This window comes from Chiloscyllium plagiosum, unplaced genomic scaffold (genome assembly GCF_037043375.1).
Source record: "Chiloscyllium plagiosum isolate Xiang-an unplaced genomic scaffold, Cpla_swu_hap1 HiC_scaffold_37, whole genome shotgun sequence".
NCBI lineage: Eukaryota > Metazoa > Chordata > Chondrichthyes > Orectolobiformes > Hemiscylliidae > Chiloscyllium > Chiloscyllium plagiosum.
The window spans coordinates 35,307,514-35,379,602 of record NW_028270175.1 but is presented as its reverse complement, the minus strand read 5'-3'; positions in this window follow the sequence as shown (position 1 = coordinate 35,379,602).

Genomic DNA, 72,089 nt, shown 5'->3' with positions numbered 1-72,089 from the left:
ATGATCTTATTTGAGGTGGCTAATAAGATAGCTACATTGATGTTAGTCTTCCAAAATTCTCTAGATTCAAAAATTATTTCATACTGGAAAGTAGTAATTATATGCTCTAAATTCAAAAATTGTAGGGAGGAGGTAGAAACAGGAAATGATAAGCCTTCACGGTTGTCATGGGGAAGATGTTCAGATCAATCATTAAGGAGGCAGTGGCTAGTCACTTAGAAACTGTCAAGATAATCAAGAAGAGTTAACGTGATTTTGAGAAAGGGAAATCACATTTAGCTAATTATTAGACTTCTTTGAAGGATTAACATGTGCTGTGTATAAAAGGGAACTTGTAGATATACTGTACTTGGATTTTCATAAGGCATTTCACGAGGACCCATACCAAAACATATTGCAGAAAATAAAATTTCATGGTATACAGGGTAGCATGTTAACATAAAATTGGCTGTCTTTCAGAAAACAGTATATGCATAAATGGGTCTTTGGGTGGATGTCTGATGTACCAGACCAGACTCTTCAAAATATTTTAAGAACGTAGCCCAGACCTAACCCTTTCTTATTTTAAAGGCAAATCTAAAGTGCTGTGTTCCAGACGCAATTTGACTCATCAAGTTACCAAATGTTAAGAGAAAAACAACTTATTTAAACACTATAGATAAAATACAAAGAAAGAATAACTTAGAATAACTTAACTCTATTGAAAAACTCAATAGAATAATCAACACAGTGACTCTTGTTAATTAGCTGTTCCTATATGGTAACACCCCAAAAACACCCCGTGGCAAAATAGAAAATTCAGATAAATGGATTTGTCTTACAGGTAAGCTAGCAGCAGAGAAAGACCCCAGCTTCTAGCTGTAAGCGAGAGGGAGGGAAAGATAGTTTCTATTTCTTCAAGCCCTCAACAGCATCTGCTTAAAGCTGAACCTGAAAACTAAAACAAAACTAGAAAACCTGGTATGTGAGAGCTGTCCACACCCAGTCAGGCTGCTTCTATTGTTCCAGCTTTTAAAACAAAAATTCCACTTTCTCATAAGCTGTTTACTGTGGTAGCTTTGATAGACTACTCATCCCTCTGCCTTCCAACCTCTCTTTAAAACAAAAGGATGAAATAACCACTTAAAGCCACAGCATCATCGCAGATGTGACAAGATTGAAGTGGATTTACTGCACAAGGTTAGTAAGGATGTAAACCAGATGGCTTTCCTTTATTATGAGAGGAATTGGACAGAACAGATAAGATATTGTACTTCATTGCTAAGACCATATCTCAAATACTGTATGCAATTTTGTTTCCGTTACTTAAAAAAGATTTAAATGCAAATGAGGCGGTTCAAAGGAGGTTTACAAGAATGACATCTGGAAAGAGTGGGTTGTCTTATAAAAATGCATTGAACAGACTGGGCCTGTGTCCAGTGGAGTGTAGGAGAGTGAGGAGTTACTTGATAGGAGTGTACAAGGCTCTTGACAAGGAAATTGTGGAAAAGGTGTTAACTCTGGTGGGTCAGCCGAGAAGTAAGGGGATGTGTTTTTAAAACTAGGGGTCCCAAATTTAGAATAAAGATGATGAGGAACATTTTTTTCTTTCTCAAAGGGTTCTAAGGTATTGGAATCTTTGCCTCAGAAGGCAGTGGAGGTTAGGTCGTAGAATATATTTAAGGCAGAGGTAGATAGATTCTTGTTAGGAAAGAAATTCAGAGGTTATCAGGTGTAAATCAAAACACAAACATGTCAGCCGTGATCTTATTGAGTAACAGAGCAGGCTGGAGGGGCAGACAGGTCTGCTTCAGCTCCGCATTTTTATGTGAATATCATAGAGGCTGCAAGATAATGGTTTCAGGAAAATGGAACTTCGGCTATTGGAGGAGTCGGAGAAGCTGTGACGGTTCTCCTTGGATGGTTAACAGATTTGATAGAGGTATTCAAAATTATGAGAGGACTGGACAGCGGATGGATAGAAAAAAACTGGTACCATTGTTGGGAGGATTGAGAAATAGTGGGCACAGATTGAAGATACTTGCAGAAGAAGCAATCGTGACATGAGAGATGTCTTTTTTTCAACACAACAAGTGGCAAGGATCTAGAATGAGGTGATGTGAAAGTGACTACTGCAGATGCTGGGGATTAGAGTCAAGAGTGTGGTCCTGGAAAAACTGGAAGGTCCCGAAATGTCGATTTTCCTGCTCCTCGGATGCTGCCTGACCTGCTGTGCTTTTCCAGCACCACACTCTTGACTCTAGAATGAGATTATGTTGAAGGAAGTTTTGATATTCAAAAGGGAATTGGATCATGCTCAAAAAAGGAAATATTTATCAGGCCATGGGAAAAAGACAGGCACTGGGGCCACGTGAATTGCTTTTGAAGTGAAACAGCATGATTATGACAGTCGGAATGAATCTTTCTGAGCTGGAAGAACTTAATTTAATGAATCATCTTATACCTGTTGCCTCACATTAACAACCTCTTTCAAATAAGTCCAATTTCTCTTGATTTATTATATCAAAAACTCTCATTAATTTGAAAGTCTTGACTAAATCTTCTCTGCACTAAAGAGCACAATCCAAAAGAGTCTACTGTCTCCACACTGTCAACATTCTGGGGGTTACCATTGACCAGAAACTGAACTGCATCCACCATATAAATACTGTGGCTACAAGAACAGATCAAAAGCTTTGAATTCTGCAATAATAACTCACCTCCCTGACTCCCCAAAGCCTGTCCACGATCTGCATCTTATAAATCAGGCATGCAATGAAAAACGTCCCTCTTACTTGAATGTGTACAACTCCGACAACACTCAAAAGCCTTGACATCATCCAGGATATAAAAAACAATACGACACCATGTCCGACACATTCACTCCCTTCACCACTAATACGCAACACATCTCTTGAGAACAATTTCCAAGAAATATTCTTCCAAAAAATGTTGCCAGAATTGTGCAGAATCGAGATGGCAACAAATCTTGGTTTACCAGTGATGACCAACTCTCAAGAAAGTATTTTTGACAGAGGCAAGGCCTAAACAGTGCTTAATAAAGATTTACCAAGACATTCTTGTTTTTAAATCCAAAGATTCCATTGAATTTTGTAGCAGCTTTATCAAGTTGTCATAAAGCATTCAAAGAGGAATCTATATTTTTCTAATTTCATTTCATTAGTTTCCATTTTTATACTGAAATGACTGTAATGTTGACATTTTCAACATGATTCTTCATTTTTCTACTTTTTAGATTTTTTTGCCTAGATACTTTGTATCTAAGATGGTGCCATGCATGGCAATGACATTGTACACCTTTCACTGTACTCTTGTATGCCATATACATGACAATAAAATCTAAATCTAAAAAAAAGTGACCCTCAAGGTCAGTCTGCTACCTCCCCTCCTTTAAAGTTTATCATGTAGTTTATAAAACTATTTTTTTTTAATTTTCCTTCAAAAATGTATCACCAGTCTGGAGGAATTTGCTGCACAAGTATTAGCTGCCCCATTTCCTACAGAGACTACATTTTAAAAAATACTTTATTGTGACATTCTGAGATCATGTAAAGAGCTACAAAAATGCAGTCTCCCTTTTGTAATCAGTAATTAACAAGTTGACATAATTCAAATGTTCCCAGTAGTCAACTTCCACTGAAGCTAATGTATATCATATATGAGACTTGGATTTTCAAAGTATATTCAGAGAGTGATCAGGTTTCTACTAAATATTAAGAACACCAAAATTAATAGCTTTTAATGATAGAAGTATTCATACTGATGTATTTTGTAAACCATAAAAATAAGGCTTGCAGTGTGCACTCTTATTTTTAAGTACATTGATGTAGAAAAGCTTTTGATCAGCACTGTGGATAATGTCATCAAAAGATGCCCACTCTGTTTAAGCGCAACAACTTATGGACATCAACAAATCTATGCAACTGAAACACTCAGTATTAAGTTCTTGTATTTTTGGCACAAGCTCGTTTTTGATGGGCTCTGTCAGTGTTGAATAGAACAATAGTGTTCAATAATGCAGATAAACCTACTCTTCTTGGTTATCTAGTCTCTCTGTCCAGTCAGTGATCATTCATCATTTAAAAGGCATCAGAATGGGTATGTGGATAGGAAGGGTTCAGAGGGACATGGACCAAGTGTAGGCAAATGGGACTAGATTAGTTTAGGATATTTGTTTGGCATGGACAAGTTGAACGGAAGGGTTTGTTTCTGTGTTGTACATCTTTATGACTCTATATCCATTCCAAAAGCATAATAACTTTCTATGACTTTCTGCAAAATAGCTAATCTAACTCCAATCACACTGAGAGTGTCATCTTAAAGCAAGAAAACTCTAAATGTCATCTACTGCAGCTCTATAAAATAAAACCAATATTACATTATTAAGCAATTCAGAAAAAAAAAATACTGTTGGTCTTTAATTTAATGTAAAACAGTTGTTCATCTTCAGAATTTGTGTTTTGAATCATTGTCTTGATTCCATCCTTATATAATCTATTCCCTAATCCCCAGAACATTCTCACAGCTCTTTCCACCTTGTCTAGTTTAACTAAATCCTTTCTACAGTGAGAGTCCCAGTTTGTAAATAACAATGCTGCTGCAGACTGACAGCAGCAGCCCCCTTCTAAATCCTGCAGACTGACAGCAGCAGTTAACCTGCTTTGATTGAACTCCATCCTTTTGTCTGTACAATGCAACATCCTATTTCCTTTCTGACAGTAAGCAGACACCAGCCTGTCGGTACAAGGGATTTATTTGTTGTAGCTTTGTGTCCTTCTTTTCTTATCGTTTGTTCTTTGCCAGTAGCTTTCTCTTAATCCAAAAGTTTGAGATGTATGCCTGATTTGAACAACTTAAATCTCAGATGTCAAAACATTGGTCAAAATAATTTTTAACCCTTCATTTCAAATGCTAGGGGAATAGAGCAAACAGTTTCCACCTGCATTAATAGGATATCCTGACTTGTCATAGGATTAATAGGCTAGTGATGCCTTTTCTTTTGGGAAATTATATTTCCATCAATCTCAGTTAGTTCAAGCATGAGTATTGCCCAGAAACCAATTAGGCAGTAGGTTTGTGGAGATGCACAGCTAATGAAGTGAACAGAAGGTAAACCCAAAGATTTAATATCAGTCACACTGTTATTGAGACACATTGATATTGATATTGATGTATTGATATGATGCTTCCAGCTTCATGCAGGTTTTCAGTTTTCTGGACTCTATCGCAGGTAACCCCATAAAGTCAATGCTCAATCCTAAACAGAATGATATTTTCAATTGTTGGGAAACAGCAGTGAAGAACCAAATGGGTCATCCAAGGAAAAAAAAATCTTAGACTCATAGAGTCATACAGCATGAAAACAGACCCTTCGGCCCGACTAGTCATGCTGAACATTATCCCAAACTAAACTTGTCCCACCTGCCTGTTCCTGGCTCGTATCTCTCCAAACCTTTCCTATTCATGTATTTATCCAAATGTCTTTTAAATGTTGTAATTGTACCTACATCAACCACTTCCTCAAGAACTTCATTCGACACTGAACCACCCTCTGTGTAAAACATTTGCCCCTCATGTCTTTTTCAAAATCTCTCTCCCCTTAACACTGTGCCCTCTAGTTTTGAAATCCCCCATCCCAGGGTAAAGACAACTACCATTAACTTATCTATACCTCTCACAATTTTATAAACTTCTTGAAGGTCACCTCTCAACCTCTTACGCTCCAGTGAAAAAGTTTAGCAACATTTTGGTAAATCGCTTCTGAACCCGCTTCAATTTACTAATATCCTTTCTATAACAGGGCAACCAGAGCTGGACACAGTATTCTAGAAGAGATCTCACCAATGTCCTGTACAACCTTAGAATCACTTTCCAATTCCTATACTCAAATAACTGAGCAATGAAGGCAAGCATGCTAAATGCTGTTTTAACCAACCCATCTATATGTGATGCAAACTTCAAAGAATTATGTACCTGAACTGCTAGGTTCCTCTGTTCTACAATGCTACCCAATGCCCTACCATTAATTGTATAAATCGTACCCTTGTTTGTTGTACCAAAATGCAATACTTTGCACAAGGCAAACTCTTTTGCGAAGTCATGGTCAGATGAATTTAAGCTTAAGCTTCCTACATGGGTTTCCTCCGGGTGCTCCGGTTTCCTTCCACGGTTTAAAAATGTGAAGGTTGGGTGGATTGGCCATGGTAAGTTGTCCACAGTGTCCAGGGATGTGCAGGCTAGGTGGGTTAGCCATGGGAAACGCAGGGATAGGGTAGGGGAGTGGTCTGGATGGGATGCTCTTCAGAGGGTCGGTGTGGACTTGATGGGCCGTTTCTACAATTCTATGGATAGTTGTAGGAAGAAGGGATGATAACGAATACAATAATTTTGAGTTCTTGGCAAGGGAGTGGAGACATCGTAATTAATTGTGATTTCTACAGCGCAAGGTTCAGGACGGAGGCATTCATAAGAATAAATTATAGTACCAGTTCAGACATTGTTAAATGTAAGGACAGGTTTCAAAAGCAAAACTAAATGGAGCAGCTATTAATGCTGCTCTTTGTTGAAAGCTTTCCCAACATCCAATAAAACTGCACTGTAATAATGGATTGTAATTTCATCAATGTCCAAACAACAGATGATAGTCAGACAATTATTCTGCTTTTATTTAGAAGTTACAATGAGGTTCTTTTCAGTCCATAATTAATGTTTCTATCAAACATTTCACATCAATGATTTGTCAATTAACATTTATTCACTGTTCAATCATGTCAAAACATCTCAAAATACCTTATTTTTCAGTTACTGTAGAAATCCCATGATTATTGCTAATGTAGTTAAATACAGCAGCTATTCTATCCCTGCATAGTTTCAAGAGTGATCAGCTAATCTGTTTCTGCTTGTAAAGTTTGATTGAGTGATTTCTTTTAGGAAACAATACCAAGTGTTACAGTGCCAAAGTAGGATGATAAAGTTAAAACAAAGACATGGCTAAATTGAATGGCAGAGACAATCAAGGGCTGAATAACTGTCTACTGTTCCTGAAGGCTATAATGATACAGACTATTTAAATCATGTTGGTACATAGAATCCCTAAAGTGCAGATCGAGGCCATTCAGCCTTTCGAAAGTGCACTGACTTTCTGAAGAGCACCTCAATCAATCCCACCTTTCCCACCCACCCTCATAAATCCCCGTTACCCATTGCTAACCCACCTAACTTGCAAATCCCTGGACACTATAGGCAATTTAGCACTGCCAATCCACCTAACCAGCATATCTTTGGACTGAGAGGAAACTGGAGCACCTGGAGGAAACCCATATAGACATAGGGAGAATGTGCAAATTCCATGCAGTCACCTGGAATTGAACTTGAGTCCCTGGTGTTGTGTGGCAGGAGTGCTAACTACTGAGATGCGGTGCCACCCATGATTAATATCTACCTAAATTACCAAGACACATCAGGCAAAACCTTTATTTTAAATTTCAAAGGACAGGAACCTTGGCAACATAGTATTCTCTCAGTCAGCTTCCCTTTACAGATATTTTCGAAACAACCTGCTCAGCGATGATGTTAAACACTTCTGGAGCAGGTGGGACATGAAACCAGCCTCCTGGCTTGGGCCCCGTTACAGGTCTCAAGCCCTAGTTTGGACCAGGTTACAGACCTCAACCCACCACCTTTTCACAGAATCCCTGCAGCGTAGTGACAGGCCATTAAGCCTAAAAAGTCCACACCAACCCTCTGACGGGTAACCAACCCAGACTCATTCCCCTACCCTATTACTGTACATTTACCCCTGACTAATACACCTAATCTTCACATCCTGAGTGCAAATAAAGGAGCCAAACTGAGGCATGATACAAAAAATATAGAAACTATGTATTATTGGATAGAATTGCAACAGTTCAATTCGCATTGAAATATTTATAAAACTGTTATTTGAAACAGTTGTTCATGTGGTATGTGATATATTTGGATTCAAGAGGTAAAATGACTAATTGAAATTGTGGGAAGCAGCATATAAAACTGCAGGTGGTGGAAAATGGTAGCTCAGTATTTCAATATGAATGCCAGCCCAGAGACACAAAAAATAAAAAATAAAACAACCAACAGATTCAGGCAAGCTGACACCTCCTGATAAAGCTACCAACCTAAAACCAACCCATGAAAAAGCAAGCAATTGTACTGAAATTGCAGTGGGACAAATAGGCTTGCAACTTCATCTATTGATCCACCTCTGATGTTCAGGTGTAGGATTATGCTGGATATTGTGACACTGATACAAGAGTAAAAATTTGGAATCAGTAACTACCCACAGTTGTCTCCATTGTGAAAACAGACTGAAGGTAATGAAGAGTCAAGGATAATTATATTTAATTTGAGAGAGCAATAAACTAAACGATAATATAGCACTGTTGCTGTAATGGAAGGAACATTTACTAAATTGTTAATTATAACACCTTTCCAAAATTTATTTGGAAAGTCACTATTTTTCTTTTGGCTTTCAAAACATTTATTGCTTAACAGTAAACTTTATGACATTAACAAAGACAAATTGGACTTGGAAACAGGGGTGGGAAAGAAATGATGAGGAACACTGATAAAACCAAACAAGGTAAAAGTCCCTGGAAGAGTGGGAAAAAAGGGATATTTGAAAATAAATAAGAGAAAGTAGAACCATCAAAGTGCAGAAAAAGGAAAAAGAGGAGTGGAGAGTGAATACTAAAAGATATCCACAGGCTCAGAAATCGGCAGCCTATGTCAAACAAGGACAAGATAAGGCAAGGCACTGGAGGACGAAAAAGGTTCTTAAAAGAAAGAAGACCCAGTCTGGAAATAGGGGATAAAATAAGGAACTAAACCCTTGTATGGGGTTATATAATGAAGAAAACAGAATATGATCCCTTTTTTGCCAAGAGGGAGAAAGAAAGAGAGAGAGGGTAGTAGGTAAGGGAAACTTTGTCAATGAAAAGACAGAAAATAATATCTTTCTTATGAGGAGATCAACTTAGACTCTCTAGTGACCTAATTACATGTTGCACTATGTACGAATGCAAGTGAATCTCCCAGCTGCTGAGGTTTTCAGAGTTTCAGCACAGATCCCAGAATGCAGGGCTTCCATATTTTGGATTCAAAAGTGCAGAGTATCAAAGATATATCCTTGATAGGTTATGAGGTAAAATGGAAAGTCAAAAGTAAGATTGAATTTGGAGGAGCCAGTGTTAATTACAATGTTAATCTCTTACTCCACAGTTAACGTGAGAATGATTCCCTCCCAAATAGATCTGGGAAGGAGATGTGTATCCAAACAGCTAACACCGTTCATGATACTGAACAAAGTAATCAAATTGGAGCAAAATAAGTACAGCAATTTATTCAAATAAAGAGAAAAATCATCTGGCTAAAATCAAATGATAACCTGGTTCAATTGATTGTACTGGCTGGTCTGGGTCAGGAATGTCTTCTCAACATAGTTGCCCCCTGCAGTTTATTGGTTTCCCTACAGCTCCTGGTGTGCCACACATAATCTAGGCTGCTGCATCAGAGCAGGAGTCAGGGTGTATTGGGTCATCATGTGTGTCAGTTCTCCTATCACCAGGAACTAGCTGCAATTGATCTTAATTCAATTCAAATGAGGAGACTGAGTGGCTGATTGCTAAATTTGCTGCCAAAACAATGATTTCACGAAGCGGAATAAGTTACGAGGAAGATGTATGGACTATGTAAAGGGATATTAATAGATTAAGTGTATAAGGAAAAGGGAAATGTAGAATGCAACAGGAGAACATGTGAACATGTCCACTTTGGTAGGAAGAATAGAAAAACAGTATTATATTTAAATGGTGAGAGATTGCAGAACTCTGAGGGACATAGGGACTTGGGTGACCTAGTACACAAACCGTACGGACTTAATATGTGGGTTACGACAACAGGTACTCTTATCTAGTCCCACTACTCCATGGGTCACAACATAAAATGAAGGTCATTTTCATAGTTACTGAGTTGGCTACTTAAATACTTTATCTGGTGTTAAGTAAAATGATCTACAAACCAGGTTTATTAAAACAAAACTAATTTGATGAAGCTTAAATAACTAGTTATCATAGATAGGTTGATTACTTGGATGTTTAAATGTTTATATCTCTAAATAATTAAAAGAAAATACACAAATACTTCAGGTGAAGAGAAACAGAAGTTAGCTCTTTCTGCAGATGTTCACCTTTTGAAAACAAAATCATTTCCTGGCTATTAAAGATAATCTTGAGGGATAAAATGATAAAGTAGAGCATATGTCAAAGGCTATTGCTCTGATGTTACAGCATGTGTGGTCAGTTTATAATCATACATGGGTGTCTCTGGAGTCTTCACAGACAAAGCTTGCTCAGGAAATACAATGTTGAGAAGTTCCTTCAATCAGTCTCTCAGAAGAACAAATGATTTGCACTTTGAGCTCAATAGGAGGGTTCTTTCTGAAGTAGGATAAATTGGCTGGACAGACCTTCTCACAGTCATCTTCTTCCCCAACTAATTCCAGAAAATAAAGCATTGTTCATCCAGGCACTGTCTAAACAGCTCCAGCCAAGCTCTACAGTGGACTATGTGATTTCTCGGAAGCCTTTTTTAGAATACTTTCTATGGCTACAATAACCGTTCAATGACATTTTTCTAAAATAAATCATTTCCTCAAAATTTGAAATAAACTCATTTTTCCACAATCCTTCAAAATTTAAGTTATCCAAGAAATATTAAATATGAAGCAAGTAATTCAGAGGCAAAGGAAGTGTTAAAACTTAATGCAAAGGGAATGCAATGTAAAATTAGGGAGGGTATGCTACATTTGCACATGACGTTGATGTGACTACAATCTGGTTGACTGTGTACCATTTTGATCTCCTTTTTAAAGAATGGACATGGCCGAATAAGAAAGTTCTGTTAGTTGAATGCTCATCTGAAAGGGCTATTTTAATGAAGAAAAGATGGACAGGTTGGGTATATTTCCATTGGAATTCAGAAGAACAATAGATGATCTTAATGAAAGATACAGAATCCTGAAGGGTGCAGAGGAAAGGATGTTTCACCCAAATGAGAGAGAGACTAGTAATGCAGACACCATTTAAAAATCATAGTCTCCATTTAAGTTTGAGATTAGAAGAAATTTTATTTGTCAGAGGGTAATAAGCCTGGGTAATTCTCTTACTCAGAGAGCAGTAGAGGCAGGGTCATTAAATATTTTTAAGGTAGAGGTAGATAAATGATACAGAGATAGACAGGAATGTCGAGCCCAAGAAAGTAGAGATCAAATAAGAACTTAACGAACAGTAGAGTAGGCTTGAGGGGCCAAATGATCTACATCTGCTCCAAATCTATATGTATGCTCTTCAATGCATTGGAAGGCTAAGATCTTGCCATTGAGTCCAAGTAACTGTTAATGATCCCACTATTATGTTATATGACTTCTTCCTAACCCAAATCAGCTTTTGTTATCTCTCTACTAATCTCAGGTACTATGATTAATGACATGATGGATGTGAGCAGCTAACTAAACGCAGACGGGGGAGTCCAAATATTCTTGGTTGGATTGAATTACTCACTGAGCTAGGCCCCTAGTGCTTGAGCTGTCACTGAGACACAGAGTTGGTTCACTTAATGAAGGAACTGAATACTGTTTCATGCAGGAAGTTTACTAGAACAAAGTTTCTTGAGGTTGGAAATGCTTCCATGTTTTGTACTGTTGCAGCCCGTGGACCTGTTGCCAAATGAAAAACAAAAAAAAATAGCAATAAACTTATCAGCATCTTATCATCAAAACTGTGAAGATTGGAAGGGCTCAGCCATTAGTTCTCTCAATGATTACCACCAACCGAGCACCCAAGTGATTGTGCACCAGGAAATGGAAAAGGGTCACTGAAACCATCATAATTCAATGCATTCCACTGGAGACGAGTTGAGCTATGTAAAAACAATGACAGCAGATGCTGGAAACCAGATTCTGGATTAGTGGTGCTGGAAGAGCACAGCAGTTCAGGCAGCAACCGAGGAGCAGTAAATCGACGTTTCGGAGGGAAGTTCTAGGTGTATAATTAAATGAGCAATAAATATTTAGTAGCCAATTTTCATTAACCAGTTGCCTTGCATTGTAAGTTTATCCCACAGTGCAAGAAGTAAAGTTTGCTGCAAGGAGAGCAGGAAACCTATTGCCATAATTATGTTCATGGTTTATGTCAGGAGTTTCTATATTTCTATATTTCTATGAATGGAGAATTAAGTCAGAATCAAATAGCACAGAAACTGACCCTTTGGTCCAACCAGTCCATGCCAACCATAATCTCAAGCTAAACTAGTCCCATCTGCCTGCGTTTGGCTCATATCCCTCCAAACATTTCTTATTTATGTACTTAACCAACTGTCTATTAAATGTTGTAACTGTACCCACATCCACCACTTCCTCTTTCATTCCACACACAAACCATTCTCTGTAAAAAAAAAAATTGCCCTTCATGGTTTCTTCAAATCGTTGTTCTCTCACCTTAAAAATACGCCGCCTAGATTTGAAATCCACCACCCTAGGGAAAAGACACCTTCTCCAAACTCTCACTATGTTTTAATTCTCTGTAAGGTCACCTCTTAAGCTCCTACGCTCCACTGAAAAATGCCTATGCAGCCTCTCCATCTGAATCAAACCCTCCATTCATTGCAACAAGCTGGTAAATCTCTTCTGAACCCTCTCTAACTTAATAATATCCTTCCAATTACATGGAGACTAGAACTGGACACAGAACTTTAGAAGAAGCTTCACCAATATCCTATATATACTCAACATAATGTCCCAACCCTCCACCATCTCTCCCTGTCTCCCATCATAAAGCCAGTTTTGTATCCAATTGGCAAGCTCACCCTGAATCCTATGTGATCCAACTTTATTAATTAGTCTACCATGCAGAACCTTGTCAAAGGCTTTACGAAAGTCCAAGTAAACAATGTCTATTACTCTGCCCTCATCAGTTTTTCTGGTAACTTCTCAAAAAACTCAATCAAGTATGTGAGACATGATTTCCCTCACTCAAAGCCATGCTGACTATCCCTATTGTTCCTTGCCTTTCCAAGTGCATATAAATTGGTCAGTAATACAGTCAAGCGAAGAGATTGCTCAACTCATGACTTGTTGAATGTGTGCACTACCTCATACATTATTGATTGATACAGATGAGAGGCATTCTCTAATCTTTCCATTACCTAGGTTAATCTAGGTTCAGTCAGAGTAATGGCAGAGTTGCAGTGATAAACTAGATTTGGTTAAAGAGGAAAAGAACAACCAGAGTTTGTATTCTTGAGAGCTGGTTCGACTAGCAAGCGTATCTCTGCTCACTTTCTTGCTGCACATATTAAGACAGCCATTCTTTACAGATATGGTGTACGTATATATGGGATTTGTCCAGATGAGGAGAAACGCAACAGGCACTTGAAGGTGCTGAAGGACGCCCTCATAAGAACAGGATACGATGCTCAACTCATCGATCACCAGTTCCAATGTGCCATAGCGAGGAACTGTAGTGACCTCCTCAGGAGACAGACATGAGATACAACCAATAGGGTACACTTTGTCTTCCAGTACTTCCTGGGAGTGGAGAGATGATGCCATGTTATTTTCAGCCTGCAACACATTATCGATGTGGTTGAGCACCTCACCAAGATCTTCCCTACACCTCCACTTCTCACCTTTAAACAACCACCAAACCTTAGGCAGATGATTATTCGCAGCAAACTGCCCAGCCTCCAGGCCATCGACCATAACACTATACAACTCTGTCATGGCAATCACTGCTAGACGTATCAGAGTGTCAACATGGATACCACCATTACACGTGGGGACACCACCCAGCACATACATTGCAAGCAAGGATGTCTCGAGACATGGTACAATGGCGAGACCAATCAGGTACTATGGCAATGGATGAATGAACACCGTGCAACAATCGTCAGACAGGAATGTTTCCTCCCAGACGGGGAACACTTCAACAGTCAGGAACATTTGGCCTCACATCATTGGGTGACCATCCTCCAGGGCGGTCTTTGGGATAAGCAACAGCGCAGAGACACCAAGCAGAGACTGATAGCCAAGTTCAGTACCCATGAAGATGGCCTCAACCAGGATCTTGAGTTCATGTCATACTACAGGTGACCCCAGTACACTATATACTCTCTCACACACACTCACACAAGCACATTCACGCACATGATCATGCGCGCGCACGCGCCTATGCGCACACATACGCACACACACATGCAGATACAGACACACACGCTGTCTCTCAGACACACCCACATATCCCATGCACTCACACTCGCATTCCATCACGCTCACGCACACAGTCTATCAAGCGCACGCACACGCTCTTACGCACACACTCTTTTTTCCTCTCTCTCTCTCTCTCTCTCTCTTTCTCTCTTTTATCTCTCTCTCTCTCTCCCCCTCACATGCACACACACATATATGTCATTGGAATGAATTTGCATTTGCAGATATATTCCACTCTGTTCAAAAAGTGCATAGTATGTAGGCAGTCAGTCCATGTCACATTTTATAAATTCCTACTTTGGAAATAGAACCAGTCTGACTCAAGGTTAAAATACAGTCAGACTCGTAACTTCACACCTTGAATACATTTTCTGAGCTGAGATGTCACCGTGTTTTTATACACTGATAAAAGCTTGTTATCTCAGAGCTGTGATTTGAAAGAAATTCTGGGATTTACCTATTAATCAATTGAAGCCTGCATCTCCATTCTAAGTGATTAAAGACTTAATAGCAATCTAGATTTGTTCAATACATCGCATCAGTTGTATGACACTTCGATCTTTTACTATAAATTGCGTGTCATATGATTGTGCCACACTAGCTATCTGATGAAGGAGCAGTGGTCCAAAAGTTTGTATTTTAAAATGGATTATACCCTGGAGTTGTACAAGTTTTAACCTTGCTGCTAAAGAGGAGTGAGGTAGCAATTTCGTGAGATTATCATTTACTGAAAAATCCTGGTCTTGACAACAAATCTGGCAATGCTTAGATTCCCTACAGTGTAGAAACAGGCCCTTTGGCCCAACAAGTCCACACCGACCCTCTAAAACGTAACCTGCCCCCTCCCTTTTCTCTCTGACTAATGCACCTAACACAATGGGCAATTTAGCATGGCCAATTCACCTGACCTGCACATTTTTGGACTGTGGGAGGAAACCGGAGCACCCAGAAGAAACCCACGCAGACACGGGGAGAATGTATAAACTCCACACAGACAGTCGCCTGAGGCTGGAACTAAACCTGGGACCCTGGCTGTGAGGCAGCAGTGCTAACCACTGAGCCATCATGCCACTTCTCAAAATTGTGAACAAGAAGTAAGTTTTGACAGAACCAAAATCAAACATGAATGGCAATTGGCCTTGAGAGTCCAGAGTGAACTGCATGATACAAATAAGAATTTACAATAGATCTCTCTATATGGCATAATTAGATGTTTGTACTAGAGGCAATTTAAAATTGAAAGTTCAAGACTCACTTTACATTTGAATTGGCCTTGATTCAATTCTGTTAAAGCAATAAAAGGCACTTTTCCACTTTCTTCTCATTTAATCACTTTGTTTGTCTGTCTATTGTTGGTTCTCTCCCAGCAATGAGTCTGTCATTAGTAGGAAGTGAAGCATCACAAAATAACATTTATCTTCTGTCAGCCTGCCAATTCCTTTCTCTAACAAGAGGTGCGAATCAATAGTACACCATGCAGAAGGACATTCCTGTTTGTTCATAATCAAAACTTTGTTGGACCAACAGCAAAATCTATTGCAGCAGTAATAAAGGCAACATTCCAAAAAAGATAAGGTTCTTTCACGGATTGTGTTGCTCATATATTGGGCCACTCTGCAGTTAACCTTCTCAATTATAACTGCTCCAATGATACGTTCATCATGCAATGTCTGATCTGGATCTCAGGAGATCATAGATGTGGTCCACAGGGGCCTGTGTATGGGTTAGATTAGCTCAACAACAGCAGCAACATGTTATGATGTGCCATGGTGCCTGAGGATTGGGGAAGGGGAATTTCAGTTGCAGCTCCTGATGGCTCTATTGTGATCCCTCTGTGAGAAAATGTGAGTCTGGATGCCTCTCAAGAATTGACAGAACCCAATGGTGGTGCTTGCAATTGAGTAGCTCAATGATAAATGCTGCTGAAGCAAACAGCCGGAAAAAGCTTTTCTTGGATGCAAGTGATTACTTGCCCATCTGGTGTAAGGAGAGAGGAAAGTTCAAGTCAGTGTCTGAGTGACATCTTTAACACAAGACTCAATGAACAAGATGAAACACAGAAGGAACTTAATCCAAGATGACCAGAATATAACTGAATTGCCAATCAGCCAGAAGCCCTGTCGATTATCCATTTATTTTAGCATTTAAAACTGCTATTGATATGAAGTGTATGTGCGCGGCCACGTTAACCCAAACCAATTTCAAGCTGCTGTGATTGAAGAGCTCCTGAGACTCGTCTGTGCCCCAACCTATTCAAATTGACAGTTTAGCAACATCGCACCAAAGTTTAGAAAAGGATTTTCAGAAATGCAGAACTTCGACCAAAGATGTCTCTTATTTCAAATGCCACGTGGTGAAGAAAGAGCTATGGAGTTTCTCACAGGAAGGAAGTGGAGGAATACAGCAAATGAGCAAACAAACTTACAAATTGGCAGGAGATCAGGCCATTGGGGCCCTTACGTCTGTTCTGATGATCACGTGATCTAATTACACCATATTCCTGCCTATCTCTTTGCTCATCAAGAAACTTTCTACCATTGTCTTACAAATATTGAAAAACCCAGCTTCCACTGCCTTACGAGGAAGAGAGTTTCTGTGAGAAAATATTTCTCCTCATCCCTACCTTAAATGGGAAGCATGACTGCCCAACCTTTGTACTTAAATCTCCTTCACCTGTAAGTCCGAAACCTTTCCCACGGAATGCCTGCTTCCTTGCTCTTGGTTAAAATATCGGCACCACTGATGTAGGAGGGTCTCCATTGCTAGGTTTCATGAGACTCCTGAATTTTACCAGCAAACAGTTCGGGACCTAACCACACCCAGCAGGTGAAATGGAGGCCAGCACAACTCTGACAGGGGTAAAGAGCTTCATTTGAATCACATTCCAAAGCACTAGTGTTCCCTTCTCCTTCACAAGGTGGGTAAAAAATTAATTGCATTTTTGCAAAACCATGAAAGAATCTGAAACCAGTTGTTTTCCCCAGTAATAAATCATGAATTGTCATATAAAATATGCAACATTTATTCTTTCAAAGCCTGCAGTTGTACAAACAGGAATCACAGTCAATATTGAGTTCCTCATTATTCAGTGATGTTGACATCGGAGCTAATTTTCTGTCATCTTTTCTTTTGTCACATTTTCTACACATCAAGGTGAGAGATGTCAGCACTGAGAAATATAGTTTTGTTGGAGATTCAGCAGCAACTTGGTACATTCCTAGCTTATATATGACATAGTCTGTTGCATCGATGTTCCCTCAGCATCAGTTCTGACCTCAGAAAAGCAGCTGTGCAAATAAATAACAAACTTATCTTTCTTCAGCACCTTAGCAACTTGATAGGATGCTCTAAAATCCTTCACATCCGATTAATTAGTTTTGGTTTATAAATTTTATGTAGGGCAGGCTTGGTCATCAGATTCCATATAGGAAATGTGTAAATGGTAAACATGTGAAAATTCAGGGGGTAACTATTTTCTGGGAATGTTGTGACCTCAGGCTAGATTTTACCAGCCCTCTGGACAGTGTTATGGACCAGACTAAATCCCCTCAAAATAGTCAGAAGATCATTCAGACCGTAATTTTTTTCTTATTTTTAAAGGTATACGTAAGATGTTGCGTTCCAGATGCAAATTAATTGGTCAAACTACCGGATTGAAAGCAAAATGCACTTAATTTATCCCTTGTAGTTAAAATACAACAAAGGAATGAAGAAATTGGAATAACTTGACTTTATTGGAAAATTTAACAGAATAACAGATATGGTAACTATTGTTAATTGACAGTGGGAAATGGTGGAAGGATGCTTGTTGGACTGAAGGCCTGTGATTAGTGGAGTGCCTCAGGAATTAGTGCTGGGCCATTGCTATTTGTTATCTTTATCAATGATTTGGATGAGAATGTACAAGGCATGATTAGTAGGTTTGCTGATGACACAAAAATAAGAGGTATAGCAGACAGTAAGGAAGTTTATCAGAAATTGCAGCAGGACCTTGATCAGCTGGGAGGTGGGCTAAGAAATGGCAAATGGAGTTTAATATAGATATATGTGAGGCCTTGCATTTTGGAAAGTCAAATCAAGGTAGAAGTTTCATGGTGAATGGTAGGGCCTGAAGGAGTGTAGTGGAACAGACGAACCTTGGAGTTCAGGTGCATGGTTCTTTGAAAGTGGAGTCACAGGTAGACAGGGCAGAGAAGAAGTCTTTTGGCACACCAGCCTTCATCAGTCAGGGCACTGAGTATAGAAGTTGGGAAGTTATGTTGCAGTTGTACAGGACTTTGGTGAGGCCACACTTGGAGTATTGTGTTTAGCTTTGCTATAGGAAAGATGTTATTAAACTGGAAAGAGTGCAGAAGAAATTTACAAGGATGTCACCAGGACTCAAGGGTCTGAGTTATAGGAAGAGGTTGGACAAGCTAGGACTTTTTTCTTTAAAGCGTAGGAGACTGAGGGGGTCCTTATAGAGCTATATAAGATCAGTCTCTTTCCCAAGGTTACGGAACTGAGGACAAGAGGGCATCAGTTTAAGGCTAGGGGCAAAGAATAAATGGAAACCTGATGGGCAACGTTTTTTATACAGAGGGTGGTATGCATATGGAATGGGCTGCCGTGGGAGTGGTTGAGGTGGGTACATTAACACGATTTAAAAGGCATTTGGGCAAATACATGGATACGAAAAGATTAGAAGGATATGGGCCAATTTGGGCCAAAAGGTCTGTCTCTGTGCTGTAGAACTCTATGAATCTATCTGTTCCACTGTCGTAATATTCCATAAACATACCCTTCACAAAAGATTCAAATAAAAAGATTGTCTCACGTGTGACTCCCATTGAAGGCAGAGAACCCCCAGCTTTTGGCTGTAACCAAGAGAAGGAAAAGAAATAGCTTTCACCTCTTCAGGAGCCCAACAGCAACTGCTGAAATCTAAGCCTAAAGCCTTTGGTTGACATTCAGGTTGCTTCCGTTGTTCCAACTTGTAAATAAAAAAAAGTCTTAACAAGTAATTTATCTTCTCATCACCTCTGCCTTAAAATCTCTCTTAGAGAAAAAGCAGGACAAAATAACCACTTAAAGCCACAACATTGACACAGCAGGAAGTCGGAAGGGATGGGAAAATGGTGCTGGAAGGAATTGGGAGGGATGTCCAATATCTTTCTACCATGACAGCCTCTTCCCACCTATTGACTGGAGACAGCAGCCATTTAATTCAATTTATTACCATGGATAAAGACTTGGCTAACTCACAGAAGACAGATTTGGGATAAAAGGGGTATTTTCAGGAACGGCAAGCTGTAACTAACTGGAATGGCATAGGGATCAGTGCTGTGGCCACAATACAGATCAATGAAAATCACCGAAGAACCGATTCTGGAAATCTGAAACAAAAGCAGGAAATGCTGAAGAAAAGTCTCTGCATCCAGAGCATTAATTCTGCTTTCTCTCCACATTTTCTGACAGAACTGCTGTATTTCTCCAGCAATGTCAGTTTTTGTTGCATACATTAATGAGGAAGATTAACGTACAATAGCCAAGTTTGTGGATGACACAAAAATAGGTAAGAACGTAAGTGGAAGGGATGACATCAAGTCTGCAATGGGACATCAAGAGGTCAAATGGATGAAGAATAGCTTGGAAAATCAAATGTAATGTGGGGAAATGTGAGATTATGCACTTTGACTGAAAGAATAGAGGAGCTAATTATTTAAATTGAGAAAGACTGCAGAAAATTATTGGACAGATGGATTTTGGAGCCCATGTCAATGAATCTCAAAACTCTGGTATCCAGGTTCAGTGGATAATAGGAAGGCAAATGGAGCCCTGGTTTTTATTGCAAAGAGAATGGAGTATAATAGTCAGGAGGCTTTGCTGAAATGATACAAGGTACTAGTCAGACCACACCTGGAATACTGAACATTTTTGGACCCCTTATTGGGTATTGGAGGCAACCTAGAGAAGGTGAACTAGGATGATACAGGACTGTCATAAGGGGACATAGAGTAGTTTGGGCCTGCACTGATTGGAATATTGAAGAATGAGAGGGAGCATAGGTTCTTTGGAAACTTTATAAGGTCTATGTGGAAAGCTCATTTCCCCTTGTGGAAAGTATCAGACCAGTGGACATCGTGTCAGATTAAGGGGTTACGCATTTACGATGAAAATGATTGGGAATTTATTCTCTCAAAAGGCCGGTGAATCAATGGAATTCTTTACCGCAGATGGCCATCAAAGCTGAGTGATTAAGTGCGTCCAAGGCTGAGATAGACAGATTTTTAATCAGTGAGGGAATTGAGGGTTAAAGGGGAAAGACAGGGAAGAGCAAATGAGGATGATAAGATCAGTCATGATTTCTTTGAATAGCAGACTGGACTCAATGGGCTGAATGGCCAACATCTGCTCTTATTTCTTATGGTCTTATAGTGACCGCTTACTGCTCTTGCCAGCTTTTTACCAACGAGGTGAAAGAGAGCGTGGTGCTGGAAAAGCACAGCAGGTCAGGCAGCATTCGAGGAGCAGTAGAGTCGATGTTTCAGGCAAGAGCCCTTCATCATTCCCGATGAAGAGATAAGACTGGGTAAGAAAGAAGAGTAGGATTTTTAGCAGGTCCAAAGGGAGCAATTCAGCTCTGGGCCTAGACAAATATAGGAAGTACAGGAGGGAACTTAAGAAAGCAATTAGAAAAGCAAAAAAGGGGTGTGAAAAAAGGACCTGCGAACAGTATTAGGGAAGATCCTAAAATAACATATAAATACATTAAAGAAATGAGGTGAACCAGGGAAAGACTAGGGCCCATTAGGGACCAAGGGGGCATCCTATGTGTGAAGCTGCAGGATATTGGAAGGGTGTTGAATGGAAAAGGAGAAAATAGGTACAGAATTTAAGAAAAGGGACTGTGAGGAACCTGCATAGTTTGACACAGGAACAGAGGAGGTATTGAACACTCTGTCAGACAAATCCCCTGGCCCAGATGAATTGCATCCCAGGCTGCTGTGGGAGGTGAGGTAGGAATTTGCAGGGGCTCTGACGCAAATGTTTAATTTCTCTCTGGCCACAGGGGAAGTGCCAGAGGACTGGCGGACAGCTGATGTAGTTCCACTTTTTTAAGAGGGATGGCAAAAATAAACCAGGAAATTACAGACCGAGTGAATCTCATGTTAGTGGGTGGGAAACTATTGGAGAAAATTCTAAAGAAACAAATTAATACCCATATGGAAAGGCATGGGTTAGTTATAGAGTCATAGAGTCATAGAGATGTATAGCATGGAAACAGACTCTTCGGTCCAACCCATTCATGCCGACCACATGTCCCAACCCAATTTAGTCCCACCTGCCAGCACCCGCCCCATTTCCCTCCAAACCCTTTCTATTCATACACCCACCCAATTGCCTCTTAAATGTTGCAATCGTACCAGCCTCCACCACTTCCTCTGGCAGCTCATTCCATACACGCACCACCCTCTGTGTGAAAAAGTTGCCCCATTGGTCTCTTTTATATCTTTCTCCTCTCACCCAAAACCTATGCCCTCTAGTTCTAGACTCCCCCACCCCAGGGAAAAGACTTTGTCTATTTATCTTATCCATGCCCCTCATAATTTTGTAAACCTCTATAAGGTCACCCCTCAGCCTCTGACGCTCCAGGGAAAGCAGCCCCAGCCTGTTCAGCCTCTCCCTGTAGTTCAGATCCTCCAACCCTGGCAACATCCTTGTAAATCTTTTCTGAACCCTTTCAAGTTTCACAACATCTTTCTAATAGGAGGGAGACCAGAATTCCACGCAATAGCAACAGCGGCCTTAGCAATGTCCTGTACAGCCACAACATGACCTCCCAGCTCCTGTACTCAAAACACTGACCAATAAAGGAGAGCATACCAAACGCCTTCTTCGCTATCCTATCTACCTGCGACTCCACTTTCAAGGAGCTATGAACCTGCGCTCCAAGGTCTCTTTGTTCAGCAACACTTCCTAGGACCTTACCATTAAGTGTATAAGTCCTGCTAAGATTTGCTTTCCCAAAATGCAGCACCTCGCATTTATCTGAATTAAATTCCATCTGCCACTTCTCAGCCCATTGGCCCATCTGGTCCAGATCCTGTTGTAATCTGAGGTAACCCTCTTCATTGTCCACTACACCTCCAATTTTGGTGTCATCCGCAAACTTACTAACTGTACCTCTTATGCTCGCATCCAAATCATTTATGTAAATGACAAAAAGTAGAGGGCCCAGCACCGATTCTTGTGGCACTCCACTGGTCATAAACCTCCAGTCTGAAAAACAACCCTCCACCACCACCCTCTGTCTTCTACCTTTGAGCCAGTTCTGCATCAAAATGGCTAGTTCTCCCTGTATTCCATGAGATCTAACCTTGCTAACCAGTCTCCCATGGGAAACCTTGTCGAACGCCTTACTGAAGCCCATATAGATTACATCTACTGCTCTACCCTCATCAATCTTCTTTGTTACTTCTTCAAAAAACTCAATAAAGTTTGTGAGACATGGTTTCCCACGCACAAAACCATGTTGACTATCCCTAATCAGTCCTTGCCTTTCCAAATACATGTACATCCTGTCCCTCAGGATTCCCTCCAACAACTTGCCCACCACCGAGATCCGGCTCACCAGTCTATAGTTCCCTGGCTTGTCTTTACCGCCCTTCTTAAACAGTGGCACCACGTTTGCCAACCTCCAGTCTTCTGGCACCTCACCTGTGACTATCGATGATACAAATATCTCAACAAGAGGCCCAGCAATCACTTCTCTAGCTTCCCACAGAGTTCTCGGGTACACCTGATCAGATCCTGGGGATTTATCTGCCTTTAACCGTTTCAAGACATCCAGCACTTCCTCCTCTGTAATCTGGACATTTTGCAAGATGTCACCATCTATTTCCCTACAGTCTATATCTTCCATATCCTTTTCCACAGTAAATACTGATGCAAAATATTCATTTAGTATCTCCCCCATTTTCTGTGGCTCCACACAAAGGCCGCCTTGCTGATCTTTGAGGGGCCCTATTCCCTCCCTAGTTACCCTTTTGTCCTTAATATATTTGTAAAAACCCTTTGAATTCTCCTTAACTCTATTTGCCAAAGCTATCTCATGTCCCCATTTTGCCCTCCTGATTTCCCTCTTAAGTATACTCCTACTTTCTTTATACTCTTCTAAGGATTCACTCGATCTATCCTGTCTATACCTGACATATGCTTCCTTCTTTTTCTTAACCAAACCCTCAATTTCTTTAGTCATCCAGCATTCCCTATACCTACCAGCCTTTCCTTTCACCCTGACAGGAATATACTTTCTCTGGATTCTTGTTATCTCATTTCAGAAGGCTTCCCATTTTCCAGCCGTCCCTTTACCTGTGAACATCTCCCTCCAATCAGCTTTCAAAAGTTCTTGCCTAATACCGTCAAAATTGGCCTTGCTCCAATTTAGAACTTTAACTTTTAGATCGGGTCTATCCTTTTCCATCACTATTTTAAAACGAATAGACTTATGGTCGCTGACCCCAAAGTGCTCCCCCACTGACACCTCAGTCAGCTGCCCTGCCTTATTTCCCAAGAGTAGGTCAAGTTTTGCACCTTCTCTCGTAGGTACATCCACACACTGAATCAGAAAATTGTCTTGTACACACTTAACAAATTCCTCTCCATCTAAACCTTTAACACTATGGCAGTCCCAGTCGATGTTTGGAAAGTTTAAATCCCCGACCATAACTACCCTATTATTCTTACAGATAGCTGAGATCTCCTTACAAGTTTGTTTCTCAATTTCCCTCTGACTATTGGGGGGGTCTTTAATACAATCCCAATAAGGTGATCATCCCTTTCTTATTTCTCAGTTCCACCTAAATAACTTCCCTGAATGTATTTCCGGGAATATCCTCCCTCAGCACAGCTGTAATGCTATCCCTTTTCAAAAATGCTACTCCCCGTCCTCTCTTGCCTCCCTTTCTATCCTTCCTGTAGCATTTGTATCCTGGAACATTCAGCTGCCGTCCTGCCCATCCCTGAGCCATGTTTCCGTAATTGCTATGATATCCCAGTCCCATGTTCCTAACCATGCCCGGAGTTCATCTGCCTTACTGTTAAGCCCCTTGCATTGAAATAAATGCAGTTTAATTTATTAGTCCTACCTTGTCCCTGCCTGCCCTGACTGTTTGACTCACTTCTGTTCTCAGCTGTACCCGTCTCAGATCGATCTCTTTCCTCACTATCTCCCTGGGTCCCACCCCCCCCCCCCCCCACCCCCCCACCTTACTAGTTTAAATCCTTCCAAGCAGTCCTCGCAAAATTCCCTGCCAGTATATTAGTCCCCTTCCAATTTAGGTGCAATCCGTCCTTCTTGTACAGGTCACTTCTACCCCAAAAGAAATTCCGATGATCCAAAAATGTGAATCCTTCTCCCATACACCAGCTCCTCAGCCATGCATTCATCTGCTCTATCCTCCTATTCCTGCCCTCACTAGCTCGTAGCACTGGGAGTAATCCAGATATTACTACCCTTGAGGACCTCCTCCTTAAATTTCTGCCTAACTCTCCGTAATCTTCCTTCAGAATCTCAATCTTTTCCTTTCCAATGTCGTTGGTTCCAATGTAGACAATGACCTCCTGCTGGCCCCTCTCCCCGTAAGAACATTCTGTACCCTCTCTGAGACATCCTTGATCCTGGCACCACGGAAACAACACACCATTCTGCTTTTTCTCTGCTGGCCACAGAAACGTCTGTCTGTACCTCGGACTACAGAATCGCCTAACACAATTGATCCCTTGGAAGCTGACGTATCCCTCGTTGCATTAGATCCAGTCTCAATACCAGAAACTTGGCTGTTCGTGCTACGTTCCCCTGAGAATCCATCACCCCCTACATTTTCCAAAACAGCATACCTGTTTGAAATGAGTATATCCACAAAAGACTCCTGCACTAGCTGCCTCCCTCTCTTACCCTTCCTGGAGTTAACCCATCGATGTGACTGTATCTGAGACTTTCCCCCCTTTCTATAACTGCCATCCATCACATACTGTTGCTGTTGCAAATTCCTCATCATTTCTATCTGTCTCTCCAACCGATCCACTCGATCTGATAAGATTCACATCCAACAGCATTTATGGCAGATATAATCCGCAGTAACCCTCTTTAAACTCTCTTTAAACTCCCACATCTGACAAGAAGTACATATCACTGCAAAGGCCATTTTTGCTCCTTCACAATCTACAGGCCCAGAAAATAACACTGTCTTATTCCTCTACAAACACATGGCTTTGTCAGAGGGAGGTCAGGCCTAACAAATTTGTTAAAATTTATTGAAATTGTGATCAAGTATGGGGATGAGGGAAGTTCAATTGATGTAGTTTATATGGATTTTAGTAAAGGTTTTGACAAGGTCGCACACTAGAGACTGATTGGGAAGGTTAAAGCACATGGAATTGAGGGAAATTTGGTGAGATGGATCAGAAACTGGCTAAGTAATAGAACAGGCAGCATCTAGGGAACAGGAGAATCGATGTTTCGGCCATTAGCCCTTCTTCAGGAAGAAGGGCTAATGCCCGAAACGTCGATTCTCCTGTACCCTAGATTCTGCCTGACCTGCTGCGCTTCTCCAGCAACACATTTCCATCTCTGATCTCCAGCATCTGCAGACCTCATTTTCTCTTCTAAGTAATAGAACACAAAGGATAGTGGTAAGATGCTGTTTGAGTGACTGGAGTCCAATGGCCAGTGAGGTACCACAAAGCTCAGTATGGGATTCTAACTGTTGTTATATACATAAATGATATTGATGAAAATGTGCAGGTGAAGTTAAGCAAATTTGCAGATGACACCAGCATGGGTAAAGTGGTTAACAGCTAAGAAGGTGGTTGTATGTTACAGGAAGATATAGATAGGTCAGTCAGGAGAGCAGACTGGTAACAGATGGTATTTAACTCTGATAAGTGCAAGATTTGGAAGAAGAAATAAGATGAGGGAATATTTGATGAATGTCCAGAACAGAACGATCTTGGTGTAATTATTCACAGATCTCTGAAGTTGGCAGATCATGTGAATAGGATATTTAAGAGGGCATATGGGACACTTGCATTCATCAGTCGTGGCATAGAGTATAAGAGTAAGGAGGTAATATTGGAGTTGTCCGGAGCGTTGGTCAGGTCACAGCTGGAGTACTGTGTTCAGATACAGTAAGCATGTGATAACACTAGAGGAGGTACGGAAGAGGTTCACCAGGATGTGACCTGGGATGGAGAAATTGAGCTGTAAGAAAGACGAGATAGGCTTGGATTGTTTTCTTTAGGGCAGAGAAGGATGAAGGGGGACATGACTGAGGCGTATAAGATTATGAGGGGTATGAACAGGGTGAATAGAGAGCAACTGTTTCCGTCGGTCAAGAGGTCAGTCATGAGAGGGCATCATTTTAGGGTAAGGGCAGGAGCCTCAGAGGGAATTGGGTAAAAACATTTTCGCTCAGATGATGGTAAGAATCTGGAATGCACTGCCTGGGAAGGTGGTGGAGATTGGAAACCTTTCAATTTTTAAGAAATATTTGAATGAGTATGACAACAATCATAACATTCAAGAATAAGGGGCAAGTGCAGGAAACTGGGATTAGTTTATTTTTATTAGCAGTTATGTCAGTGCAGACTCGATGGGCTGAAGGGCCTTTTCTATGTGGTATGAATCTATGAATAGTGATACAGTGAGGCTCAACCTGCTGATCATGAAGACCCTCAATTCCTCCAGGGCTCCCACTATCCAACTATATGGACAGCTGACTCATTCTTGTTGGGACCTTCAGCCTTTCAACAAAATTCCAGCTATTTATTGTAGAACAATGTTGACTGGAATATCATGTCAACTCCCTGTTTATTTTTTTTCAAATGCTGTTGTAGAATCTTGCACCTGAGATGCTATCAAGTTCCTTTACATCTCAAGCAAGTTACAACACTTCTAATAATATTGTATTGTCTCAGTGTTGTAATGAGATGTCAGCATAAATTGTGCTGAGACTGAGCCAGCTCCCTCAGTCAGGTCAACTGGTGTCAACAACTAAATCAATCTAGCATTGGTGAGACATGTTCATCTTGCAATTTGCAACTCTCGAATTTTCAGGAGAAATGAGCACAATGTATTTTTTCCAACTATTGAGATGTTAATAGGGGATTCCAAAAGGCCTCCACTAAAAGGGAAGTTTTTAAATTTCCTTTTAGGATTTTTAGGACCAGTGTGAATCAGGAGAGCTCCATAACCATTTGACCCATTGCTTCCTCTTGCCTCCCATTCTCACACCTTCCCACATATTCCCCACCTGACATGAATGTTTCCCGTGATTGGCTTTATATAGCAATTGATATTTCCTGCTCTCAAATGTTGTAAAAAGCCTGTTGATGCCCACAACATAAAATAAAATCCCTATACAGAACAACCTCGGTTATCTGAACGTCAATTATCCGATTGTCAGATTTTGGATTATTTGAACAAGATCTGAAGGGCCCAAAAATGCTTCCTTTGTTTATGATCAGATCAGTTATCTGAACAACCAGTTATCTGCACAAAATACTTGCCGCCCTGTCTCGTTCAGATAATCAAAGTTGTTGTGTAATGTGAAAGCTGGTTATTCAGCCCATCGAATTCACATTGACCCTCCAAAAACCATCCACCCAACCCTGTGCCCTGTATTTCCCATGGCGAATCCACCTAGCCTGCACATCTCTGGACACAATGGGCAATTTAGCATGGCTAATCTACCTAACCTATACATCTGTGGCAAAAAACTGGAGCATCTGAAGGAAACCCATGCAGACACGGGGAGAATGTGCAAACGCCACACAGACGGTCACCCAAGGGTAGAATTGAACCTGGGACTCCAGCTAACCACTAATCGTGCTAACCACTGAGTTTATGTCATACTAAACTCATACTAAACTAAACTGTGGATGAAACTAAATCTTGAAGTGAGAATATTAAGATGTAAAATTCATCCCTTTGTTGAAATAGTGGAGGCATAATTTCAATGTAACCACTTTAACCAGTCTAATAAAAAATGACTTACAAAGGAAGTTAAACCAGATAGCTAGTGACATTACTGCTTCCTGCTTATGGTGCAGTTTGAAAACAAAGACAAGGCAAAAAGGCCTATTTTCTCTGGACAGCTTCTTTACTTGCATTATTTATTCTCTGCTTGCTCTTTTGTCCCTGAAATTAGTCATGCTTGCTGTTTATTTTAAACTTTGTAGGGAAGAGAACTACAACTCTGGGAGTCAATTTGGAGTCTAATTGAGAAAGTCAATTGGCAGGCAGAAAATGTCAATGTCAAATATCAAATTTTAATAATAGCCAAATTACAGGCATCCTCCCTCATTACCTATCACTGTCCAGCTCATGTCCAGAAAAAATATAGTACTTACATAAAACAAAAACACTGCGGATGCTGAAAATCCAAAACAAAAACAGAAATTGCTGGAGAAACTCAGCAGGTCTCGCTGCATGTAAGGAGAGAAAGCAGAGTTAACACTTCAGGTTTTTAACAATTTCTATTTTGTTTCAGATTTCTTGCATCTGTAGTTATTTGGTGGTTTTCATTAATATAAATTGTGGACAATTGTGGCCCCAGTACTGATCCCTGTGACACACCAGTTAATTACAGTTTGCCATTCCTGAAGAGCATACCGTTCTGATGAAAGGTCATTAGACTCAAAATGTTCGCTCAGTTTCTCTCCTCACAGGCACTGCCAGACCTGCTGAGCTTCTACAGCAGTTTCTGTTTTCAATGCAGGATGGCACTTAGAGTCATACAGCACGGAAACACATCGTTCAGTCCAACTCATCCACACCAACCAAGGTTCCAAGCTAAGCTAGTCCCATTTGCCTGCATTTGGCCCATATCCTTTGAAATCCTTCCTCTTCATGAACATAGTTGTAATATCAGTGTATTGAATGGATAGCAAGAAACCTGGATATAAAATCAGAATTTAGAGGGTTCTTGCAGCACAGTGATTGTGTCCCAGTTTCTGGTCTCAAACGCCTGAGGTTTTGATTCCACCTGTTCCAACGTGTCTGAACAGGCTGGTTAAAAATATCTAAAATCAGGAACTGTGACAGTAAGCAATTGAACCAGGTCCACAACAAATGCCTCATTTGAAGCAAAGAACAAGTGAGCAGGTTAATGAAGGGTAACATATAAGTTGGCACTAAATTAGGCACGGGGCAATCAGGTGAAAGAAAAGGACTCCTTAACCCGACTAGACAGAAGTTTAAAAAAAAGAGTAATGTGTGTTCAAAAATAGAATTCACTTTGAGTGGAATGCTTTTCTCATTCTAGTCAGGGGATGCACTAACTATGCATCTGTGTCTACAAATTCAAACATTAGTATTAGTAGCGAGTTTGCTAATCTTTAAACATGATCCTGGAATTCTTTAAGGAATTATCCAATTTAATGTGTTTAACAGGTGCTAAACATTTCTTGGCTTGTTAAAGACTAATTATGTATGAAATACAAATAGATTCATACTTGCTTTCCAATCCACACAGAAATACTGATTCCTGTGAAAGGTGATGGGAAAACAGCAGAAACCAAACATACAGCAGACCAAGTCTCTTGATGCATTCAGCATTAATCCCCACATGATCTTCAGGAAGACATGACAGAGGTGTGGCTGGTGATGGGATTGTCTGGGAATGGCTCCCTCTTCTCAAAAGTCAATGCAAGTCCACCTGCCCATTGGAAGCCAGCTCCTCAGCTATAAGGCATGGTGCATTCAATTGGCTTATTGCGGGACACTATACTACTACCTTTACTCAGGAGGGATTCCCACTCTTGGGAGCTGCTAGCCAATCTCAGCAGCACCAGGCCTCATATGGATCACAAGTGTCACCAGTTGTAGGTCTTGGGGATTCACAATGGGGTGGCATCCTAAAGCCTAGGGAGAGGGAAAAGAGAGTGAGTGGGAAGGTTCTGTTGGCAGGTGGTGCAAAAAGAAAGCTGGATGACATCTTTTGAATGGCAGAGGGATCCTCCTGATACTGGTAGGGTACCTTCAAATGAGGTTCCTCTCTCTCTTTCAACTTAGTTTACTGTATCCGGTGCTCCTGTAGTGGTGTTCTCAGGGAGACCGAACATAAATTTAGGGAACAGTTCACTGAGCTTCGCAGTCCCAGATTCCCCAGTCGCCTCCCATTTCAATACCCCCAACCACTCCCTTTCTGACATGACCATCCTTGGCCTCGTACATTGCCAAAATGAGCCACGGCGCAAATTGGAGGAATTACACCTCATCGTCCGCCTAGGCACCCTAAAGCCCAGAAGACTCAACATTGAGTTCTCCAATTTCAAATAACCTCCATCACCATCTCCCAACTCCCTTCCCAGCCCCTCCCCCTCCCTTCCACTGCTCCCTGTTATCAACCAGATTCATTCCTCCCATTGACCAACAAGGTCATACCCTCTACCTGTCTTCACCTATCCCCACTTCACCATGCTGTCCCCACCACCCCCTTTATCTGCAACTCCCCTTACACCCACCCACAATCCTGAATAAGGGTTACACCCGAAATATCGACTTCTCCATCCCCTGATGCTGCCTGGCTTGCTGTGTTCTTCCAGCCTCCTGCTTGTGTGTCTCTCCCTTCCTGGCTTTCTTTATTCAAGTGTTCAAAAACAGGTTGTTCTCTCCTATCTGTTGTCCATCGCAGTCTTATTTGTGAAGACTGCATATGACCATAGACAATTGAGCTTTCAACAGCTTAATGGGCCCTTAATGACTTCTCTACATATGATGGGAGGCTGGATAGCTAACCTCTTTATCATAGCCTACACTATAAAGACGCCCAACAGATGTGTCTAATAACAAGTAGCCCAGTGTGTGGAAGAGAGTTTGGTTTTTCTGAATGGGAACTGTTATGTGTTATCCACCTGCTTCAGAGTGTTTAGCCTGCCCTGTAAAGATATTTGATTTGATGTGGATATCAATAGCTAAACTGATTCCTGCTTGGTGTTATGAAGATGTGGGTGTACTATACCTTTAAGAGAGTTAAAAGCCAGCAGATCTACCTGACAGCACCAAGTGTTCTGAACAAGATACAATGTAACATTTGGTCAAACAAATCGCTTAGCTGGTTGCCTAGAGACGTCAAAACAAATTTGAATTAGGCCAATCAGTTTAAATTATACCCTGAAAAATACCCAAACTCCAATCAAGTTTGAATTGAGTATATTGACAGTCTTAAAAGCCAATGGCACAATCCGATGCTTTGGGGCTATAAGACCGGGGAAAATTGAACAGTTAGAGGAGAACTACCAAGCCAACAGCATCTGCAGACTGCCTGGAGAATAGCTCTCTTAAAGGTACCTTTATCGATCAATAACTTGTGAAGCAGAAATCCCTAAGAAGAAGAAAAGAAGATTCGACATCTGGCTGGTTTTGAAAAGTTGAATTTCGGTAAATCTTAATCGGAGGGTTTTATCGAACTAGTATTGTAGAAGGGGAAAGCAAAAGATAGGATAGAGGAAGGAGTTATAAATAGTTGTTAGTTAATTATTTTCTGTTATACCTTATGAATGTAAAGTTGTTAATTTTTATTTTAAAGAGCTCTTGGTCTCTCTAATTTTCACAGATGACTACACAGGATCAATCTTTTCTGTGTTGCTGGTTTAAATTAAGCAGGAAGGTTTACCCTGTGTTGTGACACTTGGAAAATCTTCCAGCAAGGATGTAGAGTGATTATGAGGGTTTTTCTTTTTTGCTGTCTTTGTATCAAAGCTGTTTATGCAAGAGCATAGAGTTTCAAAGTTGGCTGCATCAAAAGATATTCTCAGGATAAGAGAGAATACGGTTGTGATCTTTTGTTTCTCACTGCTAAAATCTGATAATCCGGTGATTAGGCAAAAGTGAAGACTGCAGATGCTGGAAACCAGAGTTTAGATCAGAGTGGTGCTGGAAAAGCACAGCAGGTCAGGCAGAAGGGCTTTTGCCCGAAACATCAATTTTCCTGCTCCTCGGATGCAGCCTGACCTGCTGTGCTTTTCTAGCACCACTCTGATCTAATTCAGTGATTAGTCAGATGGTGGGGGAAGGGCAAGGGGCAATATTTCTGACTGATGCAGGCCCAGAAGTTGGTGAAATACTCAAGCATTTGCTTGCCCTTGCTAAATCTGAAGACAGACTGCTGTCAGACATCCTATGTCAGCTTGAACAGTGATGCAGTGCCAATTGGAAAATGGAGAAAGCTATCAGCTTGGTACAAGGAATTGATAACCTATTGTGGATGTTGGAGAGTTCATCATGGCCTTGTCAAAGCTCTCCTTCCATTGTAAATTTGGAGAGTTTCAGGAGTGAGCAACACTGGGCAGATGCCCGTGCAGTTTAAAAAGTACATGCATTCGTAGTAAAACACTGACATTGCCAGAGTTAATCTTTGACCTGGGTTAGCACCATTGTCCTATCAGAATATGACTTAAGGTTAATCCGCTGCTGAGAACCATTCAGCACCTGCTGAAGTAAATCGAAATTACTGATGCTTTGGCCAACATTGAGCACAGAATTGCCCATTTGTGAACGCACAGTGCGACAACTGCAAACATCTCACCAAGGCATATCGGAGATCAGTCAGCAGAGAGAACACTGGTAGATGGAAATGGCAGTCACTGAGAGTGGTTATCAAGCAGCAGCAGCTTGATGAGGGATCAGCTGAGATCCATAGAGCAGAAAGCACAATAATATCCATTGAAACTTTGCAGGCATCATAGCCAAGTAACATTGGACTGAGCTCAATTGGACTTGGACTCTGACATGGGACCATCAATCAGTGTGATCCCTGAATTGTTATACCATTAAAAAAATGAGCCTGCATTAGTCTCAGAATTCACATATGGAATTAAAAAGTGATAAAGGAGAGAAATTCCCCAAAATGAAAAGTCACTTTCAATGGGCAATGGGGAAAATTGCCCACAACTGTACTGAAGAGTCAAAATCCAGCTTTGTTAGGAAGGAACTGCTTTGAAATACTGAAGGCCAATATACAGGGCTTAAAGGAACACCAGGCCAGTTTACTGCAGCCCTTACTCAATGCACTGCAGTCTCAACAAGAACATAGAGCATAAGCTGAAGAGACCAGAGGCAAAGATCATAGAACAGAGTAAATCAACTGCTCCCAAAGGAGTTACCTCCAAGGTGAATGGTAGTGTAAAATTAGGTGGGCATAATCAAGTCATTGTAAATCAGATACTAAAATGTTAACTACCCAATAATTTTCAAAATGTCAATTCTTCATTCACGATGTTATCTGACAGCCATGTTTTTGAAGTTAGGTTTAATAACTTGAATTAGATGAGAGTCAAAGTTAATGTCCAAATGGGTCTATTTCAGTTCCATAGGCTGCCATTCAATCCTCAGAATGTTTCAAAAGGTAATGAACCAATTTTGTAAGGAATCCTAGGAGCACAGTGTTACTTGGGGGGACAGAATTATTTCAGATCCAAAGGTATAGATCTATGATGACAGAATGAAAAATGCGCTCCAACAGTTGGAAAAGCATGGAGTCTGGTAAAGGCAGTGAAATGCGAAATGTTCCAAAATTCTGTCGAGTATCTGGATTCCAGGTAGATGAGCTATGTCACAGTCCACATAGAGTAAGTTCCAAGAACAAAATGCAAATGTATTAACATATAACATTGAACATAGTGCAGGTCCTACCGTTTATCATAGGCCAACCAAGAATCGCTTAAATGTCCCTAACGCATCTGACTCTGCTACCACTACTTGCAGTGCATTCCATACACCCACCACTCTCTGTGCAAAGAACCTACTCTGACATCTCCCCTAACATTCCTCTAATCACCTTAAAATGATTGCCATTCCGCCCTGTGAAAAAGTCTCTGACTATCCACTCTATCTATGCCTCTCATCATCTTGTATACCTCTATCAAGTCACTTCTCATCCTTCTTCGTTCCAATAAGAAACACCCTAGCTCCCTCAGCTTTTCTTCATAAAACATGATCTCTAGTCCAGGCAGTGTCCTGGTAAATCTCTTCTGCACCCTCTCTAAAGCTTCCACATCTTTTCTCTAAAGAGGCGAACAGAACTGAACACAATATTCCAAGTGTGAACTGACCAGGGCTTTATGGAGCTGTAGAATAGTCCCATGGCTCTTAAGCTCAATCCCCCTGCTATTGAAAGCCAAAACACCATATGCCTTCTTAACAACCCTGTCAACCTGAGTGGCAATTTTGAGGGATCTATGGCTGTGGACCCCAAGATCTCCCTGTTCCTCCACACTTCTGAGAATCCTGCCTTTAACCCTGTAATTCATGAATGCTTTCTAATCTGTGCAAGGATACTGATGCCTCCTAAAGCTGAAAATGACAATAACAAATATATTTCTGAATATTTCTGAATTCAAATTTTATGTGGGTGAATTATTACAGTAAATTCAGGCGAAATTTGGCAACTTCAGTGCATCTACTGAACAAGCTCTTGATGAAGTTGTTTCATGATTTTGAACAAAGTGGGGCAACAAAGCATTTAGGTCAGGTAAAATTAAATTGGAAGATGGCAAAGTAGTGTGTGTTTTGATGGGCTGCATTGTGTGTCAATTTTCATGGGAGGTTTCTCGCAATCAGCCCTGAGGAATTTCCTTCCACTATTCCCTGTCACATGACACAACTACAAGGCATCCCGTTATCTCCAATTCACCAGTCGTATTCATCATGGATGCCACCTTCTGGGTTTCCCAGAGTTATATTTAAAATGCAGTTAAGCAACAGGTTGAACACAATGAGACAGGGGCTGCCCTGCATGGTCCCTTTAGATTGCCCCAGAGATCTTACACATCACTGACAGGAACAGGCAGGTCCAAGTGAACAGGGCAGTGCAGAGGACCACTGGGGCTTGCCAGAGAAGACCACAGCAGCAGACCCTACCAACCTGGTCTAAAGTTGCGAGCCAGGTTAGTGTAGTGTCCACAATCCTGAGGAACACCAACAATGCTGTAGAAAGATCAATAGGCTTCACTGTCTTCTCTCTCCAATACTTCACCCTCACTCTACCTCTGCCAGTGCAATCACTTTCCACTGGGGCTCAGCCACTCTCACTATTACCTGCAGCATCTTCTCGCATTCACCCTCATCGAGCCCCAAGTCTGTCAATCCCAGTCAGAGTCAACGAATATCTACAGCATGGAGACAGGCCCCTCAGCCCACACTGGTTCATGCCAACCAAAACTAGCCTTAACTAGATTCAATATTACAGCATCCACAACCCTCTGGGCCTGTGAATTCCAAATATTCAGCAACACTTGATTGAAGGAATTTCTCCTCATCTCAGTCTTAACTGATCAGTTCCTTGTCACTGGACTCAAAACACTGACTGCTTTCTCTCCAGGATGCTGCCAGACCTTCTGAGTTTCTCTAGTAATTTCTGTTTTTGTTTCAGTTTTCCAGCATTGCAATTCTTTGTGTTATTGTAGGCCATATCTTAAGACTGTGTCTCTGTGCACTAGATTTCACGGCTAAAGGATAAAACCGCTTAGCATCCACTTTGTCAAACCACTTCTGAAACCTGCGTGTTTAATTGAGTCTCAATCTTCTGAACTCCCGAGAGAGAATGGGTAACATTTATGGCATCTTATCATGGACAGTTCTTTCCTTACAGGAACTAAGTTTGGGCTGTAATGCCTTCACAACATCCTTGAACATGGAGACAAAGATTACGCACTTTACTCCAAGTAGAGGTTTCACCAAAGCCATGTACATTTGTAGCAAGCCTTTCCTGTTGTGTACTCCAATTGTCTTGCATTAAAGGCAAACATGCTTTCACCTTCTTACTCGCACACTGACCTTCTATGCTCCTTGTGTGAGGTTTTCCTGAACACCATAAGCTTTTCAAAAAGTATTCTTCTGTTCTTACAACCAAAATGAATATCCTCACATTTCCCCATGTTACGCCATCTACCACCAAGAACCTGTTTACATCTCTTTGCAATGTTTTTATGTTCTCTTCACAGATTCCTGCTTGGCTTTGAACAAATCTAGATACATTATGCTAAGTTACTTTGATTAAGTTTCCAAGGTTCCAACGTTTTCACATCTCTGCCCTGCCCAAAGTACTGATTATTCTTTGAGTGAAAGCTAGTTCCTAACATTGGCTATGACATTACATTTTATTATCAGTTTTACACTGGTCGTGGAATTGCACAAGGCAGAAGGCATGTACATTGTCTGAAAGAGTGATTATAAATTCATCTTAATTTCTGAATTCAGATATCCAGGAATACTTTGAGACAAAGCTCAGTTTAACATTATTTGTATTGTTTCGTATTTTACAATGCATTCCTAACATAGCACAAAACTCAACTGTGAACTGTAGCTGAGTTGAGCTGATTGTTTCACTATTAAAATTAGCTGAAGATATTTTTTTCAAGTTTATTTTTTGTTTGCTCTTGGCTGCTTATACTTTAATTTTTGGGATGAATGTTCCCCTTGACTGGTGACACTAAAAATTAAAGATATTTGCAATCATTTTCTAGAATTGTTTTCAGGTTAGGTGACTCAACACTGATATAGATGGTCAGAATCTTGTTTTCAGACTCCTATATAACCTAAGGCCTTTATTTACACATTAAAATTGCTCATGTTATAGAGTCATACAGAATGAAAACAGACCCTTTGGTCCAACCAGTCCATGCCGAACATAATGCCTAACTAAACTAACCACACCTACCTGCATTTGGCCCATATCCCTCCTTTCTTATTCAAGTTCTTATCTAAATGTCTTTGAAGTGTTGTGATTGTACCCACATTCACCACTTCCTCAGGAAGTTTATTCCACATGTCGTTTTTAAATCTCTCTCCTCTCACCTTAAAAATGTGTCCCCTCGTCACAGAGTGATGGAAGCAGACCATTTGGTCCAAAAGCAAATCAGATCACTCCAGTGTTTGGGCAATCAATTTCTCCTGATAGAAAAAGGTTCCCTCTGTCTTGAAATCCCTCATCCTAAGGAAAAGACAATGACCATTAACCCTATTTACACCCCTCATTATTTTATAAACTTCTATCAGGTCACCTCTCAACCTCCTAATGTCCAGTGAACAAAGTTCCAGCCTATCCAGCCTTTCTCAACAACTCAAACCTTCCATTCCTGACAACATCCTGGTAAATCTCTTCTGAATCCTTTCTAGCTTAATAATGTCTTTCCTATTACTAGGCAACCAGAACCAGACAAAGGATTCCAGAAGAAGCCTCACCAATGTACAGCTTCAACATGATGTCCCAGCTCCTATACTTAAATGTGGTCATGTGGGAGCTACTTATATTATTGGGTTGCTTCCAAATCCAAACACACTTTCTCTGGCCATTCGGGTCTGATCTAGGAATTTAAAATTGGTATTTTCCAGCTTGAATATTTTGTTCAGTTCTTCAACTTGAATTATTATAGACTTTTAGCAACACCAGGCATAATTAGCTGCAGAGCAAAAATATTGCAATAGTCCCAACAATTCAATCTCACGGCTGCAGGGGGCATTTTCTAGATGTCGCAAGACATATTGCTGCTGTCATTTTGACTGAGATGACCAATTAAAACTGAATTAGTGCTAGTGCCCTGCTGTAAAAGGTGTTAGGGCAACTCATTTCATTTGCTCTAGAATCCTTCTAGTCAGAGGAACTAAAAGAAGGCAGAGAGCCTGCATTTCTCTCCCTATCTTACTTTCAAAACTTTTATATATGTTACTTCAGTTGTCTCTTCAGAGTTATGAATATTTAGTGAGTTCATTGACATAATTCATTTTTTGTATTAACTTTTCATAAATGATTCTGTAACATAAGTTGTAGTGAACAGTCACTTTTTGGATTGGAGGGAAGCGTACTGGAGAGCTTCTCTAAGTTCTATGCTACTGTGATTCCTGATACACTGTAATAACTTGGAATCAGGATGCAGGGCACAATTCTGAACTTTATAAACAGCAAAAAATGAAGAGGATAATAACAGAAAACTTGCTAGTGAAAGCAGGTGAAGACAACAGTGGCAATTTAGGGGACTGAATCAATCTCATGGGGGGCAGAGTAGCGAGCACTGTGCCTCACAGGGCCAGCATCTTGGGTTTGATTCCAGTCTCAGATGACTGTCTGTGTGGAGATTGTACATTCTCCCTGTGCCTGTGTGGGTTTCCTCTGAATGTTCTGGTTTCATCCAAAGGTGCATGGGTTAGATGAATTGGCTTTGCTAAATTATCCATAATGTCCAGGGAGGTGTAGGTTAGATGGGTTAACCGTGGGACATACAGGGTTGAGGGGATGGGTTTGAGCGGGATGCTCTTCAGAGAGTCTCAATGGGCACATTGGCCTGCCTCCACACAGTAGGGGTTTTATAACCTATTCAATAGTTTGAGCTACTTTCTTACCTACTGTTCCCATATCTAATGCTGAGGCCATTTTCTACATACATGACTAACTTGAGACAGAATAGTTCCCAGATTGGATCTCAAACATAACTGTGGTTAATACTGCGCTTAATCACAAGATAGATGATTTGCACTGGAATGTGTTAAAATGGTACCCAAGCCTTGGCAAAGGAGGAAGAAGTGGTTGCCAAGGAACCAGAAACAAACAAGATTCTAATGCAGCATACAGCTTAAAGTGGTAATACATTCCTCATTAGCATTATCGAGGCACCTTCAGGTGTAATTTATAACCGAGGTTCATTTGTTTCTTGTTACACCTGTATCTTTGATAAATGTTCTCTCACCTTCACCATGACTGATGATCAAAGAAATATAAGGAAAAGCTTAAAAGGATTATGTGTGTTTCTGTAAGTTTAATAGTCCATGTAGCCACAATGAATGATCCTGTTCTGCCTCTGCTACATCAGCATTATGATCCTCCAAATTGTACACATATAAGTAGATTACATGAGAGATGATTCTGATAGTAAATTAAACAAATTCCGTTTCTCAGTCTGCTTAGAGCAATAGACATAAGAAGAATGGTTGGGGACAAAAATGTGATTTTTTTAACAGAAGGAGTAATATAGAAACATCATAAATGTATTCATGAAGATTACTTTGGTTGGAATTTCTAATGATGTACTTGCAATATCAGTCAATGTAACAGACCGCAACAATCTTTTTTAAGCCTCCCATGGCTCTGGGCATTCACTGTGTGAGGGAAAATAGGCTAAACCTGACTAGCATAATTTCCGATACATTCATGTTCCCATATTACAATTCCATAATTTTTCTGGAGAGAACTTCCCCTTAAGTTTTCCTCAACATCTCCTCAGCGGCATGGTGAAATATACTAACAATTCCAGCGTTGATTGATTGCGTGGAATGAAATGAGAGTTCTGGTCCAGCTCAGATGGGTAGCACTATTCTTTTTTTTTATTGGACGTCAACGTACTCTCTGAAAAATGTACAAGCCATGGAGGCATTTTAAATCTTTGACCATCAGCTGGAAACTAGGGAGCTGGAGAGTTAAAATCATTCACCTGTTCTGAAGCCACAAGGAACTAGCTGGTCAACATTTTCCAAAGAAAGCTAGCAAGCCTTCCCAAAGCCAGTGAGGTCTTTCTCTTCACTTTGCTGTTATCTGATCCAACTACAAAAACCTCTGCAAACTGAGCAGGGAGCTGCAATAGATTTCCCGCCTTCCTGTGGAATGGTCTCAGCAGCTAAATCTTCTTGCCAATCTCCCTTCCCACCTATCCACTCCACCCTCCCCTCTGACCTATCACCTCCATCCCCACCCTCTTTCACCTATTGTACTCTTTGCTACTTTCCCCCACTGTTCTCTCTGACCTATCACCTCCATCCCCATCCCCATTCACCTATTGTACTCTTGGCTACCTTCTCTCCAGCCCCGCTCCCATTTATCTCTCCGCCCTGGAGACTTCCTGCCCTGGAGACTTCCTGCCTCTATTCCTGATGAAGGTCTTTTGCCCGAAACATTGATTTTCCTGCTCCTCGGATGCTGCATGCCCTGCTGTGCTTTTCCAGCACCACTCTGATCTAAGCTAAATCTTCTTGTCAGCTGTGGCTCATGTATCTCTGCACTACAAGGTGCAAAGTCCCACTTCACAAGAAATCGAGGCTTATCCATTAGCACAGTGCAAGGGATCGCTGCACTGTTGAAAATACCATCCTGTGAATGAGACATTTAACCAAGTATTCGGCCACCTGCTCACTTGAATCCAAAAGGCCCCCTGGCGCTAATTCAAAGGAAAATAGTGAGTTATCTTCTTGGACGATATTTATTTCTCAATCAACATCACCACAAAAAAGCAGATTATTGTGTCATTATCATATTGAGGTTTGTAGCATTTGCAAAGCTCTAATTAGCAATATGGTGGCTCAGTGGTTAGCACTGCTGTCTCATAACGCCTCATAACTCAAAGTTCGATTCCAGCCTTGTGACTGGCTGTGTGGAGTTTACACGTTCTCCCTGTGTCTGCATGACTCTCTCCTGGTGCTCCTATAGCCTAAAGATATGCAGGGTAGGTGGATTGGCCAAGCTAAATTGCTCATAGTGCCCACAGATGTGTAGGCTAGGTTAGCCATGAGAAAAGCAGGGTTTGTGGAATAGAGAAAGAGGAGTGGGTCTGGGTGGGATGCTGTTTGGTGAGTCAGTGTGTACTCGATGAGCTGAATAGCCTGCTTCCACACTGTATGGATACTATGATTCTAAAGCTCCTGCATTACCTACATTACAACAAAGACCACAATGCACATGTACTTCATTGGCTGTAAAGTGCAATGAGACATCTTATAATCATGAAAAGAGCAAAATTTGGTTTTGACCTGGTCTATAGACTTGCCTGACTTATGAATCATACTGGACTTGAACTACTAACTCTGTTTCTCCTTCCACAGATGCTGCCAGACCTTATGAGTTTCTCTGGCGCTTTCTGTGTTTGTTTCAGATTTTCAGCATCTTTTACTTTATAAAAATTGATCCAGTGGATTAAGATACTTGAGATTCATTTTTGAGACCAACAAATATTTTTTACATTCACACCAATCAACAGCTGCTGATAATTAGCATGCCCTCTTTGTCTGGAATCGATGACTAAGAGGTTGAACACAGAGTTGAAGACAATTTGTTCATTCTTCCAGAACAAAGATTTGGATGCATACTCTGGAGTTAGAAATACAAATTAGACAGTCTAGGTTGCAGTTAATAGGCTATTTTTCTCCTTATCTGTTCCCAATCGTAGGAATGTAGACACTTTTCCTCAGACAACAGAGGTGCCATCCACCTGTGGTTATCTTAGTGAGCATTCCTGAGCACATCTCAACTTGAATCCCATTTCTTCCCCATCAGAACTCTCTAGATAGCAATCGGAAACAGATTAATAATTTCCATTCCCCAATTCCCCAGGAGACCTGTCAATGACTGGGATGAGCTAGCCAATAAGCTGAGGATCAGAGTTGGGATCCTCTGGCCTATTTGACTCCATTGTACACTATAATTAAGGAGTTGAATAAACTGGAACTATACTTGTTGGAATTTACAAGAATGAGAGGGAATTTTACAGAAACATATAAAATTATAGAGAGAATGGATGAGATAGAAGCAGGGAGGTTGTTTCCACTGGTGGGCAAAACTAGAACTAGGGGGCACAGATTCAAAATAGGGGGGGAGTAAATTTAGGACTGAGTTGAGGAGGAACTTCTCCACCCAAAAGGTTGTGAATCTGTGGAATTGCCTGCCCAGTGAAGCAGTTGAGGCTACCTCATTGAATGTTTTTAAGGCAAGGATTTTTGAACAGTAAAAGAATTAAGGTTATGGTGAGCATGTGGGTAAGTGGAGCTGAGTTCGCTAAAAGATCAGCCACGATCTTATTCAATGGCGGAGCAAGCTCAATGGGCCAGATGGCCTACTCCTGCTTCTCATTCTTATGTTCTGATGTAATGGGCTGTGCAATTGTTGATTGAACCTGTTAGGCCAGGTATCAGGTTCTAAATCTTAATGGCCATCATTCTTGGTTAACAGGTAATACACCAAAATAGGTCAATATGTACAGTGAAAGCTGTGATGTTTTATTCGAACTAATTACAGCTTCAGTGTCTTTTAATCTGGTAAGAAATAGGTTAAAGTAAAAGTCTGTTCTGTAACTGGTAATCTGAGTAATTTGATGCATGAAACCCATTTTGTGAAACCAATTGCATAACTCATTGGATGTATCATGAGGAAACTGACAGCTCACTCCTGGTTGCCATGGTTTTGGTCTTGGTAAGAAGATAATAGAACAAACTTTCATTGTTGCTGGTCAGCTCAGCATTGTCAGTGGGGCTTGTAATGGTTTCCTATGCTATTGACAAGGCAATGTGGAATTAGGATCAAGGTGGCTGCTCATTTCATAGACCAATGTTTGCTACAGCAACACGTGTAGCATCACCGCAACTACAGGAGACAGACTGTCGCATGGTGGCTCAGTAGTTAGCACTGCTGCCTCACAGCACCAGGGACCCGGGTTTGTTCCACCCTCTGGCAACTGTCTGTGTGGAGGGTTCACATTCTCCTTGTCTCTGTGTGAGTTTCCCCTGGGTGCTCTGATTTCCTCCCACACTCCAAAGATGTGCAGGTGAGGTGGATTAGCCATGGGAAATGTGGGGCTATGGGGATAAGGCAGGGGAGTGGGTCTGGGTGAGATACTCTTTGGAGGGTCAGTGTGGACCCGATGGGCTGAATGGCCTGCTTCCACACTGTAAGGATTCTAAGTGTTATGATACAGAGGAGTCTGTATGACCTGCACTGGTACATGAGCATCATTACCTACTGTCAGTGTCCTGCCTGCTCCCCCATACTGAATACTTGAATTGAGCCTACCTCGACCACACCTCCAAGCTGTGTATTCCATTCCCTCACTACTGGCTTGTCTAAAAACATGTTACCTCTCTTCCCCCTTGCTTCTTATACATATCACTTTAAATCCATGCCCTCTTGTCGGTGTTCCTTTTACGCACCAAAATGAAAAGGACAACCCACCAGGATACTTCCGTAATTTAGGAATTTTTTAAAGATTGAGAGGGAGGAGAAAGGACAGAAGACTGACAGAGAATAATATGGGGGTGAATTAAAACCCACGGAGGGGGAGAAATGAAAAGCTGGATTTTTGCCGAGTCAGAGAGAATCTGCAGCTGTTCCAAATTAGCAATGTCACATGATTCCGTGGCACCCTGTAATTTTCATCCTCAGGACCCGTAAAATAGAGGAGCAAATTTAGGCCATTCGGTCCATCAAGTCTGCTCCTTCATTCATTCATGGCTAATATGTTTCTCAATCCAGTTGTCCTGCCTTCTCCCCGCAACCCTTGACCCCCCTTACCAATCAAGAACCTATCTATCTCTGTGGAGTAACAGGATAATCAAGTGGTTTTGAATTTATCAACTCCCAGTGCATCCTAAGAGATACAGATGTACGCGATTTACTGCATCTTTATGTGGAATTGACTGGTGTGGAGCACAGTGAGGTGGCTCTCGGGTAAAGTCGATAGAATCCTGACAGTGTGGAAACAGGCCATTCAGCCCAACAGGTTCACGCCAACTCTCTGAAGAGCATCCCACCCAGACCCATCCCCTACCCTATCCCCCTGCATTTCCCATGGCCAACATACCTAACCTACATATCCCTAATGAAATCGGAGGAAACTGGAACACATGGTGGAAACCCATGCAGACACAGGGAGAATGTGCAAATTCCACACAAACAGTCGCTCGAGGGTGGAATCGGACCTGGGTCCATGGCACTCTGAGGCAGTAATGCTAACCACTGAGCCACCATGCCACCCCAAAGTAAAAAGAAGGGGATGCTTCCCTGAGATTGATGCAAGGACATACTTTTAAGAGAAATGGTGAGTAGTTTGATTAGACAAGCAATTCACAGTCGGAGAATGAGGGCAGATTATGCTTCACTAGCATCATTTTTTGGCGACCAGAAACAACAACATTATGGAAAGGGCCATTAAATTCCTAATAAACAGCATTTAAGAAGGAGGAACTTCCTCACTGATGTTGACTCTGGATTCCACCAGGGCCACTCAGCTCCTTATTTCATTACAGCCTTGATGCAAACATGGACAAAAGAACTGAATTCTAATGGCTAGGTGAGAGACTGTCTTTTAGATTAAAGCAGCATTTAATCAAGAGTGGCATCAAGCAGTCTGAGCAACTGGTATCAATGGGACCTGGGATAAAACTATCCATTGGTGGAGTCAGACTTAACAAAACAGAGATGGTTGGTATTGTTGGAGATGCATCAGCTCAGCTCCAGGACATCTCTGCAGGAGTTCCTCAGGGTTGTGTCCTAGGCCCAACCATCTTCAGCTGTTTCATTGATGACCTTCCTCCATCATAAGGTCAGAAGTGGGCATGTTCGTTGATGATTGCATAATGTCAGCACCATTCGCGACTCCTCAGAGACTGAAACAGCCCATGCTAAAATGTAACAAGATCTATACAATATTCAGGTTTGGGCTGATCGATGATGAGTAACATTAGTGCCACATGAGCACCTTGGCATTGACATTTCCAAAGAGTGAGAATCCAACCACTGCCCCATGGCAGTCAATGGCATTAATGTCACTAAATCCCCCACTATCAAGGTCCTGAGGTTAACATTGACCAGAAACTGACCTGGACCTATAAAAAGTGCAGCAATGAGAGCAGGTCAGAGGTTAGGAATACTGAAGCGAGTAACTCACCATCTCACTCCCCAAAGCCTCCCCACAAGTCAGGAGTGTGATGGAATATTCCACATTGCCAGGATGTGTGCAACTTCAACAACATTCAAGAAGATCAGCACCATCTAGAAGAAAGAAGCACACCCCACCCATCATCTTCAATATACATTGTCTCCATCACTGATGCACAGTAGCAGCAAAATATACCATTAAATAATGCACTTCAGTAACTGACAACATATCCTCCAACTGAAACTTCCAAGCCCCCAAATGTTAGGACTTATCTAAGTAGGACATGGTCAATAGATATAAGAGAGCACCACCACCTGTATATTCCCCTCCGATCTTAGATATTATTGTTCTTTCAGGGTGAATATCCTGGAACTCTCTCTCTAATGTGACTCTACCTCCACAATATAAATGGTGATGGTTCAAGAAAGTTCCTTACCATCACCGTCTCAAGAGGAACTAGGGATGGACAATAAGTGCTCACCCAGCCAGTGATAACAACATCACACGAATGAATTTTCAAGGATTTCTATATCAAGCTATCCATATCAAGCTTCCATCAAGTGTTAGCATTTTGAACAATTAGCACACTTTACATCATCTAACATCTCTCTTTAAAGAGTAGTGAGAAAAGTTTGGCCCTTGCTTGTGATTTATATATATTTGAATCTCATTTATTTTTAAGTTTGGATTTTGAACAGGTGGCATATTTATTTTGGTCTGTGTGTGTTAGGAGTTTTAATGATCAATGTGTCAGTAATTCTAAAGCCAAATATTTTATTTTGAAACCAGGATGAAAGCAAGACTTCCTGAAATTTTAATGGAATGTATTTCTATTCAGAGAATTTAATGATTGGGCAGAGAAAACATTGAAAAACATTAGGTTGTTTTCAGTTGGAAGGATCACAGGTTTTATTTTTGCTTAGGAGTAAAATCCATAGCTGGGAAAGCTTTTGGCTTCAATTTGCAGACATTCTATGGAAATTAAATGTGTGAAACCTTTTCAAGAGAAAGGAATAAATTCAGAAAAGTTAGGAAGTAAGCTACCTTGGTTTAAGGATTTCAATTTGAGAGTTACATACCAGCATTGCTTGATATGAACATGAAAGAGGTTATTTGAAACTAAGGAAGTCTAAACTCAGTTGTGTGAGGAAGACTCTATCAGTTAGTCAATGCTGGGAATTGAAAGCAACAGTTAAATCAAACCCATCTATATGATTGAGAAGGGAATTCACTTTAGTGTTCAAATAGTATTAGGGGATGCCATTAAGAGAAATTGAATTTTTATTTTTGCGTGGGATTTCACAGTCTTTCGGATTGTATTATTTATAAATAGGTTGGTTTATCCTATTTTAGCTTATTTTCTTTTGTGTAGTAAACTTTTGTTTTATTGTTTCAAGCAGATCTGCAGTATTATGTGCTTCTGTTTCTGTGAAAGAACACTTTGTTATTTTTTTTTAAAAATGTAACAAGCCAGATTTCACTCTGGGATCTGCCTTGTCCGGCAATAACAGTGGAAGAGTCAGTCATAAAGTAAAATTTGTCAGGAACACAATATGCATTTGTGTAGCAGCATCAATAGTAATGACTCACATTAATTTCTACTCTACATCCAGCCCAAATTCATTCTGTTCATAAGAGTCAATGTGTAGAGCCTTGTTATAAAGACTTTACTTCTCAGTTTCTATTCAGATTCCCAAGGCAATTATGATCCAAACACAATCCTTTGTATCAATTTTTTCCAGTGCTTTAACCATAAGAACAAAAAGGCACTTATTGTAAGTAATTTAAAACAAAGCTGGCATTATGAGTCTATAATATTCAAGTGATGTGAGTCTGAAGTCATAAGCCTTGAAAATATGCAATCAGAATTACGCCATTCAGCCCTTTGAGTCTTCTCCACCATTTGTTCATGACTGATACGTTTCTCAACCCTATTCACAGATTCCCTACAGTATGGCAGTAGGTCATTTGGCCTATCAAGTCCACACTGACCTCTGAAGACTATCCCACCCAGACCTTATCCCTGCATTTCCCATGGCTAATCGACCTAGCCTGCACATCCCTGGACACTATGGAGAATTTAACATAGACAATTCACCTGTCCTGCATATCTTTGGACTGTGGGAGGAAACTGGAGCAAACCCAGAGGACACCCACATAGAACGGCACGGTGGCACAGTGGTTAGCACTGCTGCCTCACAGTGTCAGAGATCTGGGTTCAATTCCCGACTCAGGCAACTGACTGTGTGGAGTTTGCACATTCTTCCTGTGTCTGCGTGGGTTTCCTCCGGGTGCTCCGGTTTCCTCCAACAGTCCAAAGATGTGCAGGTCAAGTGAATTGGCCATGCTAAATTGCCCGTAGTGTTAGGTAAAGGAGTAAATGTAGGGTTATGGGTGGGTTGCGCTTCGGCGGGTCGGTGTGGACTTGTTGGGCCAAAGGGCCGGTTTCCACACTGTAAGTAATCTAAACAAAAATGTGCAAACTCCACACAGAGGGTGGAATCAAACCCAAAATATCTGGCACTGTGAGGCAGCTGTGCTAACACTAAGCCACTGTGCTGCTTTCCTGTTTTCTGTCTATAAACTTTGATCCCCTCATGAATCAAGAACCTATCTGCTCTCTGTCTTAAATACACTCAATGATTTGACCTCTGCAGCCTTCAGTGGCAATGAGTTTCACAGATTCACCATCCTCTGATTGGAAAAATGCTCCCTCGTCTCAGTTCAAAAGGGTCATCCCTTCACTCCTAGTCTCTCCCACTACTGGAAACAACTTTTCTATGTCCACTCTATCCAGGCATCTCACTATTCTGTATGTTTCAGTGAGATCCCTTCTCATCCTTCCAAACTCCTTCGAATGCGGACCCAGAGTCCTCAACCACTCCTCACATGACAAGCTCTTCAGAGCTGGGATCATTCTTGTAAACCTCCTGTGGACCCCCTCCAATGCCAGTATGTCATTCTTATGATTATGGGGGGCCAAAATTGCCCACAATATTGCAAATACAGTCTGACCAGAGCCTTGTAAGTGAGGTATATTAGTCAGGGGAAATGCAGTGCAATAGGGTAGGGGAATGGTTTGGTATGGACTTGTTGGGTTACATGGCTTGTTTCCATACTGTAGAAGTTCTATGATATGATGATTATATGGCCTCAGAAGAGCATGACTGCTCTTGAACTCTAACAGCCTTGAAATGAATACTAACATTGCATTTGTCTTCTTTACTGCCAATTGACCCTGCACATTAACCTAAAGAGAACCCTGAACTAATATTCCTAAGTCCCCTTGTGCTTCAGATTTCTGAAGCCTTTCCCCATTTAGAAAATAGTCAGCACCACTATCCATCTTACGAAAATGCATAAGCTCACACTTGCCTACATTGTATTCCACCTGCCTCACACTCTCCACATTGTCTTCCATCTACAGATCTTCCATCTGTAACGTTTGAACTGAAGACGAACAAAGCTTACTGAACTAAAGTTGGTTGGATCCAAACTTGGCTTTCAAGCTGTTTTTTTTTTCCACTACAGTTAGCACAAGTTATTGAACCTCAGTTAAATGTCATCATTCATCATCATATTCTGATAATATAGTCAAAATGCCAATAATGGTAACATACTGGCTGATGCACTGAAGTAAAACTCCAGTCCACATCAGCTGAATAAAGTTGATTTTAGTTGAATGAAATTGGACCAAAATTAGCACCGAGGCATTTTCAAAGGTATAGCATTCACCTCTGAGTCAGAGACTGAAGATGAAAGTTGTAAATTACTGCTTATAATGTGGGTTGTTACTTTGGTGCTGCATTATAAGAGATGCCTGTGAGAAAGTGATTTTGTCTGTGCTGTAGCTTTGTCATTGATTGCATTAACTTAGTCAGAGAACAGGAGTTCAAAACCAGCTTCACTCTCGGTTTCATAGATCAATGGCAACAAATTTGGTCAAACAGATGAAGTGAATGAGGAGTGAAGCCAATTCAAGAAGAAACCAGATGTCTATTTGTTCACCTGGGACAGCCTGGTGGCTTAGTGGTTAGCACTGCTGCCTCACAGCACCAGGCACTCAGGTTCAACCACACCCTCGGTGCAACTGCCTGTGTGGGGTTTGCACATTCTCCCCGTGTCTGCATGGGTTTCCTCCACTCCGGTATCCTCCCACAATCCAAAGCTGTGCAGGTGAGATAGATTGGTCATGCTAAATAGCCCATAGTGTACAGGGACGTGAGGGCTAGGTGGATTAGCCATGGGAAATGTGAGGTTGCAGGGATAGGGAGGGTCTGGATGGCCTGGGATGCTCTTCGGAGAGTTGGTGCAGAATCGATAGGCCGAATGGCCTGCTTCCACACCACAGGGATTCGATAAAACTTCTAAATTTGCATGTTGTTAAAATTTCATATCTCTCCAGCATTTATCAACATGCCCATTTTAAAGTGTTGACTCTCAACTGGAGCCTTCAAAGGTAGTTTATCTGTGACTTACAAAAAATATTTGAGGAGATAATTGATGAGCACATAGCTGATGAAGAGACTGAAGACAAATTGCAATCTAATTGAATTACAAATCTGCGGTGAACTCATTGCTGTGAAACTGTTCATCATTTTCTGTTAGATGAAGAGCTGTAAAAGTTTAACCTCTAAAGCAATGTAAGTAGTCATTTGTTCACTTACGCATCGACTGTTTAATAATCTTATTTGGATTAAAAACTTAAAACATGGTAAAATAGGAGTCCTGACATGAATTGGTGAATGGAATTAAACTTGTAAATCCAATGAAAGGATTTCTAATAAGTTTTATCGGCTTGATAATCAAACTTAGATTCACCACAATGCCAAGACTATTCTTGAGATTGCCCCTTGCATTGCAATCTGAGGCATAGAAGCCAAAATATCTTAAGTAAAAAAAAGTTAAAATCTCTAAAATGAGCGAAATGAAATATAAACAGTGATGGCTTTCAGATAAGGCATGAAAGCAAACCTTTATCTGCTGTCTCAGATGAATATTACATCATTTCATTTCTTTAAAATGTCAAGAGTTATAGATACATTATGCATTATACTCCGGATTACGTTCCTGCTTTGTAAACATCACTGAAACAGTTTGACTTGGGATGGAAGTTAGACATCAAACAGCACATTGGTGACAAAAACAGAAGTCGGTGAAAAAGCGCAGCAGGTCTGGTAACATCTGTGCAGAGAAATCAGAGTTAACATTTCAGGTCCGGTGACCCTTGTTCAGTTCTGCCAAAAAACATTAACTCTGATTTCTCTGCACAGATGTTGCCAGACCTGCTGAGCTTTTCCAGCATCTTCTGCTTTTGCTTCTGAATTACTGCATCTGCAACTCTTTCAGTTTTTGTTTAGCAAATTGGTAAAATAAAGGTCACATGAGAAACAATGGACAGTATTTTCGAGGGATTGGCAAGTTCACATAGATCGCCACTCATCCCCTTAATTTTTCCAAAATATTAACTGCATGTTTCTCAGTGGAGATTCCAATCAGGGCCCATTCAGAAATGTGGAGTTGGACTTACATTCTGACTGTTTTCGTAGACTAGAACTGTTAGACGAAGGCAAACCATGCTCCCATTTCACAGCAGTGTGAGTCGACATTTCAAGCATTCCTGATGAAGAAATTTTGCTCGAAACATCGATTCTCCTACTCCTTGGAAGCTGCCTGACCGGCTGCGCTTTTCCAGCACCATACTTTTTAACTCTGATCTGCAGTCCTCACTTTTTCCCATTTCAAAGCAGCTGTCGCTACCTAAAATTTAAGGTTTCTCAAAGCCATGTCAACAGCTGCTGTCAAAGGTTAAGTCCAGAATGTAAGTGTGCTGTTTGGGAACTGAGAGAGTCGAGTGCCAGATGGGCAAAGTGTCAGGTGGCTAGGTGTGTAGGGTACAAACACAACAGAGCATTACCCACTCTCTTCTATTGTCAGTTCTCATAGTCACATATTCAGTTTCTCCTGTGTCCTCTTCTACTATCAATAATTCCCTCTTTATGCCTAACCCTTTCATGTCTCTCTCTCTCTCTGTTTCCAACTATTTGCTCACGTCTCCCCTCACCATCCCCAACCTTCTCTTCCACATAAGTACTACTTTTTCCAAGCTAATATCAGTTCCACTGGAAAATCTCTGGATTCCAAATAGTAAATTTGCTTTCACCCCATAGATGCTGCCAGGCTTATTGAGTTTTGTCAGCACTGTCTCGTTTTGTTCCAGATCCACGTTTAGTGAACTGGTCACACCGCAGGTTAGAATTGCTGAGGGAGACAGTGAATGGGTGACCAAAAGACAGAAAAAGAGTAGGAAGGCAGTGCAGATGTGCGGTCATCTCCCTCCAAAACAGGAAAGCCGTTTGGATACTGTTGGGGGAGATGGCTCACCAGAAAGGGCAGCAGTTGCCGTGATCATGGCACCGTGGCAGGCACTGCTGTTCAGAAGGGCGGGAAAAAGACTCTTAGGGCCATAGTCATAGGGGATTCTATTGTGAGGGGAGTAGATAGGCGGTTCTGTGGCTGAAAGCGGAACTCCTGGATGGTATGTTGCCTCTCAAATGCTCAGGTCAGGGATGTCACCAATCGGCTGCAGAGCAGTCTGAAAGGGGAGGGTGAACAGCCAGTTGTCTTGGTGCATATAGGCACCAACGATATAAGTAGAAAATGAGATGAGGTCCTGAAAGAAGAATTCAGGGAGCTAGGAGAGAAGTTAAAGAGGAGGACCTCAAAGGTAGTGATCTTGGGATTACTACCAGTGCCACATGCTAGCCAGTGTAGAAATGAAAAAATAGGCAGAATGAACATGTGGCTTGAGGGATGGTATAGGAGGGAAGGGTTCAGATTTGTTGGACATTGGGACTGGTTCTGGGGAAGGTAGGACTATTAGAAAATGGACGGTCTACATCTGAACCAGACCAGAACCAATGTTCTTGGGGGAGTTTTTGCTCCTGCTTTTGGGGAGGTTTTAAACTAATGTGGCAGGGGGCTGGGAACCAGAAGAGAAAACAAGTAAGCAGTGAGGTGGAGACTGGAGACTGTAAGAATCATGAAGATAGCAGTAATAAAGGGAAGAGTAGGCAGAGAGCAGATGAGTGCAAAGAACTGGTGGCCTGAAATGCATCTACTTTAATGCAAGGTGTATAGCGTGTAAGGCAGATGAACTTAGGGCTTGGATTGGTGCCTGGGAGTATGATGTTATTGCAAACACAGAGACTTGGTTGAAGGAAGGGCATGATGATTGGCAATTAAATGTTTCAGGATATAGACGCTTTAGACAGGACAGGGAGGGAAGTAAAAGGGGGGAGGGGTGGAGTTGCATTGCTGGTCAGGGATGATATCACGGCTGTGCTAAAGGAGGACACTATGGCGGTCTTGGGTAGTGAGGCATTGTGGGTGGAGCTGAGAAATAAGAAGGGTGCTGTTACATTGTTGTGGCCTGTATTACAGGCCTCCCAACAGTGAGCGTGAGGTTGAAGAAGAAATAGGCAAACGGATTATGGAAAGATGGAGAGGAAATAGGGTAGTGGTGATGGGAGATTTTAATTTTCCAAACATTGACTGGGATACACTTAGCGTCAGAGTCTGGATCGAGTTTATAAGAAACGTCCAGGAAAGTTTTCTAGGGCAGTATGTCAATAGTCCGACGAAGGAAGGGGCCATATTGGATCTCGTACTGGGGAATGAGCCAGGACAGGTGATAGAAGTTGCAGTGGGGGATGTCTTTTGGGACAGTGACCACAATTCTGTAAGTTTTAGAATACTCGTAGATAAAGATGAGAGTGGTCCTAAGGGAAGAGTACTAAACTGGACCAAGGCCAATTATATCAAAATTAGGCAGGAGCTCGGAAATGTAGATTGGACACAGCTATTTGAAGGGAAGTCCACATTTGATATGTGGGAGGCTTTCAAAGATTGGTCAAAGATAGTGCAGGATAGGCATGTCCCATTGAAGGCAAAGGATAGGAAGGGCAAGATTCATGAACTGTGGGTGACAGGAGAAATTGTACAACTAGCCAAGAGGAAAAGGGAAGCGTACATAAGGTCTCGGCAGCTAAGAACAGAACAGGCCCTGGAGGAATATCAGAAGAGTAGGACAAGTCTTATACGAGGAATCAAGCAGGCTAAAACGGGTCATGAAATAGCTTTAGCAAGCAGAATTAAGGAGAGTCCCAAAGCATTTTATGCTTACATAAGAAGCAAGCAGGTAACTAGAGAAAGAATTGGTCCACTAAAGGATAATGAAGGAAGGCTGTGTGTCAAACCTGAGAGAATGAGTGAGATTCTGAATGATTACTTTGCATCAGTGTTCACTGAGGAGAGGAACCTTGAGATTAGAGATAGAAGTTTGATTAGTCTAGATCATGTTGACATAAGTAGGGAAGATGTGTTGAGTAGGCTAGAGGTTATTAAGGTGGAAAAATCCCCAGGACCAGATGGGATCTATTCCAGGTTGCCAAGGGAAGTGAGAGAGGAAATAGCTGGGGCCCTAACAGATATCTTTGTGGCATCTTTAAATACAGGTGAAGTGCCGGAGGACTGGAGGTTTGTGCATGTTGTCCCCCTACACAAGAAGGGTAATAGGGATATTCTGGGTAACTACAGACCAGTGAGCCTCATGTCGGTGGTGGGAAAGTTGCTGGAGAGCACTGAGGGATAGGATCTATTTATATTTAGGAAAGAATGGTAAGGGGGATACACGCAGCAAGTACTTCACACAGAGGGTGGTGGGCGTTTGGAACACGTTGCCAGTAGAGGTGGTAGAGGCAAGCACGATAGATTCATTTAAGATGCACCTGGACAGATGCATGAGTAGGTGGGGAGCAGAGGGATACAGATGCTTAGGAATTGACCAACAGGTTTAGATAGTAGATTTGGATAAGCTCAGGCTTGGAGGGCTGAAGGGCCTGTTCCTGGGCTGTAACTTTTCGTTGTTCTTTGTTCTTTGTTATCTCCACCATTCTGAGTTCTCTGTTTTATTTAGATGCTGAGTACTAACTGGGTAAGGGGTAATGTGCCAGGCAAATAGGGTTGGAAATGTGTTGCTGGAAAAGCGCAGCAGGTCAGGCAGCATCTAGGGAACAGGAGAATCGACGTTTCGGGCATTAGCCCTTCTTCAGGAACACATTTCCATCTTTGATCTCCAGCATCTGCAGACCTCACTTTCTCCTCAGGCAAATAGGGTGTCAGCTGGGTAGGCTGGCATTAAGTAGCATGTAATGTTCCAAAGGGAAAGATGCTGGATGGCTAGGAGGTAGGGTGCCAGGTAAGTGGGGTGCTAGGTGGGAGAGAGGCAGAGTGCCAAGTGGATCAGGCAACAGGTTGAAAGGTGGCATGAGGCAATGTTCAGAGTCGGCTGGGGCGCATGGAAGGAAGTGAGTCTCGTAGGGGAATGAGGAGGGTGAATGTGAGTCTTAAGTAGGGGAGGTGCTGAAATTGAGAACAGCAGCAAGAGAAGGGGAGAGGTTAGTTCTTGGGGGAGGGGTGGGTATTGGATACTGAGGGGGAAAGGGGTTTGGGACTTGAGAGTGGAAGAGGGTTCTGCTGTGGAATGGGGGAGATAGGGTTTGGGTGTGAAGGTGAAGGAGATGATGTTGGGTTCTGGGGTGTAGTTGTAAATGTGTAAGGTATCTATGTGATCTGCTGAATAGTCACTTAAAGATTTGACTATGTGTTTGACAGTCTAACATTTGCCTCCCAAATGGAGACTTTGGGAGGGTTCTAGACTTAGAGGAAATTCACAATGGAATCTTTAATTTCCTGGAAAATTCCTTTGGAGTCTGATGAGGATTCTGCAGGGGACGCTTGTGCAACTCCTGGAATACTAACTTTTAATGTTTTTCTTTCTTTCTACCTTGTTCTTAAGATTTTGTACCTAGGTACTTGTACCTAAGATGGCACCTTTTTACTGGACTCCAGTACTTTTATACCTGAATGCATGTGACAATAATATCGAAATCAAATTAAGTAATGACTGTGTAGCCATTGGGAAGACTAAGCCAATACCCTGCATTCCAATGGCACCTGAAAGAATTCCAATCTCTCATTGAATTAGATGATCCTTCAAATGGAGTTGTTAGGCAAATGTTTGATTTCTTACGCAAGCAAGATGCTCAGCACTTAAGACAGTATTAATTAGGCAGCCTGGAGTGGAACTGGCCCCTCAGAGAATTCATCAGCAAGCACTCAACTACAATCATCACAAAAAGGTTGATAGTTTAGAATCGAAAGAGAAAGGTATTGATGTCATCAAGCAGGAGGTGTGCATTCAGCTCCGTAGTCTCTTGACAGACTACCTTCGATCAATGGTCTGCCTGTTCTTCTTTTGATCTGACTTATATCACGATCTGCATTGAACTTGGTCCAAAATTCTTCTACAGGTCATTCTGCTGTAATGCACGCTTTGGGGACACTGTTTCTAAAGCGCGAACTTTTAAAGTGTGTATTGGTGAGAACATGATTCTGGGCCCATTTGTTTAAATGGTGCTGCGCTTGCATGATTTTCATATCACGTGGGGTTGCACGAGAAGAAACGGCTGCATTATCGCAGAACCAACTGTATTTAAAATTGGAGCACTACTGGAGGAGGCTCAAATATTAACAGTGAGGCTTGGAGTCCAATCTCAGGCCTGTCTTGGATCTCCTTCTCAGGGTATGCGTACTTAAGGCATTTTATCCCTTTCAAAGAAAGAACATTGGAATAGGATGAAGCCATTCACTTCCTTAGACTTGTTCTGCATTTCAAGCTGAATGTGACTAACTTATATCTTCAGTCATTCTTCTTACTTCCATCACCCTTAATATCCTCATCCAACGAGCTCTACAATCTCAGTTTTGAAGCCTAACCCTATTGCTGGTTGTTTTTCCTTCAAATTGGTTGTTCTATTCCTGTGACCCATCCACTTATTGTGTCCAATTTTTTCAGGCACAATAAAGCAAAGGATATATTTATTTGTTATTAGAAGCTGTTCTTTCTCAGACATAAGCTATGAGCATTCTCTGCTCGTCCCCTTTACACCGTTAAGTGCAGAGTAAGAACATGGAGCTGAGCCAAGATTTCCCTGAGCAACCAAGTGGAGACACATGAGCCTTTTAAATTAGAAATTAGATAGAGAAGGGAATAGCAGTTATAAACAGGTTTTAGTATCAACTGGCAATATGAAGAGGTAAATCATCCCATATAGCAGGCTGCTCCCTCAGCTATTAACACACAATGTGCTTCTGGTTTATCAATAATGGAAGTCTTGGGAATTCACTGGAGGAAAGTCAAGCTGAGATATGGGAACTGTTTATTGAAAATTTGAACAGAGAACTGACAAAAAGCAGTTAACTTTAACAGAAGGAGACAGTGTGATGGTGATGTTTCCTTGTCTCTGTTGGCTATCATGTCAGAATGGTAAGTACTGCAGTGCAGCATTCAACAATGCCGCCTCAGGCGACTGACTGTGTGGAGTTTGCACATTGTCCCCGTGTCTGCGTGGGTTTCCTCCGGGTGCTCCGGTTTCCTCCCACAGTCCAAAGATGTGCAGGTTAGGTGAATTGGCCATGCTAAATTGCCCGTAGTGTTAGGTTAAGGGGTAAGTGTGGGGGAGTGGGTTGCGCTTCGGCGGGTTGGTGTGGACTTGTTGGGCCGAAGGGCCTGTTTCCACACTGTAAGTAAGTAATGTAATGTAATACAGTCAGGGTTTTACAATAAATTGCCCAAGGAGAGATTAAAAATGAGTACGCATCCAACCGATGTGTTCTTCTTTGTTGTAAACCCTATTCGAGCATAATTGCCCACAATTATCCATCCATTTCCACTCAGATTCCAGCAAAAGAAGCCCACAGAAGTAAATTATAGTTGCACATCAGATGTCTTAATAGATCCCATAGCTCCCTAGAAGACGGCATCTGATTTTAATGTGAACTGATTGATCCACGAAACATTATTTGGTAAAACAGGAGCAGAAGACTGGGAAACAGAAAGATGTGAGCCATGCATTAGGAGCCATGGCAAATGTGAGTGAGTGGTCTGAAACTTGAGAGAAGGAAGGAAGAGAAAAAAAGCTAGATTTTTCAACATTAAAGGCATCAAGGTCTATGGGGAGAAAGCAAGAATCTGGTATTTAGAACATAGAACAGTACAGCACAGAACAGGCCCTTCAGCCCACGATGTTGTGCCAACCACTGATCCTCATGTATGCACCCTCAATTTCTGTGACCATATGCATGTCCAGGAGTCTCTTAAATGTCCCAAATGACCCTGCCTCCACAACTGCTGCTGGCAACGTATTCCATGCTCTCACAACTCTCTGTGTAAAGAACCCGCCTCTGACATCCCCTCTATACTTTCCTCCAACCAGCTTAAAACTATGACCCCTCGTGTTAGTCATTTCTGCCCTGGGAAATAGTCTCTGGCTATTGACTCTATCTATGCCTCTCATTATCTTGTATACCTCAATTAGGTCCCCTCTTCTCCTCCTTTTCTCCAATGAAAAAAGTCCGAGCTCAGTCAACCTCTCTTCATAAGATAAGCCCTCCAGTCCAGGAAGCAAGCTGGTAAACCTCCTCTGAACCGTCTCCAAAGCATCTACATCTTTCTTATAACAGGGCGACCAGAACTGGACGCAGTATTCCAAGTGCGGTCTAACCAAAGTTTTATAGAGCTGCAACAAGATCTCACGACTCTTAAACTCAATCCCCCTGTTAATGAAAGCCAAAACACCATATGCTTTCTTAACAACCCTGTCCACTTGGGTGGTCATTTTAAGGGATCTAGGTACTGCGCCCCAAGATCCCTCGGTTCCTCCACACTGCCAAGAATCCTATCCTTAATCCTGTACTCAGCTTTCAAATTCGACCTTCCAAAATGCATCACCTCACATTTATCCAGATTGAACTCCATCTGCCACCTCTCAGCTCATCTCTGCATCCTGTCAATGTCCCGCTGCAGCCTACAACAGCCCTCTATACTGTCAACGACACCTCCAACCTTTGTGTCATCTGCAAACTTGCTGGCCCATCCTTCAATCCCCTCATCCAAGTCATTAATAAAAATTACAAACAATAGAGGCCCAAGGACAGAGCCCTGTGGAACACCACTCACCACAGACTTCCAGAATATTTTCCTTCTACTATCACTCGCTGTCTTCTGTTGGCCAGCCAATTCTGCATCCAGACAGCTATGTTCCCCAGAATCCCATTCCTCTTGACCTTCTGAATAAGCCTGCCATTTAGGTAGAGAATGATATTGATTGGCAGAGTAGGTGCGAAGTAGCTGGTAGAGATGAGGATTAAGATGGAAGTCAATGGGGGAATGTGAGCTAAGACTCAGGGTCACAGCAAAAACACAATAGCTGACTGCCTCACAAGTTAAATACATGTTTCAGGTCCGAATGCTAGACTTAGATTTTCCAGTCAATTTAACTGGTTCCCAACAGGATGTTGTTACAGTGAGCTCATTCCTTCATCCATTACAGAGGCTTCAGTTTGCATTATTGCTCTGGTGTCGGGAACAGAGTCGGAAGATTTTGTAGCTCCACAAACTCATCCTGAGGAGAGGTGGCCCAGAAAATTGGATTTCCAGTGCAATGGCTATGCTCTCTGGGACCACAGAATGCGTTTGGTGGCTGTCAGGTGCAAAGGTGGCCAATGTGGAAGGCATAACCACTGGGTTCAAATTTACTGCAACATGAAGTAACTATTCATCCCTCATATCACTGCCATCATCAGGCACTCCCTATGTTTCACCCAGGTCAACTGATGTCAATTCATGCCCCCATTCAGCCACCAAAACCTCTTAACACCTCACTGCTCCATGTCACGATAGCTCCCAATCCTATTCACGGCCCCTCATGCCCCCTTACAAAAGTACCTGCTCTCATAGCCTCCGTGCATCCTACACAACCACCACCCCTCCTTTTGCTTGCGTTCTTGTGCAAACCCGTGTTACATTGTGGTTTCTTATAACCTCCATGACAACTTATGGCCTGTATTCCTTTCCAAAAGTCCTCATACTCTTCATGTCAACAAATGCTACTCGACTGACCCCCATGATCCCACATACCCTAAATGAAAGTCTATGTCACTCTATCCATCCTATGGATCCTCATTTGGTCCACATCAACATTTGCCACTTGTCCACTTCCATCACCCTTCATACCCTTCAAGCCAATCTATGCCCCTTCTCCCACCCCATGACTCTTTAGAGCCCCCTGCTATCTTATTGCCAAAGATCGCCACCTCCTTGTTACCCTTTGCCCTCAGATAACCATGGCAACTCAGGTAATATGCACCATTCACAAGACTCAGGACCCATTCTGAAATAAAATATAGTTCTATCAAATAAAATTCCAAAGGGGACGATTTTCCTTTCTTGAGGTTACACTTGTTGGTGGGTGTGATAAGTGTAATCTTATTTACCATCTCCACCTCCAAGAAAGCCCGAATGATTGGACACCAGTCAGATAGTTGAGAACTGACTGATGATCTTGCACAGTAGCTCAGCCTATGGTACTCCTTTAACAGTGGTGTCCTGACTTCCCAAAGCCAACCAATCAGAGGTTGGTCAAGGTCTACTGTACAGAGGATCTAAAAGCAAGAAGGTAGATCATTTAGTTTTACTTCAGGCAGGTTAGGCACCATAGGGATGACTTTCACCTGAATTATGCTTGGGTCCTGATGAAACATGAACTTAAAACTGTAGAGAGAGCTTTAAATTAAATAGTCAGGCGGGAGGGCTAGTGTGAGAGGAGCTGTACAAACTTAAGGAGAAAGGACAAGGTAATAGAATAGGCTTCTGGATTGTCTGCCTCTTGTTCAGTGTCATCCAATATTCTTGCCATGCATCACAAATGAAGAATCAGCCAAAGACATGGGGAATTGATTCTGCTAATATTTAGAGTAACACAATATTAAGTGGGGATAGCATTGCAGTGGTGAGTATGTGTCACTCCCTAGGCAGATATTTGGCCTCCATCCTGAATGGAGCAAGGAAGAATCGACCTTGTTGATGTTACACAGGAGTCACATATCCGTCAGACCATGACTATGTTTATCAGAACATTGTTCAGTTGTCAGGTTTCTAATGATTGGAAATTAAGAACCATTTGCTTAGTGAAACAAGGAAAATAGTCCATCATTTGTTATTTTCCTTCTTCCTGGTATCCCTGGATGCCTCTAACTGACGATAAACATGGATCAATAGGGCTGCTCTGAGAAGCACGGTCAAGCCTTCAGAATGACAAACAAAGTAGTCCAATTGTTCTCGAGATTACCTTGGGGAATGTGGCAGGAGTGAGGATACGCGGGGATGAAGAACTTGGTTTCATTCAGCTGGTACATGGCAGCTTCCTCAAAGCTGTGGAGATACATGAGCAACAGACAACGCTGCATGATATGGGTTAAAATCTGCCTTTTTTGCAAGCAGAACCTGTGTAGCAACATCCAAAGATGTTCAGCATTTAACTTTATCGATCAACTGAAACAAGTGGTTGTGAGGAAAATAACGCTATTGGTGTAAAAGAGATTGGAGGAAGTTGGCTGTGGGCCAAGTCAATGAATGCTGATTTTTTACAAGTGCATCCTCTTACAGAGAACACAGGATACCCGTATGGTGGTGACTCAATCCACGCATTAAAATCGGCCCGAATCTGTAAAAAGCAGTCTTACAGGTTCTTGGCAAAGTGTATAAGAGACTAGCAAGGAAACCTGAAGGTGCCAACATCAATAACAAGGAGAAAGTGAGGACTGCAGATGCTGGAGATCAGAGTCAGAAAGTGTGGTGCTGGACATTCCTGATGCTCGAAACATCAACTCTCCTGCTCCTCGGATGCTGCCTGACCGGCTGTGCTTTCCCAGCGCCATACTTTTCGACATCAATTACAACCCTTGCAGTTATAAATCTTTAAGATGCACTTGGAAAATTTATACAAATGAAAAATTGGCACCGCAAATTTATACCTGGTCCTAATTGATAATTCAAGGTCATTTATGATACCAAAAAATTAATGTTCCAATGGCTTACACGAAGTCATCTAAAAAACAGTGAAATCTAAATTTAGACTGGATTTTTAAAAGTCAATAAATGGGTGGAGGATTGCAAGTGTGTGTTGGTAATGAATCAAAAACACTGACAAGTCCCCCAGTGACAGGAGATGTTGGTGTTATGAGGAGGTTTGAGAGCAATTAAACTGCAAATACTTCAAATTAACTCAAAGTTCAAAACTAACTTTCAATATTGCGGACATAATAAAGCAATTTAACCCAACAGATCTAATACGCACGAGATGGGCATATAAAACAGATTGCTTACCGACCTAATGTCAATCCGACTGTCGTTTATTGACATGCTGTTCCAAGTTAGAGTGGCACAGTGGCTCAGTGGTTAGCACTGCTGACTCACAGAACCAAGGACCAGGATTCAATACCAGCCTTGGGTGAGTGTGTGTAACTTGCACATCCTTCCTGTGTGGGTTTCCTCTCAAAGCTGCTCAGGTTAGGTGGATTGGTCAGGCTAAGTTGCTCATAGTATCCAGGGATGTGCAAACTAGGTGGATTATAGAATAGGCGGTAGAGGGAAATGCAGGCTTATAGGGTAGAGGGGTGAGTCTGGGCAGAATGGTCTTCAGAGGATTGATGTGGACTTGATGGGCTGCATGGCCTGCTTGCATGATGTAGGAATTCTATGATTCTAAGTATGGCAGCAAAAATACCCACATGCAAGCATTTGAGTTCTTATTTAATACATATTGGCATCTACAGGTAGTTCGTTTATAATACAATGCTTGCGTTCTTGTGCAAACCCGTGTTACAGAAACATCATGCTTCAGAAACAGCGCATAAAGTGTTGGTGATGTAATCATGTTACAGCCAACACATGTTTGAAAAGTTCACGCTTTAGAAACCTGTTTGGCAATCACGTTACAGTGAATTTGCTTTAGTGAAATGCATGTAATAGCAGAACAACCTGTAATGGCATTATAGAGGCCAAATGTTCAGTTTAAGTGGTGGATTTCACAGGTAACACTTTCCCAATTATTGGTGATTATCAGGGAGAGAGTCTAGGACCAGAAGCAATCCAGCCCAGATGATGGCATAATGATAATGTTCCTGCACTAACAATACAGAAGTCTGGGCTCAAATCACATCATTGCAACTATTGGGGAATGGGTGTTGAACGAGAAAGGTTTGGTAACTTTAGGGAAAGGAGGGAATTTTAAAGTCCATTTGGGGAGGAGAGAAAAGGAGGTGTTATTCTCAGAGGGTGCCCTTGTCAGCTGAATTGACCCTTAAAGATAGACAGGCTACAAATCCTGGCACACTCCTGCCTTCTGTATAAGCAGTGTGTGGAAACACAGAAATCTGGGCACCCTATTTTAAGTGCCCATAGGTGGTGCTTGTAATAGCCAGCTTTGTGAAACTATCCATTGTTGTGAAAATCCAGCTGCTTCACTGACCTCGTTGAGGGAAGGAAATCTGCCATCCTCATCTGGTCTGTCCTACGAGAGTGTCCAGACTGACAGTAGTGTGGTTGACTCTTAACTACCCTCTGAAATGGCCTTGCTTGCCATTCAGATCAAGGTCTATTAGAGATTGGCAACCAAAATTAACCTTCTCAGGACAAAAGTAAAAGATATTTACGACCCTCGCTATATTCAGGTAGACATCTTAGCTGCCTCTGCAAAAAAAAGATGAAAATTTAAGAAAGGGTGAATAATTAAGTTATTCCTGATTAAAAAAAATTCACGATTATATTGAATAAATTGGATAAAGCGAAAGGTAATGAAAGCTTGTAGAAACAGACCAGGTAGATTACAATTATCGTTATTTGAACCAAACTATTTAGGCTATATTACGACACACATCTGGGCCAAATGAAACTTGAACCCAGAGGGAAGAACCTAACAGAACCTGATAAGATTACAATTATATGCTTGTGTGATGGCCAAATTCGAGGTTGGGCAATTTGAGCAGACATACTCCTGGTTGAATTCAGTGCTAGTGTTCGATAATGATACTCAGTTGTGGAAAACTAACATTAAATATTGATCTGACATTGTCAATCATTAACAGTTATATTGGTGGAATATTGACAAATAAACCACAAGCTGAAGTCACATTCCCAGGGAAAGAAGTGGCAAATTCCTGGTGGTAGCCTATTACGTCCAGGCCTGATGTGCCAATACGGATGGCATCTTCTTCCAAGAACCACTGGGTCAGTCAGATGTTGGGCAGCTCCGCAGCGCTTGCTACATAGGGGCACATATATGTCCAGGTGCCTCCAGAGGCAAATATGCAGGTCTGGAGATTCTGGGGCTGTGCAGTCAGGCCTTGGCAATTGGAAGGAGAGGGACATTGCGAGAAGGTGGTGCTGTTACCATGAGACACTCATTGCCATAAACGACCTGTTTTGTGAGCTCCTAGAATGCCCAAGATGGGGGGTCCCCTTCTGACTTCACGAGGAAATGATATTCCACTTCACAGTCTCACTACATGAATGCAGGCTCCCACATTCTCGAAAAGCATTCAGCCAAGGCACAGAAAGATTCTTAATTGATCACCTAAGAGATTCAGTTGGACCTCTGATGGCCAATACACCTGCAAAGTGACACAGTGGGTGGAAAGAACTCAGATAGGCAACTCCAAAGTATTCCATGCCACTTTTTGCCACCCTTTCTGCTTCCCAACTCATCGTCACTGGGTTAATAAGACGAGGATCTGTATTACAGCATGAAAACAGACCCTTCAGTCCAACCTGTCCATACTGATCATTATCCCAAAGTAAACTAATCCCTCCTGCCTGCTCTTGGCCCACATCCCTCCAAACATTTTATGTTCATGAACTTAATAAAATGTCTTTTAAATGTTGTACCCACATCCATCACTTCTTCTGGAAGTTCAATACACACATGAGTGTTGGAGAACCCTTTAGCACTTAATTATCTGTGTAAAATAATTGCCCCTTGTGTCTTTTTAAAATCTTCCTCACCTCAAAAATTTGCTCCTGGTCTTGAAATTCCCCACCCAAGGGAAAATTCACTTACAATTTAACTTATCTATCCCTTCATGATTTTATAAACCTCTATAAGGTCACCTCTTAACCTTCTAATGCTCCAGTGAAAAACATCCCAGTCTATTCAACCTCTCCTTCTAACTGAAACCCTCCATTCCCAGCAACATCTGCAGAGAACTGGAATTGTAAATAGGCTTTCAGACTCTCTTTTACCAAAGTTAGGGTGGGCAATGGAAACAACCATCAATGACAGTAGAATATGTTTCAACAAAGAGTTCATTGGCTTTCAATCAAGTACTTGGCTTGTTGCTTTGTGCTCATCAGGGTCTGTGGTAAATCGTCCAAAACACTAATCTGTCTAAAATCAACTGATTCTTCAAAGACCAAAGACACTTTCATTCCACGGTTCAACAATTTGACAGGTGATCCCTGTCACTCACAAATCAGTTGAAGAAATAAAAGTTATTTTGTAATTCTTCAACAATGAGCATGAAATATATTCACTGCATGCTTCTTTATAATGAGTCTTGTAACTGCTATCTACCATTCTCCTGAAAGCATGTCAAAGTAACACTGCAGTGTGTCACAATATGCCAACCATTTCAAAGACATGATATGAAGCATTAAACAAATTAGATTTCGATTTGTCCTGCCAGCAATCAGGAGGAGATATGAAAATGTATTTCTGCTATTAAACCTGTTTAAAACTCTGTGTCCATTAACATAAAAGCTATGGAGTATAACTTTGTCCCATCTTTTGCCTTAAAGAGGCAAACTGAGTTGCAGAATAGGACAGCGTTGGAATAAGTATCGCCCTCAATCTGACCCAACAGATTGTCTAGTGCATAAAGATAAAGGGGAAAAAGGAATATAGAAAATGCACCTGGAGGTATTTGTGTATAGGATTGAAACACTGATCATCACTATTGCAACTCCTTTGTATTTTCATGGTAGTTGAATGAGAATGAGTATTCACAATATCTCTTGAGCGTTGGAAAACCCTTTAGCACTTAATTATCAAAGTAAATGTTTTAAATCAGTACTGTAGATTTGCCAGCACATGGAACAAGCAATCAGAGTTTTGTATTGTTTTATTGCTATTGTCACAGTCTGATTGTAAAACAGGACAAATAGTTCCTATTTGCTTTTCCTTATAAATGCAACTGCAGAGCTCCATAGTTGTGGAGTGCTCCATCTCGTTATCCAGTTCAGGATATGTGAAGCAATTTACTTTTGAAGTATTGAACTTAAATCAGAGTTTACAGAAGAAAATGGGGAACAAGTATCGGCTGTTCACCCATCCTTTTATCTTTAACCGCGACAGTTGACTGTGCCTATATTATTTTGCACATGAAATCCTTTGAAGGCATTGCTTGGGAAAGAATGTCCACAGCCACAGAGTGGACTCCAACAGACTGTGCCATTGCATTGTGAAGAATACCAACTTCATGCAACAGTAATTATTGTATTGTGCTCTTCCTTGGGGAGATATGTAATGACAGCTACCTGATTAACTTTGAATGACTTACTTCTAAAGGAACTAAATTCGTTTCTTGAAGGCAAAGTGGCAGAATGCTCTACGCATAGGTATCCCTCCCATGCCACTGATTCCATGTATTTTGTTTGTCAGCTTCTGCGCCATCTGTTGACGCCCACTTTTCATGACTGGGTTGTACCAAACTGGCATCTAGGGAGATTAAACAGTCTGTGGAAACTGATTTTGTTCCATTTTCATCAAAGTATTCCCTTCACAGGACTGTTTTTACAACTGTGCTTTTCAAAAGATGAGATGGTAAATAAAAGAAGTGAGCTGGCCATTACTTACAATGGCATTGCTGAGATGTCTGCTTCAGGGAAACTTGACAACAATGTATTTACTACACAATTGAGACATTAATGCCATGAATTTTTCCTTTTGAGATAAACTCTGGTGCAGGTATGTTACTGCTGAGAAAATTGACTAATAGCTTGGTATAGACTGATATCTCAGCCTATCGTAAGTCTTGGCAGCTTGAGCTGTCCTCTGATTGGCTGGCAGTCTCTTGGTCCTAACAGCTGTCAGTCAAGGCTAGCCCCTCAGGATTCAACAACAAGAAATTGGATCTTTTCTATTTCTTCTTCAGAGGGTGGGTGGCATGGGGAGAGAGGGGGTTTCAGAGAAATTATAAGCAAGGACTTTCAGAGGTCACTCCATCCATGTCTTCAACTGCCCACAGATTGGGGCATTTGGATGCCCCTCACTCTGACTAACCTGGCAGGTAACCTGCCCTTGTTACCCACTGCAGAAACCCTGCTTGCTGAGAAACTGCTAAGTACTCTCAGTGGGCATTAATTCACCATTAAAGGGCAGGTCGAGATAGCCTCCATTGGAACTACATATCTAGAACTTAAGTTAACAGGGTGCTGAGGAAGGGGCAATTTTCTCTGCAGGACTTATGCATCCATGTTTTCTAAAATGGAAGAGAATCTCATTTACAATATAGAATCCCTGCAGTGTGAAAGCAGGCCACTCAGCCCATCAAGACAACACTGACCCTCCGAAGAGCATCCCACCCAGACCCAACCCCCCCACCCCCGACCCCATCCCAGTAACCCTGCACTTCCCTTGGCTAACCCACTTAGCCTGCACAAACTTGAACACAACAGGCAATTTAGCATGGCCAATCCAACCAGGTTGCACATCTTTGGACTGTGGGAGGAAACCGGAGCACCCAGAGGAAACCCACGCAGACACGGGGAGAATGTGCAAACTCCAAACAGACAGTCACCCGAGGGTGGAATCATACCCCTATCCCCGACGCTGTGAAGCAGCAGTACTAGCCACTGAGAGACTGTGCCACCCAGTATTTAAACTAAATGTTGAAATAAGTTAACATAAACAAAATAGAAAATAGGAGCAGGAGTACGCCATTCAGCCCGTCAAGCCTGCTCTGCCATATATTATAATTATGGCTGATCATCCAACTCAATAGCCTTTTCTCACATTTCTCCCATATCTTTTGATGCCTTTAGCCCCAAGTGCTATAACCCATTATCCTTTATATCATTCAACGTTTTGGTCTGACTGCTTTCTGAGGTAATGCATTCCACTGGCTCACCAGTTGGCAGGGGAGAGATTTCTCCTTATCACAGTCCTAAAAGGTTGACTTCATATCCTGAGAACTTATCAATTTGTTATTTTATCAAATACTTTTTAAAGTAACATACATATGCAACATTAATTAATGTCTACAAAGAGGAGGTTGTTTCAAATAAAATTATATTTTTATAAAAAAGGATAGCTTTAAACTCTGATGAAGAGTCATTTATTATTTTCCTGATAGGTTGGTCAGCCCTAGTGGAGCAATGAGTAAATGAAGCAATGGCAGTGGAAATGGTGCCATCAGTAGCAGGAGTGGTGTCAGCAGTGTAGAGGAGCTCATGATGACAGGGGTCAAAATGGTGGCATTGAGGAAGCTAATTGAGCCAAAGGCAGCAACAACAGTGAAGGTGGTAGAACAAGCAGTAAATGTGCTAACCAGAGTTCAGATGATGACTGTGGTCAATATGACAATAGCACTAGAGCTGGTCAGGAGACATTAAGGAAATATCAGTGGATAACAAGCCAGATGAAGTGCACAGGGTGTGGAAGTTCTTTGGCAAGTTCCTGAAAATAAGCGGTCAGCTTTGTTGTTCATTGTATTGATATTCAATGTCTAATGCTCCTGATTATGACCCTGATATAATTCAGGAAAGATTGTCAATCCAATTACAGAAGATCTACAATGTTTCTTTCCCAATTTATCCGCCACAAATCCCCAGTACTGGGTCTGGTGCCCAATGGGAGCAAATTGTTGTATAAAAGCTCATGAAAAAAATTTGCATTGTGGCCATTTTATTCCATATATATATTTGGATAGGGTGGTTAAGAAGGTGTTTAGCACTCTTGTCTTCATTGCTCAGACCTCTGAGTATAGGAATTGGGATGTTATGTTGAGGTTGTACATGACATTGGTGAGGCCTTCTGGAGTACTGTTTGCGAGTTCTGGAAGCCTTGTTATAAGAAGGATATTATTAAACTAGAGAGGGTACAGAAAAAGATTTACCAGGATGTTTCCAGGAATGGAGGGTTTGAGTTAAGAGGAGAGGCTGGATAGACTGGGACTTTTTTAACTGAAGAGTAGGAGGTTGAGGGGTCATCTTATAGAAATTTACAAAATCACGACGGCTATAGATAAGGTGAAGAGCAAGTATTTTTCCCCTGGGGTGGGTGATTTCAAGACTAGGGGTCATATTTTTAAGGTGTGAAGAGTAAGATTATAAAAAGATGTGAGGTGCATTTTCTTTTTACACAGAGAGTGATCCGTGTATGGAATGAACTGCCAGAAGGTGTGGTGGATGTGGGTGCAGTAACAATATTTAACAGATATTTAGATAGGTTCAGAAATAAGAAATGTTTGGAGGGACATAGGCCAAGTGCAGGCAGGTGGGACTAGTTTAGTTTGGGATTATGGTCAGCATGGACTGGTTGGATTGAAGGCTCTGTTCCCACACTGTATGACTCTATGGCTGTATGACTCTATGGCTGTATGACACTATGACTGTATGACTCTATGGCTGTATGACTCTATGCCTGTATGGCACTATGACTGTATGACTCTATGGCTGTATGACTCTATGGCTGTATGACACTGACTGTATGACTCTATGGCTGTATGACTCTATGCCTGTATGGCACTATGACTGTATGACTCTATGGCTGTATGACTCTATGGCTGTATGACTCTGACTGTATGACTCTGACTGTATGACTCAATGGCTGTATGACTCTATGGCTGTATGACTCTATGACTGTATGACTCTATGGCTGTATGACTCTATGGCTGTATGACCCTATGACTGTATGACTCTATGGCTGTATGACTCTATGGCTGTATGACTCAATGGCTGTATGACTCTATGGCTGTATGACTCTATGGCTGTATGACCCTATGACTGTATGACTCTATGGCTGTATGACTCTATGGCTGTATGACTCAATGGCTGTATGACTCTATGGCTTTATGACTCTATGGCTGTATGACTCTATGACTGTATGACTCTATGACTCTATGGCTGTATGACTCTATGGCTGTATGACTCTATGGCTGTATGACTCTATGACTGTATGACTCTATGGCTGTATGACTCTATGGCTGTATGACTCTATGGCTGTATGACTCTATGACTGTATGACTCTATGGCTGTATGACTCTATGACTGTATGACTCAATGGCTGTATGACTCTATGGCTGTATGACTCTATGGCTGTATGACTCTATGACTGTATGACCCTATGACTGTATGACCCTATGACTCTATGGCTGTATGACTCTATGACTGTATGACTCTATGGCTGTATGACTCTATGACTGTATGACTCAATGGCTGTATGACTCTATGGCTGTATGACTCTATGGCTGTATGACTCTATGACTGTATGACTCAATGGCTGTATGACTCTATGGCTGTATGACTCTATGACTGTATGACTCTATGGCTGTATGACTCTATGGCTGTATGACTCTATGACTGTATGACTCAATGGCTGTATGACTCTATGGCTGTATGACTCTATGACTGTATGACTCTATGGCTGTATGACTCTATGGCTGTATGACTCTATGACTGTATGACTCTATGACTCTATGGCTGTATGACTCTATGACCAAAGCAACATTCTTTTACCACTGATGACAGTATCAAGCCCATATTCTTGATTTCATTTTTACAGTAATGTAAGTGAGGAATAACAGAGGAGAAGGCATTATGCTCCAAATAACAAGTGGATAGATAGGGATGATACAGCTAATTAGGAAATGCTCAGGGTAATATCATTTCCTCAGACTATGATCTGATCCAGCAACAAGAGAGGACATGACCTCTGCTCTTAAATTGCTGGAAATCTTGGTTACTCTGGATGCAGCCTTTTTATTAAATTTCAAAATGGCTCACAAGTTGCAGGGATGAGTGGTATTCAGAAAATGGGGCTTGGGCAAGATAAATTCAAAATTAGTAAGAAGAATGTTCCTGTCTCCCTGTAGCACACATAGATGGAATAAAAGCTATCTGTTGAATAATTGCTTTAAAGCCCTATAAACAAATGCCCATTTAAAGAATTGACTGATGGCTATCTCAATTATTAATGAAATAGATCACTAATACTTCGGCACATGACAGTTCCAATGTGTGGATTACAATGGAAATTGAATGGCTGCGTGGATCAGTTACAGATCGGCAGGATCCTCCCAGTCCCCCAAGGGAATGGAGCCTATCATGAGAAATATGGGAGAATACAGTGAGAATTAAAAATGAGACTCTCAATCATTGAGAAAGAAAAGTTCAACTTTCCTTCAAGGTTTAAGTGGCTCGATGAGAATCTCACGAGGAAGTGGAAAGGATCATTTGCCGGTGCTATCACGTCTCATTAGTGACTAATCTCACTTCATTTCGACACAGTTCATGATTCTCCCACGCACTACACAAGATGAATTCCCTACTTGAAAGTGTGAGCAGTTACCTGCCAGATGAAACGTCTCTGTCCCTCCACGTCCACCTTCATTCACCAGGTACCCGACGGCATGCTCTAAGACCAGTGATCGCCTCTAACCTTCACACCCGGGTGTCAGTACTGGCAACACACCAGCCTCACCACATCAACACGACTGATGACCAACTAAGTCGGAAGCCATTTGAACGCAATACTTTGACGGTCATCAACACTTTGCATTGCATTGCTCCTGCCTGGTCACTCTGTACTGGGACTCAATCAGCTCATACAATGCATAGGATGTGTCTCAGGGCTCTTAGCTTACTTTCTTAGAGATCCATTATCACACTCACGACATCTCTGCCTTGCATTGTCCTTTAGCGCATAGCTCTTCAGTGAGAACTTACAGACTCACACCTACGTACAAACAGAGAGGCAGACAGCTTGTAATGGTTGCCAGTGATGAATAGTTAAGGGGGTGGACACATTCCTGATGAAGGGCTTTTGCCCGAAACGTCGATTTTGCCTGTCCTCGGATGCTGCCTGAATTGCTGTGCTCTTCCAGCACCACTAATCCAGAACATTGCTGTATGGCACTGTGCTATCTCAACTTCACACCCTCGGCGTGTGTCAACCGTTCCTACAGCAAATGCACTGCGTGCTTCAACCAAAGGGCCATGTCTGAAAGTCTGAGGGGAGTGGTCTGTAGCTGAGTCGAGGGGCTCTGTGGTAGGTCAGAGGTGCTAGCCTGTTCAATAAAGGGCATTACCTGATCTCTCCCCAGGGAGTGGATCATGATCAATGTTAAAGGCTTGACAGTAAATATAAAGGAGGGTGACCAGTCACCCTCCATCCTGTGTTGGGGAAAATAGGAAGAAGCCCCAGGGGGAGACTGGAGTTATCACACAATGCTACACAGAGCAGAATAACTGTGAAAGGGGAAAATCCAAATATAAAGGTGGATCTAATGTAGCAGGGGAGAGCATATGATTCTGCACGAAGTGCTGGTGGGGGCAGTGATTATTATGTCACCAGCAGTCTGGAAAAAGGAGGAAATGATTGAGATAAAAGTAACTAGAAGAGCTGCTTGTAGTAGTGCAGGAGCAGGAAAGGTGGTGAGATTTCCAAAGTCAGTGAGTCAGAAATATGGCGGCAGCCTAAAAGGTTTGGGACAATGAGGTGGGTGAAACCCATTGACTGAAGATGCTGCATGCAATGTAATAATGTCAATGGTAGACCATTAGCCCTGGTGGGAGTTGTGTGCAATGGCCAGATTTAGAATGAGGATGAGATAGAGCAGCGGGACAGAGATGATGTTGACATTTATCCTTGCGGAAGCAGAACTTTCTTCCTTTGTTGCTGTTTCTCCTCACCAGGGACACTGCGCTACCAAGGTGGCTATACCAGTCCTGAGTGGCACACCTGTGCCATGACCTCCTTTGATCCAAAGGAAAACCACAGCCTTCCTCTCCACCCACCAACTTCAGGTCCTTGTCTGCAAACTAGGCTGTCAACCTCTCATTGTTTTGCATCTCCTGTAAAATAGCACAGCAGACTTCACTCTTTGAGCTGCAGTGTAGCTGGAGTTTAAATATAGAGCCATTGGGCTCAATGGCAGGAGG